General features: G+C 56.2%; 2 protein-coding genes across 14 annotated transcripts in view; both read right to left on the reverse strand.

The window, feature by feature from the left end:
* The window catches only part of Dpysl4 (dihydropyrimidinase like 4), a 17,987-nt gene extending 13,233 nt beyond the window's left edge, over positions 1–4,754 (reverse strand). Inside the window, exons 1-3 of the mRNA XM_090346841.1 lie at positions 4,660–4,754; positions 1,060–1,148; positions 363–547 (exon numbers count right to left, since the gene is read on the reverse strand). Coding sequence (XP_090202967.1) covers positions 363–547; positions 1,060–1,148; positions 4,660–4,698 — 313 coding nt within the window. The 5' untranslated portion in view covers positions 4,699–4,754. The remainder of the gene's footprint in view (positions 1–362; positions 548–1,059; positions 1,149–4,659) is intronic.
* Positions 4,755–19,139: 14,385 nt separating this feature from the next.
* Positions 19,140–54,047, reverse strand: Jakmip3 (Janus kinase and microtubule interacting protein 3). 13 transcript variants are annotated; one of them, XM_090345590.1, is made up of 21 exons: positions 53,819–54,047; positions 50,538–51,035; positions 45,466–45,681; positions 44,125–44,238; positions 43,061–43,207; positions 42,163–42,294; positions 40,958–40,993; positions 40,296–40,355; positions 37,557–37,688; positions 36,518–36,646; positions 34,505–34,588; positions 33,058–33,120; positions 31,258–31,356; positions 30,504–30,602; positions 30,359–30,418; positions 28,020–28,085; positions 27,350–27,418; positions 27,191–27,268; positions 24,119–24,322; positions 22,229–22,294; positions 19,140–19,212 (listed from the first exon to the last, which is right to left on the reverse strand). In XM_090345590.1, exons 1-21 carry the CDS (start codon positions 53,951–53,953, stop codon positions 19,162–19,164), a joined length of 2,538 nt encoding a protein of 845 aa, XP_090201716.1. In that variant the 5' UTR covers positions 53,954–54,047; the 3' UTR covers positions 19,140–19,161. The 13 variants fall into 13 exon arrangements, with proteins under 13 accessions (XP_090201716.1, XP_090201715.1, XP_090201713.1 ...); XM_090345589.1 differs by having other exon boundaries at positions 30,365–30,418; positions 44,125–44,244; XM_090345587.1 differs by having other exon boundaries at positions 44,125–44,244.
* Between the last annotated feature and the right edge of the window lie 16,707 nt (positions 54,048–70,754).

A 70,754-nucleotide genomic window follows, 5' to 3' on the forward strand; every position in this document is an offset into this window, starting at 1 on the left:
CAATGACAGAGTATCCCGTGAAGTGCACTAAGTCCCCAGAGAGCCGCTCCCTTGCAGCAGCAGCAGCAGTAGCCTTTACGGCAGGCCGGCAGGCACACATCCTAAAGAGGTCCAGTGTGTGGGTTTCCCTGGCCACCAACCCTCGTGGGAAGTAGGGACTGGGTGCGTGTCTTCCTGCTCTCACAGGCGCCTAGTCCTGCCGCAGAGCTAGCCGAGGCCAAGGACCCAAAATGAGGATCAGGGTAACAGAAGGGCACTCAAGCATCCCCCAGACGCAGGGATGAGAAGAAAGCCACCAACAGCTAAGGGCACCATGCCACCAATGCCTCTCGCTGCCCCCGTGGGCCAGGCCAGACACTCACGGACCATGGTGGTTCCTCCTGCCAGGGCTGCCATAGTGCCCTGGGCAAAGTCGTCAGCAGGGGCCATGCCCAGCGCGGGCACCTGCAGCCTGGTGTGGACATCCACTCCACCTGGCAGGACCAGCAGGCCACGGGCGTCGATGGTTCTGACGTCCCCGGGGACGGTGAGGTTCTCCCCGATTTGTCTGGAAGCAGCAGGAGCCATCTCACCATTTGTAAACACCCAGATCATGGCAGCCTGACCTGGCTGAGTCACACGGAGGGGCTGACAGCCTGGCCCCTGCTGTGGAGGAGGCACTGCAGCGAGCCTACTGCCAGCCAGATCCCAGCCAGGCCAGAGGGCAAGACTTCTAGTCTGGCAGCTCAGGGGTGACACCAGGCCCTGGGCCCGTGATTCCATTCCCCCTCCCAGCTCCTTCCTGGGCCAGCAGCTGAGCGCCCACAGACTCGGGACCTGTGTATACCCACATCCTTGGCAGCACAGAGGCATGGGAGCTATGGCTCTGCTTCCCAAGGCCTCCACAGCGCGGGGCGCCAGGGCTCAGCCTGCGGACCCATTCCATAGGGAGAGGGGTTTCGGAAAGAGGCAAGCATCTGCCTGGCTTCCACTCTGACGACACAAACACCTGCACCGGGTGTCATCGGAACACCCCATGTGACAGCCCCAGTGCTCCACCCACCTGGAGCAGAGACTTACTTAATTAAGCCGTCTTCCACGTACAGGTCGGCGTGGAAGGACTGGTCATCGTTCACAATCTTCCCGCCTTTGATCAGCAGGCGGTCGCTCTGCTGGACACAAAGAATGGGATTTCCTCCAGGTTGAGCCATTCAGCTCCTTCCCCCGGAATTACCCTGAGCACACAGGCACACAGAGCACGGGTGCAAGAGGAAGCCAGGCTGCTCCGGGCTGGGATGTCCCTCTGGGTCTACACTGGAAGCTTCCAGAGGCAGCCTGTGCAATGGACGTGGAAGGCAGGCTGGAGTTGGAATCCTAGCTGACCCCAGAAGACAATGTGGGCTGGAGCCTTACAAGGCTGAGTCCTGAGGCCTGGGGTACTAGGGGCTCAACTGGGCTGACACTGTGGGTCATAAGCTGGCCTCAGTTTGACGCTGTAAGGAGACTGGCATGGCTGTGGTAAAGCAGGGAAGCAGGGAGCGACAGGGCTTGTGGCCACAGGGAATGTGGCATGGAGGGCGAGAGATAGGGCTAGGGCTGCGAGTCCAGTGGATAGGGCTTAAACATGGAGGGGCCGCAGGGGTGGGGGGCAAGGAAGACATCAGTCAGCCACAGGTTTGAGGCAGTCTTGAGGCTCTCCAACCGTCAGGGCAGAGGCCGGCTCTCAGGGCTAACGTTGGCAAATCCTGAGGGGTACCACTGGCATCGTGAGCCATAGTCTAAGGGCTTGGCGATCATGCTTGGCAGCCATAAATCAACCAAATGGTCCAGAAGGCGTTGCCCTAGTCCTTCCCAGCGTCCTCAGAAGCCACGGAGAGAGACAAAAGGAGGGGCGGAGCCAGACCCGGGCAGGTGAGGGGGGGAGGGGGGGCCTTTTCCCTCTGTTATCATCTGCATCTAACACACAGCCAGGCCCACACAGACGCCAGGCCAGAGCTCAGCTCTGAGAAAACCAACCCAGAGTGTACAGAGCAGCTAAGCAGGGCACGAGGATGAAGAGCCTTATGTACAATTTACTAGTCTTTTTGACACAGAAAATTCTGCCCAACTTAGAAAATGTTATTAATTAAAGGCAAACCCGTGACCACAAAGTCTACCAAAAGGTTAGTCGACTAAGCCTCCACAGCCAGATTCAACCCTCTACCTGCCTTGGTACAACTTGGTCCTACAAATGACTTTTCTTTTTGTCAGTTATGGGGCTTGAACTCAGGGCCCAGGCGCTTGCCCCTGAGCTCTTCAGCTCGAGACTACCGCTCTACCACTTGGAGCCACAGCGCCACTTCTGGTTTTCTGGTGGTTAACTGGAGATAAGAGTCTATGGACTTGGGTGCCCAGACTGGCTATGAACCACGACTCTCAGATCTCAGCTTCCTGAGTAGCCACTGGTGCCTGGCTTTTAAATTCCATATTGGTTGGGGTCAAAAAAGACTATTCCATGGCTCAGGTCATTTTATGAGGTGCCAAATGAATGAAATGAATTAGAATTAAGTGACTTTTATCTCAACGCCATCTAAGTCTCTTTGGAATACAGTCAAGCCCACCAGCTACCTTGTCCGCAGCTGGGACAGGCAGCGCGGCGCGGCCTGGTCCTAGAAGCCTGGTGACTTGGTCCCCTGTGCCGCGACTTCACACACAGTGCTCTCTGCCCCATCCTGACACCACAGCCACCCATTTGGCCCTGTGGCCACAGCCAGGGTCAGGCCAGGCCACTGCTCCTGGACCTCTCACTTCCTAAACAACCATTCTCAGCAAGCCCCAGGAAAACCCACACAGGAAGGAAAGGTGCATCTGGAGCTTGTGGCCACAGGGAATGTGGCATGGAGGGTGAGAGATAGGGCTTAAACACGGAGGGGCCGCAGGGGTGGGGGGCAAGGGGTCTCTGTCTGGGGTCAGTGTCTCTGCCTGGGGTCTGGATCTCTGTCCAAGGTCGGGGGGTCTCTGTCCGGGCTCTGGGGTCTCTGTCCAGGGTTGGGGTCTCTGTCCGGGGTCTGGGTCTCTTTCCAAGTTCAGGGTCTCTGCCTGGGGTCTGGGTCTCTTTCCAAGGTCAGGGTCTCTGTCCGGGCTCTTGGGTCTGTCTGGGCTCTGGGGTCTCTGTCTGGGGTCTAGGCCTCTGTCTGGGGTCTGGGGGGTCTCTGTCCGGAGTCCGGGGTCTCTGTCCGGGCTTTGGGGTCTCTGTCCGGGGTCTGGGCCTCTGTCCAGGGTCCGGGGGTCTCTGTCCGGGGTCAGGGGCCTCTGTCCGGGGTCGGGGCCTCTGTCCGGGGTCGGGGTCTCTGTCCGGGGTCGGGGCCTCTGTCCGGGGTCGGGGCCTCTGTCTGGGGTCTGGATCTTTGTCTTCAGGCACCAGCACTTAGATTCTGGGGCTCTGCTGGACTGGGTGGGGGGACAGATGGACTGTACTGATGTCCAGCCTGGGGGCCTGGTCAGGAGGGAGGAAGTCTGGTAAATCTCAGGTGTCCAGGCCGCAAAGTTCCCCCCAGTGCCGGCTGGCTGCTGGCAACCCCTCAGACCTGGACCCCAAGGGCAGTGGCAGATCCCTCCAGTCCAGGTAATAAAGGGAGGGAGTCTCTCTCTTCTTGGGTTTCTCAGTTAGGCCACGAACCCCCTAAAGGTCTGGGCTGACGTCCCTCATGCTGAGGGCCAGCTCGGGCCAGCTCAGCCCAGCGCAGGGCAGGTCATGGCCAGCGAGGCCGTCCTCCCCCTCCCGGTCGGCAGGGGCTAGCTAGGTGGGGAGGCTTTGTTTCTTGGCTGGGCGGTGGACAGAGGTCTGCCCTCCTGAAGCTGAGCTGGCCAGCGGTGGTCCGCAAGCGCTCACCCTCGGAGGGCGGGCCCCGTGGAGGGGGGCCCCGTGGAGGGGGGGCCCCGGGGAGGTCCGGGCCCCATGGAGGGGGGGCCCCGTGGAGGGGGAGCCCCGTGGAGGGGGGACCCCGGGGAGGGGGGCCCCGTGGAGGGCCGGGCCCCAGGGAGGGGGGACCCCGGGGAGGGGGGGCCCCGGGAGGGGGAGCCCCGTGGAGGGGGGCCCCGTGGAGGGGGGCCCCGTGGAGGGGAGCCCCGTGGAGGGGGGCCCCGTGGAGGGGGGCCCCGGGGAGGGCCGGCCCGGGGCTCGCGCTGGGCGGCCAGGCAGGGCTCACAGCTTTGTCTTGGACAAAGACCTCCGGCGCCGGCCAGCGGCCTCCGAACGGCACCGGCGCCGCCCGGCCAACAAAGGCCTGGCCGTGTCGCCCGGAGGCGGCGCTCGAGGCGGCTTCGCGGCCCGGGCCGCGGGAGGGCGGACACCTGAGCTCGGGATCCCGGCCGCTCCGCGCCGGGCAGATTCCGGAAGGCTGGCGAGCCGCGGGCCTGCGCCGGCGCGCGGGGATGGCAGGCCGCGGAGGAGCCGAGAGGAGGGCCGGGATGGGGGCTGGGGCCGGGGCCGGGGCCGGGGCCGGCGCCGGGACGGGAGCCGGGACGCGGGCCGGGGTCGGGGCGGGGGCGGGGGCCGGGACGCGGGCCGGGGTCGGGGCGGGGGCCGGGACGCGGGCCGGGGTCGGGACCGGGGTCTGGGTCGAGACGCGGGCCGGGGCCGGGCTGGGGGCCGGGGCTGGAGCCGGAGCCGCGGGGCGGAGCGGGGCGGGACTGGCTCACCGTGCTGCGGGGGATGCTCTTCTTGCCCTGGAAGGACATCTTGCTCCCGGGCTGGCCTTGGACCCCGTCGGGGCGACAGCGGCGCGGGCGTGCGGGCGGAGACACGCACGGAGCCCAGCGTCTGCGCGGGGCGTCGGAGAGCGAGCGCGGGTCCCGCGCCCCGGCCCCGCCCCCGGCCCCGCCCACACACACCCCGCCAAGCCCCGCCTCCGCGCGCCGAGCCACGCCCCGATCCCAGGGCCCCGCCCCCCGCGCTAGGCCCGCCCCCAGGGCGGCTCCTCCCATCTTCCCCGCCGGGGCCGGCGGCCGCGATCGTGGTCCCGGGGTGGAGAGAGGAGGGGGCGAGAGGTCCACCGCGTCCTGCCGGTGGTCCCCGAGGCAGCCCAGGCTCGTCCCGACCCCGGCGCTGCCACGACCCCTGAGAGGTCCCCGAGGGCCCCTAGGTGGGGCGGGGGTCCGTCCCGATTCCCCTGCGAAGACCCCGAGGACCCGAGGACCCGAGGTGTCCACGGCCAAAGCCGCGTCCGACTCCCCAGGCGGGCCCGCGGAAGCGGCGTGGAGGCCTCCTGGACGGGCGGGGTCAGGAGGGAGAGGACGCGGGCGGGGGGAGCCCGGGCAGAGACTGGGACCTGGCCGCGGACCCCATTCCCGCCCTCCTTGCCCGTCCCGCAGCCTCTACTTGCTGAAGGCGGCAGGCCCGGCCGGTAGGCCACGCTGGGGTGCTGGGCGTCGGCGCGGGGCCGGGCCGGGGTCGGGGCACGGGGTCGGGGCCGGGGCCGGGACGCAGGGCCGGGGCACGGGGCACAGGGTCCGGGTCGGGGCCGGGACGCAGGGCCGGGACACGGGGTCGGGGTCGGGGCCGGGACGCAGGGCTGGGGCACGGGGTCGGGGCCGGGGTCGGGGCACGGGGTCGGGGCCGGGGCTGGGACGCAGGGCTGGGGCATGGGGTCGGGGTTGGGGCGGGGTCTGGGCCGGGGCCGGGGCCGGGGCCGGGGCCGGGACGCAGGGCCGGGGCACGGGGTGGAGGCCGGGGCACGGGGTGGAGGCCGGGGCCGGGGCCGGGACGCAGGGCCGGGGCACGGGGTCGGGGCCGGGGCCGGGACGCAGGGCCGGGACGCAGGGCCGGGGCACGGGGTCGGGGCCGGGGCCGGGACGCAGGGCCGGGGCACGGGGTCGGGGCCGGGGCCGGGACGCAGGGCCGGGGCACGGGGGGGGCCGGGGCCGGGACGCAGGGCCGGGGCACGGGGTCGGGGTCGGGGCCGGGACGCAGGGCCGGGGCACGGGGTCGGGGTCGGGGACGGGACGCAGGACCGGGGCACCGGGTCGGGGTCGGGACGCAGGGCCGGGGCACGGGGTCGGGGTCGGGGTCGGGACGCAGGGCCGGGGCACGGGGTGGGGGTCGGGGTCGGGACGCAGGGCCGGGGCACGGGGTCGGGGTCGGGGACGGGACGCAGGGCCGGGGCACGGGGTCGGGGTCGGGGCCGGGGCGCGGGGACGGTGTGGCCCGGCACCGGATCCGCCCCTGCCCTGCGCGCAGGCCCGGGCGCCGGCGCTGTCCACGCCGCGGTGCTGAACCGCGGGGCCGGCTCTGGAGGGCGGCGGCGAAGGCAGGGCGGGCGCAGAGCTGGGGTGAGGTGTGAGGTGTGCACGCCGGGCCGGGCGGGCCGGCCGGGGAGGAGCCGCTGCCCGCCGGGGCCTCCTCCTTGCGGCGATGGGGTGCGGGGCTGGCTGGAGGAGAGGGCCCCCCTCCCAGCGCGCACACTCAGCAGAGGGCCCAGACCGCCCTTCTGCTGTGCAAACAGGCGTTGCAACGGGAGAATGAATGCGGAACTGGTTTAATGAGTAACACACATGGGAAATCCTTTGATGGTCTAAGATTTAAAACCATTTTTTATTAAAACTGTACAACAATTTACAAAGGAGTAAAAATTCTCTGGAATATATATCGTAAGAACCACAGTACAAAAATATGTGTAAAACTTTATATAGTCAGTCAACATACAAAGCCAGTTCCGGCCTATGAATACTGCTTAGCCAGGAACAGAACGTCCCAGTCAGGATGTGGTGACCAAGGAATTGCTTGGAGAACATAAACACGGCCTGGCACACTGCCAGGATAAAACAAGTTATGTTCTTTTTTGCATAACTTTACAATAAAGCTTTTTAAAAAAGATACAGTAAACATATATGTTTTGATACATATATTCACAACGGTTTTCCTGAGCCTAAACTTAAATCCATCATGGTGCTGAAACACACAACCCCTCTTACCGAGTCAAAGAGCGATGGTAAGGGCTAATTAGCCACGGGTGCCTCAAAGCCTCGCTCACACCTTCCCTCCTGACGTCTAGTTGGTGTGTTACAAGCTACGTAAGGCACTCGGGGTTCCTGAAGCTACAGATTCTGCAAAAGACTAATGTCAGAGCCACAGGCCTTCAGCAACTAGAACTCTAGAGCACAGGAAGACAAACGCCACGTGGTGTCCACAACACACTCTGCAGTCGACACGAATGTCTGGTTTAGACCATCAGAAAGCACTGAGGCTGCCTGCTTTGTGTGCAGACCTGTCATGCTGATGACCTGAGCGCCACTGCTGCCGGGCTCCCACCCAGGGACGCAGCTTCCTCCTCAGGCTTCCCCAGGCTGGAGGAGCCCCAGCGCTGGGGGAAATCCAGTGTAGCTCTTGGGGATACAGCGGGGACTGGGGGAGCACACTACCCCGTTCCAGCCTGACCTCTCCCGACGCTCACACCGGCAAGAGCCCTGGGCAAAGCTCCGGCAAAATCCTAGTTCTGACTTTGAAAGTGGATGACAAGTGTCATCATCTGTCTGTGACACATGAATGGAAGCAGTGACATCAACTAAGCGTCCACTCTCAGGAGTGAGGCAGGTGTGCAAACCAGCAGGTTCATAAAGCAGTCTTCAAAACATTCACAAAGCCACTCTCCTTCCCATGCACACGCTTTTACACATAAACAATGACTTCATAAACATTGGTACATATTTACACACGTCCCTTTCCTGTACATTTTACCTTTTAGTCCCCCCTCCCCTAGAACACACCCCACAGAACTGTGAGCTCGTGTCTGGGATGGGTCGGAGGGTGAATGAAGAACTTCAGACACACGCAACATGCAAAATTATCATGGCCCAGTTGAGCTAGAGGAATGTGAGCCTGGGGATTCTCCAGGGCCTAACCAGCCTGGGTCCTCTTGTACATTCACAGTGGAGCGGGCTGGGCCTGCACCAGCCAGGCCCGTGCGGAGTCAGGTTTGGGGTGCGTGGTAGAGTTTGTCTGATTTGGGCCTTGTGGTTCGTCTGTAGGGGTGTTTATGAATACAGGCTGCTGTTGCCATTCGGTTCTGAATACGGTAATTGTGCCGAGAGGATGCGGTCATTGAAAGGAGACAAAACTATGCATCGAGGACTAAATGAGATTTCAGACTTGAGACAAAACCTGACGTCGGGCTGGATGCGACTGAGCTAGGGTTTTGTCCCAGCTTGTCAGGAGTCAGTGGCAGCAGGGGTACTGAGGCGCTCCAGGACAAGGTCAGTTACCAGTTACCAAGGATATTTCCTGGCAGAAATTCTGCCCCCAGTGAGGAAAACACATCTGCCTAGTGCCATCAGCTCCCCCTAATTTCAATCAGGAAGCAATGCTTGGGCCGCTGCCACCATATTCCTCTTGACACAGATTTAAAGAGGAACCTAATACTTCCGGACAAGCCGAGCGTCGGTCCTCCCTCTGGATGTTTTTAATGCACACTATGAGTTACTCCACTGTCCGTGTATCTCTCCGCCCAAGGGCCAACTTCTAGATGCTTGAAAGGGCTCAGATCCATGTGTTGTTCTCAGGTTGGGCAAGCATGTGCATGAGCACACATGCACACACACACACGCATGTCCGGACGTCAGCACTGGGGGTGACAGCCTCAGACCCCAGGATGCGGTCACAAGAGAAGATCCAGGGTCAGGCTCTGCCAGTGTGGGCAGACGCTGGCTGTGGACTGGCCCATCTGCCAGGACCGGAAAGCATGTGTTAAACTGCGTCCATTGGTGCGTTACTTTCTCTCTGCAGAAGAGCAGAACAAGAACCTCAGTGCATCATACCCTAGGCCACGGCACAAGTGGGGACCACAAACCACAGCACCTAAGGCACACACGTGTTCCCATACACCAGGGACCCGAGGCCCACGCAGGATGTACAAACACCGGGGAACGGTCCAGGGCTCTAGAGGTGGACAGCAGTGTGCCTGTCACAATGCCGCTGGCTTCGTGGGCTCAGTGCTGGCTCTGATGCCACTTCTCGAGTCTCCAGCCACGCGTGGCTCCAGCCCCTCCCAGAAGACCACACTCGTGGTCTGCGTGCCTCGCGAAGCCATCTGCAGAGGAGCGTGGGCTCTTCCCCACAGGCCCGGCAGCCGTCTGCACTCTTCCCACTCCTCATCGCTTAGAACAGGGCCTCTGCCAAGTTCTAACTTTCTTTGGTATCTTTACAAATGGTCACATTGTTAAACAAGATATAAAGACACTTCTAAGGTTCCTCTAAACGAGGACAGTGGCATTAGGTCAGCCCTGTGAGGTGTGTGAACCCTGGGCCTCCCCCGTGGCCGGGAAATGTGGGGCCTGGGGGTGCAGAGGTGTGGTGTCCTGACTTGCACCGTCACGTGGCACATGTTTATCTGAGCCAATGAGGGGGCTTGCGCAGTGAGGCGCCCTGCGGCTTCCTGTCTCCCGTGTGCACGGGGTCTCTGCACCAGGAGCCGGAGGACACCCGATCTGTAGGAAGGGCGGAGCTGTGGGCGCTGGAGCCAGCTTAGGTGACATGGCACTAGTGGGAGCCCACAGTGAGCTTGAAGCCCTGTGTGGCAGAGCCAGGCTGGAGAGACAGTGCTGCAGCCCAGCTTCCTGGGAGAAGAAACGGGGCTGCAGGGCTGCAGGGCCAGCAGAGTACAGGAGCAAGCTGATCACCAAAGCCAAGAATTCAGCTGAGTTCATGGCACCCATCCCACGAGGGATGGGGGGACGGGAGGCCAGCCACATGTCTGGATGGACGGTGGGCTTGTGGGGACGGGAAGATGGGCCTATATGGCCAAACCATGGAGGATGGCTCAGCATCTGGCTGGCATGCAGGCCTGCAAGTGGTGGCAAAAGCCTAGCTGACAGGCATGCAGGCACCAGGGGCCCTGGAAGCGGCAAACCAGCACCCCTTGGTAGCACATGAACCGGCCGGCACTGAGCATATGGACTAGGAAACAGCATTCTGATTTATGTCAAAACAGAGCACAAGGAGTAGGCCCTGCCGTCTGTGTTGGGAATGTTCATAGGTGCTCCGCTGTTGGAAACAGCACGCTGTCCCAGCGGGGACGGGCCCCCTGCCTGGGCAGCCAAGGTGGTGCTGCCAGCAAAGCCTGGGGCCACTGCAGAAGTGGGCAGAGGCAGGATCTCCGTTCCCACGCAGGCAGCTGCCGCTCACCAGCTGGGAGTGTAGGACCTGGAGCCTGGAGCTTTGCTCTTACAAGACACTGGGGGACAGAGGAAAGGCGGGCCTGCCCCGTGACCTCTGGGGCTTCACCCCGGCATTTCCAAACCATACGGAAAAATGGCCACAAAGCCCGTTTCGGGTTCCCATGTCTGGGGAGGGGGTGGCAGCCCTGAGGCATGCCCTGAGATGGTGACTTGACTGGGTCTTCCATGTATTCAAGGTTTATAGAGAATCCTGGCTAAGCCAGAGGCCACTGGCTGGGCCACGCTAGAACATTCCTGCTTCCCCCTTGACCAGACAAGTTCCAGAAGCTTTCTTCCTCCTCTCTTCCCCTTCTCCCTCTCTTTTTCTTCCTCCTCCTCCCTCCTCTCAAGGTCTTTTGGTCAAACTCCACTGCCATTCCAGTGACCCTGTTGGAAGGCAACCTGGGAGCACTGAATGCTGAGCCCTGCCAGATAAAACTTCAAGACTTGTAAACAGAGAGGGGTGTGAGCTAGGGTACTAAGTGAAGAGCTCTCATCACAAACCTTAAACCTAGATCTAGAAGCAGCTTCCACAGGGAGGCACGGGGAGCCTCAGAGCTGGGAGGCTCCAGGCTGGAGGTGGGAAGGGAAAAGGGGACCGTATGGCGTGGGGCCGTCACCCCTCCCCACACTAAGGGAATCCAGCCTAGACCTGAGCATGCCAGGTAAGGTCGGCTGACATGGGGCAGGCAGGGTGGGTAGAAAGGGAGACAAAGCTGTCCCTTGGGATTGTCCTGGTTGTCTGAAGCGTGCTGGGCAGTCAAGGAGAAAGGCAAGAGGAGCAGGGCCTTTGGGGGACTGGGACCTGGGACTGTCCCACTCCTGGCTGGGAGGCCTCACTCTGCTCAGGCAGCTCTTCTGCCACTTCCACAGGCCCCTTCCCTGCCCCCACTGGCGTTTGCTAAGGGCTCTGGCCTGCCTCCCCCACCTCCTCCCTCCAGGGATTGTGAGAGGGACTGGCAGCAGGGCAGGAGGCTCCCTCCCCATCCTGTCTCCTCAGGTCCCCGAGCATCCTTCCTCTGACATGCAGTCCTGGGGCTGGGCCTTGCCTACCCAGTCTCCAGCCTGACTTTGATGCCTGCTGCCACCGCCCCTGGCAGACGCAGCCCTTTGCTCTGCCTGCCCTCTCCGTTTTGTAATTTTCTGAGTCTCTCCAGTTCTGAGCTGGCTCAATCTCTCTATAAGATGCCTTCCTTTCAACCACCCACCATGGGCCTCAGAAGGGAGGGCGGGCTGCTGTCAGCCTCCCTCCGGCCTCCAGCATGCAGACAGCAGGGTAGTTGCCTCGGCCTCTGGAATCATGGGAATCCTCTCCTCCTAATTAGCCTTATTTTTGAGAATGTGGCTGTGTCGCCAGTGGCTTCTGGAGAGCCCAACAACATCAGGGGCCATGGGCTGGGCCATGCAAGACCTTTCCTTTCTTCCTTTAGCATGGTAGGGTGTCTACCCAGCCCACTGGGAACTGAGCAAGTGAGTCCTGGGCTCTGGGGAAAAGCTGGGTCTCAGCCTGGAAAGCAGAGGGGCCGCCTCTCAGTGCCTCGTGTCTCCCTCCTCCTGCAGGCACAGGCCCTGGGGCAGCATGCAGTGAGGGGGAAGAGGAGTCCACTGAGGTTGAGAAGGGAAGGGAGGTGGGGGGAGGGCAGGGGCAGAAGTGAGGCCTGCAGTGGAAGGTGGGTAAAGGGGCAGATTTCCAGCTGGGTGGAAGATGCTGTGTATTTTCGAGAATAGCAGGTGCTATTGGATTGTTTTTGTTTCTTCCTAGAGCTCACAGGCTGCTGTGTGCAGTGGACTTGTGCAAAGGCTCAGGTCTCATGGACAGATACACCTGGACCCCTGGACTCCTGTGCACGCACGAGTACACACACACACACACACACACACACACACACACACACACGCACACACCGGGGTTCACAGAACAAAGGTACATATGGCTGGCATGTAATCTCTAACTGCCACAGAGCCAGGCAGCCCTGGGCAGTGTCTGCTGTCTCTCTGTGGCTCTGACCGCCTTCCTACTCACTTGAGCAGCTGCTGCCATTGTGCCCGCTATCTTTCTAACAGTGATGCTCCAGCAACGCTTATTAATGGCTCATGGTCATGCTATGAAAGGGCCCATTATCACTGTGACCAGGATGGTAACATAATAAATGAGCAGGCAGCTGCCCACAGGCCATGGGCTCCTGCCCCAAACAATGAACATGATCAAGAACTAAGGGGACACTCTGGTTTCCAGACTGCTTCTCAACTGAGATTTGTGCAATCACCCAAGAACATCCAAAAAACGTATCTGCCATGAAGCAGACCAGAAAAGACTACGCAAAGAGCAGGCCCTAGTCCTGATGCTGGAAGGACTGGAGAGGCTGCAGCTCTCCTCAAACTGGGAGTTGGCGCCTGTAGGGCCCCGCTTCTACTCCCAGCACGCACAAAGGAGAAGTTCACTCATCTATACACCGGGAGACACACAATGGCCAGTAGGTGCCCCACAGAGGCACACAGAGCCCATCGTCCAGTGGCCAGGAGAAAATGTCCCATAGCCAGTCATATACACCTGACCGCATCGATGGATAAGTTTCAACATAATGACATCAAGTGTAAAACAACAGCCTAAAGTCCATGGTTTAAAAGACAGTCAAATATATACCTTTTGGAAATACTGAGCCTGCCACACAGCTCCATTATGGGGCTGGGTCATACTAGAGGGAGGTGTTGAGCCAACCAAGTCATAAACACAAGGTGATGCGGCATCGGGGCCCCGGGGGGAGCTGCCACACACATGAAGAAAACGCCCGTGGCGAGATGCGCTCTTCAGCCACGGACTCTGAAACACAGACCTGGCTGCCTGTGAGGGCACTGTCCTGCCCCAGCGGGCCCTGGCTGGCCTCCTCCCCACATGTGCATGGGGCTGCGGTTGACCACACCCTTTGGCTGTGTCAGGGCCCCGGGCCAGGGGCGGGGTTGGTGCCTGGCCTGGGCAGTACTGTCCACCCCAGTCCTGGTCCTGCTGCCAAGAGCCTGCAGCACCCCAGCGCTCCCGAGACAGCCTGGCATGAGACTCCCCCACACCCCGCTAGGCACCCTCCCCAGATGGAGTTCACACCTGCCAAAAACACTTCCCAAGAGCTCACCTCTGCTCCCTCCACACAACACAGCATGCATTAAGATGAAGTGCATTACAGATGCTGCTGGCATGGGGCTCTAGTCTACTTCTGCACAGTGCTTGCTCACAGGGATGTATCCTGAGTGCCGGGCAAGGCCACCCTGCGACCAGCGGTGATGCAGGGAGGCGGTCGGTATGGCGGCTGTGGGGGAGCCAGGAGGAGCAGGGCTGCTCTGGCACTTCAGGAGCTGGCTCTGTGAGGAGCTGTAAATCTGAGTCCGCTGACATTTAATCTACCCCTGCCGGCCTCCAGACCCTGAGCTGGAAAGGGAACAGTCCCTGGAGATCCAGCCCCGCTCCCAGGATTGAATGGGGGCCAGCTTGGCTCAGGGACTGTGGAGGATGCCAGCTGCAGCCTCTCCCCTCTGTGTGGACGCCTGGGGGTGGGGGAAGGGCTCTCCAGCCAGGACGTGACTGTGGAGCTGAGGCTTTGCCCTGGTGTCTCTGGAGGAAGTTATCTACAGTGGAGACAGGAGACAAGGACACCCTCGAAAAGTGAACTTCAACCTGCCTGCACACAGACAAGACAGCTCAAAATGAACCACTGGAATTCCAGATTTAAGAACTAAAGTCATAACATTTTGGAAAGAAACATGGGATAAAATGTGTAATCTGGGCAAAGCAGTTTTCTATTCTAATACTCCAAAGCACAATTTAAGGAAGCTGGTTAATGAGCTGGCACTGTAGCACACACCTGTAATCCCCGCTACTCAGGAGGAGAGACCTGAGGATCACTGCTTAAAGCCAGCCCAGGCAGGAGAGGCTGGGAGATTCCTGTCTCCATTAACCACCTAAGGAGCAGAAGTGGAGCAGAAGTAGAGTGCTAGGCTTGAGCAAAGAATGTCCAGGGGCAGCTCCCAGGCTCTGAGTTCAAGCCCTACACAACAATAAAAAACTTGATAAATGCGATGTCAAAATCAAGAGGCATCCAATACGTATCTGATAAAGGGCTAGAATGTGTAGATGACAGAGGATCGTACCTGGAATATATAAACAAGACTCAAAACTCTACAACACGAAAACAACCCAATCCAAAAATGGAAAAAGCTCAAGCCGGGTGTGGTGGCTCAAGCCTGTAAACCTAGCTACCTGGAGGCACAGATAAGGGGATCACCGCCAAGGTAATCCAGTCAGAACAAAAAAAATTCTACGGAGTCCATGTCAACCAATGGCTGTGACGCACACACACGTATCACGCCCCAACACCTGGGAGGAGGTTCTGGACCTTGTGTGACACAGGACAATCAAAACTGAGCCTGACAACGGTGCTCGAGTGCTCTGCATCTTACAGGACATGGCCTGGCCATTCTGAAATGAATGGCTTCCTTCCAGAGCTCATAACAAGCAAGTAAGCAAACATACTAGAGACAGGGAGAGCCCTGTGTCCCACCACCATCCAAGGAAGATGCTGGGAACAAGGCGGGGGAGCGGGCACAAGCCATGCATTGTTGGCTAGAACTGGAGGCACCGTTATGAGCTCACAAAAGTGGCAGATTGATTGATGATGGATAGATGGCCGACAAGATAGGTAAGTGGATGATAGGTGAAGGATGGAAGACGGATGATAGATGATAGGCAAACAAGGAATAAGTAGATACACAGATGTGTACCTACATTAGTGAACATGCTTGGCTTCTAGCTCTAAAGAGATGGGTCACCCCTATAATAACAGTCATGCCTGGTCTAGACACTCTGACTCTGTCTCTCCCCTCTCGCTGTCTCTCTCTCCCTTGCTCCCCAGGTTTAGATCTCTGTGACCCCCCAAATGTCCCTCTTCCTGTCCACTCCAGCGTCCTGGGAGTGGGACATAGTTTGGGTCTCCTCTGGGTCCCACACTTACCAATCAGCTTGGATCAGGAAGTCTGTCCCTCAGTGTCCAGGCCCTAGAGGTCAGCAAAGAGGCCCTTGTAAAGGGCCCAGCCTTCCTCACTGGACTCCCCTCCATCTGCAACCAGCTCAAGCTGAAGGCACAGAGAACTTTGCAAACCCATACACCCTAGACCTGAGAGCTGCAGCCTGGCCCACGGGAGGGAGGAGTGGTGGGGAGCCTGGGTGGGGGAGGAGTGGTGGGGAGCCTGGGGGGGAGGAGTGGTGGGGAGCCTGGGGGGGAGGAGTGGTGGGGAACCTGGGAGGGAGGAGTGGAGGGGAGCCTGGGAGGGAGGAGTGGTGGGGAGCCTGGAGGGGAGGAGTGGTGGGGAGCCTGGGAGGGAGGAGTGGTGGGGAGCCTGGGGGGAGGAGTGGTGGGGAGCCTGGGGGGGAGGAGTGGTGGGGAGACTAGGGGGGGGAGGAGTGGTGGGGAGCCTGGGGGGGAGGAGTGGTGGGGAGACTGGGGGGGAGGAGTGGTGGGGAGACTAGGGGGGGGAGGAGTGGTGGGGAGCCTGGGGGGGAGGAGTGGTGGGGAGACTAGGGGGGGGAGGAGTGGTGGGGAGCCTGGGGGGGAGGAGTGGTGGGGAGCCTGGGGGGGAGGAGTGGTGGGGAGACTAGGGGGGGAGGAGTGGTGGGGAGACTGGGGGGGGAGGAGTGGTGGGGAGCCTGGGGGGGGGAGAAGTGGTGGGGAGCCTGTGGGGGGGAGTGGTGGGCACCCTGGGATCCACCAGCAGTCTTCACAGGCAAGTAGCCAGGTGCTAGCTAGAGCTCACCACTATCCAGGGACAGGTGGCCTTCAGGCCAGAAATGCCAGCACCTGAGACTGGGACTGCCCTTGCCGCTGAGCAAGCAGCCATGCAGTGAGCAGGTACCCTGCGGGAGAAGGCTCTGGAAGGCTGAGTGTCTCTTGAGTGAGTGACAGTCATTTCTGCTCAGTCCTGCAGGGCCTGTTGGGTTACAGCGCCCACGTGTGGCTCACGGCGGTGTCTCTGCTGGACGGGGCAGCAGCCTTCCAGAACAGGCCTGAGAGCAGCTCTGGGGCTGACTGCCCATGGATTCGAGGGGGGACCACATGCTACCTTGTACCTAGGATTCAGCCCTCGCAGATGACCATGTCATCATGCAAGACATGCGTCTGGGGACAGGTGCCAGGATGCAGTGTCTCTCCCTCCCCTTCCTAACTTACTCCTGCTCTAATCACAGGTAGCCATGGCCATTCCAGAAAGCCCAGCACAGCCCACCCAGGGAGCCTCCTGTGGCCTTTTGTTCCCTCTTGTCAGTACTGGGGTTTGCACGCGGGCTCACACGTGCCAGGCGGGGGCTCTCTGTGCACGCTTCAGTTGCTTTCTGAGCAGGGTCTTGTATGTGTGGCCAGCCTGAACCTCCCTGGCATGGTCCAGCTGCCTGACGTGTGCCATGTCCCCTGCCTCCTCACCCCAGCCCTGGCTCCCACCTCACGCCCCAGGGCACACCTGGCTCGCTCCATCCCGGCAGGAGGGACACCCAGGTGGGATGGCCTGCCGCCACATCTGTGGGCTGCTGCCACTCATGGGCTACGGGAAGCTGACAGGGAACAGGCTGTGGTGGCGGACACCCACGGCCAGCCAGGACCCCTGGGGCCTGCGGGAAGACGGAACAGAGGACCTGGAGTATGGGCACCCTTCTGAGGCTCACTGACAGCTGACGAGGCAGAGAGACAAGTGCCCTCCAGGAAACATCTGCCTCGTAAGCCCAAGTCTCACTGCTGTCTCTCCACAGAGCCAGGCTGAGGCCAGACATGGCTGAGTCACCCCACTTCTTCTCAGGGCCCAAGGATCCACTGGATCAGGAGAACCTGTGCTCAGAATGAGCTTCCTCTACACCGTGGACGGGAAGCCATTCCGCCCATACCCACAGTGTGAGGGGGGGCGTGGGCTGGGCCTTTTGTGCCCTGTCTCTGCCAAGGCCTGGGAAGAGGGAGTCAGTCTTGTTCATGGCTGACTCTGGTTCCAGGCAGGCCCTCTGCATGTGGGGTGAGGAACCAGGCACAGGCCATTCCAGGAGACTTCCTGGAAGAGCTTCCTGTCTCAAAGGCGGGTGGGGTCACAGACACCCGGCAGAAACTACTGGACCTGGCCTGCAGGTGAGGCTGGCCTGGCAGCTCGGGCGGGCTCCACAGCGGGCACTCAAAAGTGCCTGGGGATCCGGGTCGGCAGGAGGAGGGAGGGCGGGATGGCCTTGTGCAGGCGTGTCCAGAGGGGAGCTGAGGAGAACCCCAGGCCGTGCCATGCTCTGGCCTACCGATGCCCTGGCAGGACAACAGCACCATACCTCGTGGCACACTTGTCCTGGATGCAGTGCTGCAGATGGAGTGACACAGCCCAGGGGGGACAACTCACCTGCAGGCCACTCCGCAGACACGTGCTCTTCTCTTCTCACCTGGGCCCTGCACCCTGTGTGCAAAGGCCCTTGAGAGGGCCAGCGTGGCTGTCGGCAGCTCTTGGCCCACTTGCTGAGAGGCCTCCAGTCTGGGGGTGCTGTGGTCTCTGGGTCCTTGCTGCTTCTGCATTCTTTAGGCTCTGGTTCTTTTCCTGAGGCTCCGGTGCTCACACCACATCCCTTACCACGCTCCCGGTTCCTCTTCCGGCCATCTGCTCCTGGTCCCTCTTCCAGCCACCCTGCTGTGCTCTTGGCCAGCAGTTTGCCGTGGGATTCGGGCCTCTGTGGCTTGGGTGGGTAATGAGGTCAGTGGGGTCACGACTCTATTTGTCCTCAAGGAGATGCACAGAACAGGGCAGGCTGGCTGCAGGGCTGTCCAGCGGCCACTGCTCAGGACCTGAGTGAGCCTCAGCGTCTGGCAGGCACCTGCAATGTCACAGGGGCTGTCCTAGTGAAGGTCACCAAGGTCACAGCCTTCATCTCGTCACCAGGACATTCCAAGCACCCAGTCGGTTACTGAGGAACAGAGGAGTGGTCCAGGCTCCACACCGGGGCAGCTCTTGTCTTGCCTGGCAGGGGATGACACACACCCATCCCAGGACTGGGGTGGGGTCCATCTGTGAGGACGGACTCCAGGGCCCAGCAGCCAAGACCAGGCCTCTCCCAGAGAAGCACGAGGCAGCAATAGCAGTTCTGGCTGTGGCTCTCGTAATGTGGACAGTGGGCCACGTTTGGAGGTCCATCGCTGGTCCTCCACAGGGCAGCCGCACAGGCCACAGTCTTCCTGGTTCATCAGAACGAGCTTCCACTGGAGCACATGGGTCCGCCCTGCAGGGGGCTGGAGGAAGAGTCCCAGAGTACAGGAATGAGGGCGGGAGCTGCCTGGGTGAGGGCTGCTCGTGGCGGTGGAGGGCGGGCCTGAGACCTGGGACACGGGCTGCTCTGGCATGGCGGGGCAGTGACCAAGTCTGTCCTGTGGCCTGTGTGCAGGCCTAGCAGGAGGCTTGTGCCTGCTAGTGCATTCCTTGCATGTGGGTCTAGAGACCCAAGTACCAGAGTGCAAAGGAAAGTCACAAAGCTATCTCCACAGGCAAGAACTGGCGGCTCACAGCTGTAAGTCCTAGCTGCTAAGGAGGCTGAAACTTGACGATTCCAGTTCAAAGCCAGGCTGGGCAGGAAGGTCCATGGGACTCTAATAATCAGCAAAAATCCAGAAGTAGAGCTGTGGCTTTAGTAGTAGAGTGCCAGCCTTGAGCAAGGAAAGCTAAAGGCCAGCGCTCCTGCTCCGAGTTGAAGCCACAATACTGGCACTAAATAGGTAAGTAAATAAATCCATGCCATGCTCTGCTCCAGAGGCAGGGCTCACTCCTGCCCCGATGTACCTGAATCCCTCCCTGGCCCAGAGCACTGGGATCTCTCCCCAGCCTCTGAAAGACAATGGGGCCACCTGCTTCTCAGATTACAGCAAGCAGGCCTCCCCAGAAGAGGAAGGGGCCCTGGTGGGAAACTCAGCCCATGAGGTACTCACCAGGTCAGAGAGCCAAGACCAGCTATGACCAGAGAATGAACGCTAGGGAGAAAAACAAGAACAAAAATAAAAACTGAAAAGCAAAGGGGAGGATGGAGAGACAGAAGAAAAAAGAAAAAAAAAAGAGTTGTAGTGTGTCCAGCAAGAAATGACTTAAGAATCCAGATGGGGCAGCCATTTGGGCAGAAGCAGGCAGTCAGGATACATGCAAGGCACACTGTGGGCATTCAGGGCCTGGAGTGACAGCGCTAGGGCTGCCGAGGGCATGCTGGGCCTGGAGTGACAGCGCTAGGGCTGCCGAGGGCATGCTGGGCCTGGAGTGACAGCGCTAGGGCTGCCGAGGGCATGCTGGGCCTGGAGTGACAGCGCTAGGGCTGCCGAGGGCATGCTGGGCCTGGAGTGACAGCGCTAGGGCTGCCGAGGGCATGCTGGGCCTGGAGTGACAGCGCTAGGGCTGCCGAGGGCATGCTGGGCCTGGAGTGACAGCGCTAGGGCTGCCGAGGGCATGCTGGGCCTGGAGTGACAGCGCTAGGGCTGCCGAGGGCATGCTGGGCCTGGAGTGACAGCGCTAGGGCTGCCGAGGGCATGCTGGGCCTGGAGTGACAGCGCTAGGGCTGCCGAGGGCATGCTGGGCCTGGAGTGACAGCGCTAGGGCTGCCGAGGGCATGCTGGGCCTGGAGTGACAGCGCTAGGGCTGCCGAGGGCATGCTGGGCCTGGAGTGACAGCGCTAGGGCTGCCGAGGGCATGCTGGGCCTGGAGTGACAGCGCTAGGGCTGCCGAGGGCATGCTGGGCCTGGAGTGACAGCGCTAGGGCTGCCGAGGGCATGCTGGGCCTGGAGTGACAGCGCTAGGGCTGCCGAGGGCATGCTGGGCCTGGAGTGACAGCGCTAGGGCTGCCGAGGGCATGCTGGGCCTGGAGTGACAGCGCTAGGGCTGCCGAGGGCATGCTGGGCCTGGAGTGACAGCGCTAGGGCTGCCGAGGGCATGCTGGGCCTGGAGTGACAGCGCTAGGGCTGCCGAGGGCATGCTGGGCCTGGAGTGACAGCGCTAGGGCTGCCGAGGGCATGCTGGGCCTGGAGTGACAGCGCTAGGGCTGCCGAGGGCATGCTGGGCCTGGAGTGACAGCGCTAGGGCTGCTCGTGCACTAGGCACTGTCCGCAGTGGGCTGCGGGTGCCCCACTCCCCCTGTTTTGGAAGGGCAGCCTCACTATTTGCTTCCCAGGGCCAAGGGCAGGGTGTGTTCAGGGGGGAGTTATCTCATGCTATTTTACTCCATGGCAAGATAAGGCCCGAGAGTCCCTGCCAGTCCGTGGAGAGCTCTACCAGGCTTATGAGGACAACAGCTCACAGAAGTCCTTTCCAGGTCCCCAGAAAACACAATGTCCTGGGACCATACTTGAGCTGCTAAGTAACAAAGCTCACTGATGCCCTGGGCAGATCTGACCCTTGAGGCATCATTTGGGGCAGGGTAGGGCCAGGATGACTTGGACTCTGGAGAAACTCTGGCAGCAGATGTTTATGCCTGGGCATGAGCTAAGCTAGAAAATTAAAACCCTAACTTAGAGATCTTCAGCTGCTTAAAAACAGTGCCGGCAGCTCAGGTAGGAAATGAAGCAGCTTGTGGGGGGTGGCTTTGGCGGCCTTGAGGTGTGTCCCCACACCGTGTCCCCTTCCATGCTCATCATGCCTCCAGCATGACTGCCACGTGCCCAGCATCATCGGTGGCCCAGTTCCTACTGGAAGCTCATTTAGCAAGCGGGGTCTGGGTTGGCTCTTGGCTTTGTTCCTCGGATGGGATACAGGGTTCCTGGCCTTGTGGCAGCAAGTTCCTAGCAGGTGGGCAGTGGGTCATTGGTGATGCTGGGCCGGGCAGGGCAGGGCTGGGGTGGGCAACAGGAAGGGCCAGCAGCAAGCTCTAAGGGGACAGGTGTCCACAGGCTGTCTCCCCCTGAAAGCAGAGGACATCTGCTGACCAGAGGGTGTCCTGCCTCAGCGCCACCTTCTGGGGTCTCTAGAGGACAAGGGGGCAGGAGAGCCCAGCAGCCTCCTCACTCAGTTGGTCACTTGGTAAAACCCACCTTACAGGCAAGCCCAGTCACAGTCGCCTAGTCAGGAGAAAATACCCGACTAGACACCTCCGCATGAACCCTGATCTTAGAGGGAAAGAGCTGCCAGAAAGCCGGCTGGTGTCATGGCATTCAGGGTTTCCTGGCTATGAGCCCTTTGTCTTGGCCTGAGAAGTCCTGGCTCTGTCAACATAGAACATAGCCTCATAGAACTGGGGATTCAGAGAGAGACCCAACCCCAGTTCATGGTAGCACTCAGAACCCAAGGGAAGAGTCTTCATCTTCACCGGCCTGCGAGGCTCTAAAGCCCACACCCACCTGTCAAGGCTGCTCTCACACAAGCCTGGCAAACCCGGAGGGTTCATACTTCTATACCGCCCAAAGCATTGGCATGGAAAGGAACACCAGATCACTGGTCCAACCAAAAGGGGAAAGTGAGGCAATGTGAATCCACAGGACTGGGCCATAAGAGGGGCTCCCTGTCAGAGCCCTTAAGTTTAACCCCAGTACTGGTGTGTCCACGGCTGTCACTAGGGGTCCAGTACTGGGTGTGACCACGGCTGTCACTAGGGGTCCAGTACCGGGTGTGTCCACGGCTGTCACTAGGGGTCCAGTACTGGGTGTGTCCACGGCTGTCACTAGGGGTCCAGTACTATTGTGTCCACGGCTGTCACTAGGGGTCCAGTACTGGGTGTGACCACGGCTGTCACTAGGGGTCCAGTACCGGATGTGTCCACGGCTGTCACTAGGGGTCCAGTACCGGGTGTGACCACGGCTGTCACTAGGGGTCCAGTACCGGGTGTGACCACGGCTGTCACTAGGGGTCCAGTACCGGGTGTGTCCACGGCTGTCACTAGGGGTCCAGTACCGGGTGTGTCCACGGCTGTCACTAGGGCTCCAGTACTGGGTGTGACCACGGCTGTCACTAGGGGTCCAGTACTGGGTGTGTGCAGCAGGGATCTTGTGCTTGCATCTATAAGCTCCACTGGCAAGACAAGCCCTGAAAAAATTCATTACATTACCTTTTCCTCCAGCTCCTTTATTTGTCTCTTCTGAGTTTCTATTCGTTCCTCTAACTCTTTAATTCGCTGCAACATTAAAAGGAGGAAAGTCTTCAGTAATCAAAATATTCGGGAAACCAAACACCAACAAAATGCCTTTCACGTTTCCCTTGCCTACTTGGAAGACAAGTACCAAGAGCGCTGGTCAGGCCAGGGCCAGTTCTCATGGCTGCTGCTGGTACCAGTCACGGCTCCTCTCCTGGGGAGCAGACCACCTTCCCTGGCCACACCTCCTGGTGGCAGGGTCTGTGTCCTCCTGACTCCTCAGGCCACAACTGTAATTCCAGTGGGGCTGCAAGGAATTCATTTGAGTTCCCCCAGGTCATTGCCTAGAGTTAAGGGCAGTTAGAGGCCATAACTGCCACAGGGTGATGGTCCCGAGGGTGAGGTCTGGGGCCTGGAGGCAGCTGAGTACACCTCACACTTGAGGAACCAAACAAGAGGGCTACAGCGGATCATCCTCACCCACCTCCCTGGACACCACAGGGCCACGGGTTGCTGACAAGAAGAGGGGATGGCAGTGCGTGTCCCAGCAGCTGACAGGCCCACTGTCAGAAGTTAGCCTGCTGTCACAGTCAACTAGTACACTAGTGCGGGTATGAATCTGAATCTGCATTGTGTCTGCATTTAGGGTGTTCAGAAGATGGAATTCACACGTACAAGCCACTTTCAGGCCAATCTGGTAATACAGAGAGGAATGTTAAACACCAGGGATCTAGCCTGCCCCATCTCCTATGAGAACCAACCTGGGCCTGTCAGCCTCTGCCCCAGACAACACACTTACCAAGAAAAGAACCTGGCATGCCAGGAGCGTGGCTCACGCCTGTCGTCCTAGCTACTCAGAAGGCTGAGATCTGAGGATCAAGGTTCAAAGCCAGCCCGGGCACAAAAGGACCTGAGACTCTTATCTCCAATTAACCTCTAGAAAAACAGGAAGTGGGGCTTGGCTCAAGGGTAGGGTGGTAGTTTTGAGCTGAAGAGCTCAGGGACGATGTCCAGGCCCAGGGGTAGGGCGGTAGCCTTGAGCTGAAGAGCAGAGGGAGAGCGCTCAAGCACAGTTCAAGACCCATGACCCACAAAAAAAGGAAAAGAAAAGAACCTGCCATGGAGGAAACTTAGGACCAGAGTCCTCAGCAATACCACCTAGAGGCTAAGAAGATAGTCTGGAATCAGGCGGGCAGGCTACCAGGAGGGCTGGGATGGGTCTGACAATGCGAGGCGTGGCCACTGGAAGTGTGGACATCTGAGGAGGCGTGGCCACTGGAAGTGTGGACATCAGAGGAGGCGTGGCCACTGAAAGTGTGGACATCAGAGGAGGCGTGGCCACTGGGAGTGTGGACATCTGAGGAGGCGTGGCCACTGGAAGTGTGGACATCTGAGGAGGCGTGGCCACTGGAAGTGTGGACATCAGAGGAGGCGTGGCCACTGGAAGTGTGGACATCTGAGGAGGCGTGGCCACTGGAAGTGTGGACATCAGAGGAGGCGTGGCCACTGGAAGTGTGGACATCTGAGGAGGCGTGGCCACTGGAAGTGTGGACATAAGAGGAGGCGTGGCCACTGGAAGTGTGGATATCAGAGGAGGCGTGGCCACTGGAAATATGGATATCAGAGGAGGCGTGGCCACTGGAAGTGTGGACATAAGAGGAGGCGTGGCCACTGGAAGTGTGGACATCAGAGGAGGCGTGGCCACTGGGAGTGTGGACATCAGAGGAGGCGTGGCCACTGGAGATGTGGCCATCAAGGTAGAAAGCTGGGCTGTGAGAAGGCCTTGCCCTCCTCCCACATGGTGCCCCTGGCTCCATCACAGCCCTCTCCGTTCCCTTCCAGCCCAACCTGGGGTCTGCCCAGCACCTGCTGTGCCAGCTGCAGCAGCTCCATGCGCTCCCTCAGGATCTGGGCATCCCTTTCCCGCAGCTCACTCATGACCTGGCGCTTCCACTGCTCCACAGCCACCTTGAGCTTCTCCCGCTCCTCCTCCGACAGCAGCTCTACCACTTTGGCCCCAGCCTCCTGCTGCAGGGCGTCGTACAGCATGGCTTCCAGCTCCAGGATGTGCTGGGGGGCAGGGGGAGGAGCAGGGTGTTAATCCTCCTCTCCTCCCAGAGTGGGTCACCCTGCCTCAGCTGGACCTCAGGTGGCCAGGTGCCCCTCCCTTGAGGGAGAGGTGCCTGGGCATCAGAGGACCCCAGTGCCCCTAGGGCTGTATGTGACGGACCAGAGCCCACAGACCCCTACTTCTCTAGAGCATCCTCGAAGGAGAGAGGCCGGCTGGACAGAGGCCTCTGGTGTAGAAAGTGGGAAGGACTGAGCTCCTAACCTCAGGCCCCACTGGATTCCCGGCTGGGAGCACAGGAGTGCGACCCACAGTGGGCCCTGAAATCACCAGAAAGGGCTGTGCCAGAATGAAAACCCATGGAGGACTGAGGCTTCCGCACACTCAGTGAGCCCCTCTGTGACCCCCGGGCGATGGCGGTCACCAGAGGTCTGCGTGAGCACCGGGGAGGCCCCATGCACACCACCAAGCCTAGCTGGCAACTCTCTCCACATAACTTTGCCAAAACCAAACTCTCAAACTCTCACCAAAATTCTCCTCCAGGGGTCCCTTTCTTCCATTAAAATTAGAACATATTCAGACATGGAGACGTTGCTTTCTTCAGACAAAATAGCCATGAAATGCCATTTGAAATGCCGTTTGATTGGGAACAATTTGGGAAATGAAACAAAGCCATGCTCTGACTTTGTGCTGCACAGCACTGTTCCAGATTGCCACACAGGAGCTGTCCAGAGTCACACATGCTCATACTCTCTGAGACAAATGGCACACCCATCCTGTTGTTATTTATGTATTTACTTACTAGTGCTGGGATTGAACCAGAGCCTCAGGCATGCCAGGCAAACACCAGCCACTGTGCCCCAACACAGCCCTGAGTTCTAGCTTTTCAAAACGAGCGTAGCTCTGCATGGCCTCAGAATTGCCATCACAGACCCTCACACACACCCATGGTGGAGACCTGTCAGAGCCTCTCTGCAAGCATTACCCAGCCTTCATAGAGCCACACAGCCTGCCTCAGATGTCCCTGGCAGAAGCAAACTTTACACCACAGTGAGCTTACACCAGCCACACCTGATGTGCAGCCTTCTCCTCCAGATCTATGTGCATATGGTACAAAGTCCCAAGATCCACCGAGAGCAGCTCATCTAAGGTGGCCTGCGATATTCTGGGTCACTCTTATGATAGATAAGAGATTAAGACAGGCAAAGTCATGGGCCCAGGAGCATGGCCTAGGGGTAGTATGCCTGCCTAGCATGCATCAAGTCCTGGGTTTGATTCCTTGGTACCACATAAACAGAAAAGACTAGAAGTGGTGCTGTGGCTCAAGTGGTAGAGCTCTAGCTTTGAGAAGGCCATGGACAGTGCTCAGGCCCTGAGTTTGAGCCCCTAAGACTGGCAAAAAAAGAAGATAGGCAAAGTGAAACTGCCCAGTAAAGATTGTCATGCTTACACAGAGACTGTGTGTGTGTGTGTGTGTGTGTGTGTGTGTGTGTGTGTGTGTGTGTGTGTGTGTGTGTGTGAATCCTGGGGCTTAAATTCAGGCCTGGGTGCTGTTCCAGAGATTTTTTGCCCAAGGCTAAAGCTCTACCACTAGAGTCACAATTCCACTTTCAGATTTTTGTTTGTTCTGGCAATTAAGTGCAGACAAGAGTCTCAAGGACTATCCTGCCCAGGCAGGCTTTGAACTGTGTCCCCAGATTTTAGCCTCCTGAGTAGCTAGGATTACAGCTGTGAGCCACTGGGCCCCAATTCACAGTGAATTTTTAAAACATGGGCAGCCATTTTCACTATCATTACCGTCCCATCATCATCATCATCACCACCACCACCACCACCATTCTTACAACCATCATCACTTTCAGTATCACTACTACCCTCATTATCACAAACATCCCCATCTGTACTGAAACCAGCACTATGACCACTACCATCTTCATCACCACCACTACCACATCCTCACCATAATCATCATCACCCCATCATCCACATCCTCATCATAATCAATCATCACCCCATCATCCACTACCACTACCCATCAATACGTCTGCACTGCCGTCATCACCATCTCCTCCTCCTCCTCCTCCTTCTCCTCCTCCTCCTCCTCCTCCTCCTCCTCCTCATCATCATCATCATCAATGTGTTCCCACAGGCTTCCTGTGGCCATGTGATCTCTCCCTGGCACCTACCACGATGCTGGGCTGGGCTGTCCTAGAGCCTGGCAGATGGCATTGCCCCTTTGTGGATTCAGAGCCTCTGCCGCCAACAGCAGCAGAACACCGAGGCACTTCTGCTTCTCAGAGCTCAGCTGAGAGTGGGAAAATGGCCTCCCGCAGGGCAGCCAGATGGGCTGTGCAGGCCAGACCTACATATCTCCACGGGTCAGATGAGTAAAAGCAGGGCTTCCTGAGAACGTGTCACTTAGACATTCAGCTGTGTCCAGCAGCCGTCTCGTCTGTGTGTGCTATTTCCAGTGAACGTTATTTAACGAACGCGTCTCACATTTCTTTTTTTTTTTTTTTTTTGCCAGTCCTGGGCTTGAGCTCAGGGCCTGAGCACTGTCCTTGGACTTTCTCAAGGCTAGAGCTCTACCACTTGAGCCTCAGCACCACTTCTGGCTTTTTTCTATGTATGTGGTACCGAGGAATCGAACCCGGGTCTTCATGCATGCTAGGCAAGCACTTTAACCACTAGGCCAAACTCCCGGCCGCATCTCACATTTCTATGTGGGTTCTCAAGTGCCTGTGTTGGAGTGTTTGCTGGCAGTGTCCTGAGAGCTGGCATTGAGGGATCTCAGAGAGAAAAAGGCAGAGCCCGCACTGAGTCCTGGCATTTCACACAGGGCTGCAGGGCCCTGGCATCGTTTCTCGTACCTTGTGGGCTTGGTCCAAGGCCTGCTTCCTATAGTCCAGCTCCTCGTCCAGGTAGCCCTTCTGCTTACTGAACAGTTCCTGGAACACAAGAGGACTGGTCTCAGCCGTGTGCATCCTACCTGCCAATGCCAGCCACAGGGCACACGAGATGCCACCCACCTTCTCACTTTCCAAGTCCACCATCTTCCGCTGGAGTGCTGACTCTGTCTCTTCAATCCGCTGCAGCCACTGGGCACAGACACAATCAGGTGACAGTGAGGCCAGGGCCACCACATAGGCCCTGTACCATCCCTTTCTCTGTTTGACAGTCAGCCTGGGAGGGGAGCTGGGGCTGGGCTGGCTTTTTGGGCTCCATGCATCCAGCTGGATCCAGGCCACCCACCCCATCGGTGGCCAGGATGTCTGCCCACAACACTGTCACTGGGAGAGGCAGGTGCTGGACTGGGTGCAGAGCAAACACTTGTGAACCCTATCCAGAGGTGGGGGGGCCTGTGTGCCTAACACTCCATCTGCCAGGGGCACCGTCACCCTGCGGCTAGAGGTCTGAGGGCAGGGGAGCCAGCTGGGGCAGGACCAGGACCAGGTTGGGTGGCCGCCAGCTAGGCACACAGGAAATGTCACGGTTTTAAGCTTCTGGGTGGAGACTGAGCCACAGTAAACACTGGGGAAATGTCTGGTGAACTCTGCCCTCTGCAGAGGCATGGGGAGTGCTTGACTCACGTCTGCCTATCCCCCCCAGTACCCCACCATTCCTGCTCCATGGCCTGGACTAAGCCCCATCTCCCCGCCTCCCCTGCTCCACACCTGCAGAGCCCCACAGCCCCATTACCTTTTCTGCCAAGGTCAGGACTGTCCTGGCTTGTATGACAACCACTTGCTCCTCATTGGTCAGATTCTGCACACAAACACAGGGCACACGCACAGTCACGGGCAGCACCCTGAGGGGTGGGGCTAGATGATGGATGGGCACAGGGGCGGGGCTACAGCTGGAAGACACCATTCCCAGAATGCCCTACCTGGACTTCTGATACCCTCTGCCCTTGACCTTGTCCACTTGGTGTCCTGTCTGCTTCTCTTTGCCCTGGAATTTCCGAAATCGAATCCAGTTTCCCTAGACTTCCAGTGCTGTTCTCCTGTCCCTGTCTTTGTCTGCACCCAAGACGCCGTACAGGCAGCGTGAGCATCAGTATAGCTTTGGGGCCAAATGAGGCCCTCTAAGGATGAGGACCCCTTGCATGCTCAGACCCCAAACTCCACTGTGTCCGAACCTGACTCCTTAGCCCCGGTGCACAAGGTGCCAAGGCCGGGGCTGACTCCACCCAGAACTTTGCTGGTTTGGGACCAGGTGGCTCAGGAAACTCTCAGATGTGGTCACAGCAGCTGGAGGGCGCTTTCTATCCTGTGTGCTCCCTGCCTGGTTGCAGCTGGTGCTCCAGTGTCAGCAGAAAGTTCTGTTCTGTCCCAGGCCCTGTCCCTCCTGCCCCAGGGGCCCATCACCACAGCCCTGGTGCAGGGAGGATAGGCCACATTCTGTGGGCCTCTCTACAGTCCTGAGGAAACTGAGGCAGGTGGCGATGATCTGGAGTTGACATACCCAGGAGAGGCAGCCATGCACCAGCCCGCCCTCCATCAGCTGGGCCTCTGTGTTCTGGGAGAGACCCACGGGCACAGGCTCCCTGGAGTTCGGTGAAGCCTCAGGGGATGCCCTGGGCCCATAGGCAGGAACTGCCAGGGGTCTCCACAGCTCCTCCTAAGGGTAGAACCCAGTCCAGTGCTCAGTGCAAGTGGAGTCAGGGGCCATGTGATGGCTCCAGGAGTTATACTCCACGCTGCCTGCGTAGGCAGCCATGGAATTCAGGCTGGAGAGGGCAGTCACACTGACTTCCACCACAGAAGCCCTGGCAGCTGCCTCTGAGTTTCTTCAGCTCTGAGTCAGAGCATGCCCAGTGTGAATCCCCTGAGCTGGCAGTACGGAGGGCACCCAGGACCCACAGGCTTCCCTGCTGTGGGGTGGGAGGACGTCCTCCACGTGGCACTACTCCCCACTCTGCTCCTTACCTTAGGTAATGGGCAGGTGAGGAGAGGAGGACCCTGCCCAGACAGGTGAGAGCTCAGTTAGCACGAGAGAGGCACAGAGGATGGAGGATGGACGGATGAAAGACCAGCGGACAGATTAATGATGAGGAATGGAGGCTGGTGGACGGATGAGCAAAGAATGGGTGGGTGGAGGATGGATGGATGCCGGACTCCTGGAGGATTCACGATACACAACAGAGAGTGGAAGATAGATGAAAGGATGTACAGTGAAGGATGGATGGATAGAAGAGTGAATAACGGAGGAAGCAGGATAGAGGATAATGGATGAGTCAAGGGTAGATAAGGATGGAAGGATGAGCAGATGGAGGATGGAGGAGGGATAAAGGGTGAATGATGGCAGATAGATGAATAGGTAACAAAGGATGGATGAATCGATGGAGGATGAGGGGAGGTAGAAGGGTGATGACAGAGGAAGCAGGATGGAGGACAGATTGGCCGGTAGTAAGGGAGGGATGGAGTGGTAGAGTTGGGATGGAAGGGTGTATGTATTTGCCCACTTGTCATGACATTTGGATCCTGCTCAAATGAGATCTGGTGATTACCTGCAGACTCTGCTTCTTCTCTCAAACCTGGGAAATGGGTTTGGTTACTCTTTTTTTTTTTTGCCAGTCCTGGGCTTGGACTCAGGGCCTGAACTCAGGGCCTGGGCACTGTCCTTGGGCTTTCCTCAAGGCTGGAGCTCTACCACTTGAACCACAGCACCACTTCTGGCTTTTTCTGTGTATGTGTTACTGAGGAATCGAATCCAGGGCTTCGTGCATGCTAGGCAAGCACTCTACCACTAGGCCATGCTCCAGGCCCATGAGTTGGGATAGTCTAAGAACAATATATCCTGTTCCACTGAGGGACTGGAAGAGGCAAATGACGAAGAGTGATTCCAGAAACAGAGACCTCAGGACTGAAAGAACATTAGCTGGAAATGGGAGTGTGTGCAAAAGACATGCAGTGGGTACAGAGCGAATTCTCCCACGTGCAGGCGCTGGCCTTGGGGGACTTCAGTGGGGTTTACGGGGCTGGGCTGGGCGGGGAGGGAGCATGGGGAAGCATGCACAGATCAGGAGAGCAACCTACACTTACGGCGTTATCTCCCAGGATGTCCAGCTTCTTCATCAGCTCTGTGACCAGGATATCCTAGGGGGCAAAGAGTGGACAGGATGGAGTGTGAGCAGCCACCAGACAGCTGGGCGGGAGGGGCAGGGGCCGGGGAGGACCTTACCGTCACGCCTTCGGCCTCGCAGTGCACTTGAAGAGGGCTCTTTCCATCCACGAACGGCGTGTGGTGGAAGTTGATGGCCGGCGACTTCCTCTCCCTCTCCTAAGAGAGAGCAGAGGCTGGGTGTGAGCACGGAGGGCCACCGGGGGGCCTCTCCCCATCCCCTCCCTCCACAGGGAGCTAGGCAGGCTTGTGCAAGACTGGCCAGGACCATGCAAGGAGTCAGCACAGCGTGGGTCAGGGGAGCCCAGACAGGCAGGCCCACGGGAGCCTGGTCGCACGCGCTCACCCCAGACCCCACTGTACCTATGCTGGTGAGACCAGGGGAGGAAGAGACTGCAGGTGGGGAGCAGTCCACGGGGCTGACACCCGCTGCGGGGCTCCCGACCCTCCCAGGCAGAGCCTGTGCCAGCACGCAGGATCCAGAGGGGTCATGCCCCAGAGCATGCCAGTGACCCCGCAACCAGTGAGCAGAGGTCTCTGAGCGGGCTGCCACTGGGCCAGGTGGCACCTGCAGCACCACGCCCTTGTGGGGCTTTCTCCCCGCTCAGCTGGCCACACTGCCAGCTCCCCCAGGCAAGGCAAACACAGTCATACCTCCAGTATGATGTCCCCCAGGGGTCCTGGCTCCTCCCCTACCCCTCCTCTCTAGGTCATGGCAGAGGACATGGCCAGGGACGCAGGGCACAGATGATGACTTCTGGCTGGTAGGTGGCCCTCCATCCCAGCTTGGGTGCCACCCGCAGCCCAGCCCCACCTCGAGCTCCAGGATCCGGAACTCCAGCAGCTCATTCTGGTCCTTCGCATCCTGGACCTCGTGCTTCAGCCGGGCTTCTTCTGTCTCCATGTGTTTTATCTGAGAAGCAGACGGTAGACAAGGTGAGCAGAGGTCCAGCTGTCACTCACCAGTGCCACACACCAGCACCAGCCGGCTGGGACAGCCGACCTCCCCGTGGCCCTGAACACCCCCTGTCCTTGTGACCCCCTTGGCTAAGCACAGCAGAGACAGGCTAGGGCCTGGACGCTGTGAACCGGTGACACCTGAGCAGAGATGTGGCTCCTGGAGCTCAGGGTCTAATGTGGCCTGCACTCCAGACTTTAACAGAGGGAGTCACGGAGAGCTGAACCCCAGCAACCTCTGGGGATAGCACGGGAACTGTGGGCAAGCAGTGCACACACACGCATGTACACTCACATACACATGCGTATATACACACAGGCACAGACATACTCATGTGCACACACACACACTCCCAGCTCTGAACGTGGAGGTCAGTGGAACTGCACTGACACTTGTAGCCTGACGAGAGGGTTGTGGGGGTCCAGGACTCCTGTGAGCCTGTCCAGGACCAGCACCTGCACTTCCCTGCTGGCACCCCCAGGGCCGGGACCTGTGTACATATGGCACCTAAGTGTATGTCTCTGTGTGAGTGCCCAGGGGTGTAAGTTCACATACAAGCATTTGTGTGCACACAGGACTCACGTGTGTGAATGTACCTGGGTGTAAATTTGCATTTGAACATTTGTGTGCACACAGTACTTAAGCCTGTATCGCGCAAGTGTGAATAGGTTTAAGTTCACACGCAAGTATGTGCACATACATGCCAGCCCTTGAGTGTGTTTACGATGAAGTGTGCTTCTACCCGAGGACACACGACTAGGTGTTGTACCCCCGTGTTGGAGGGCGGTGAAAGGGCCTCCTAAGCCAGCTCTGAGGGCCCCACTGGCTTTTGCAGTCCCCCACCTCTTCCCTCATCCACACCACCTGCCCCAGCAGTTCTGGGGTCCCCACACACCTGGGGTGGTGCCCAACTATCTAGCTGTAATCTACACATCACCACAGGCTAAGGCACCCAGTACTCAGAGCCACTGTAAATCCAGGCCAGGGCGTGGACTGAAAGGAAGGTGTCCGAGGGGAAGTAGACACCCCAGGACACACTGTACCCCTGGACTGACCGCCCTCTGTGGCAGGCATCAGGACAGCCTACTGCATCTCCAACTCTCTGACTTGTTTCAATCTGAAGAACGTTTCCAACCCAAGAGCTCAGAGCAAGAACGGGATGATGGGACCCTCGGAGCCTCTTGTCCCCAGGGTGGCTGCTGTCCCCTGGTCCGGTCAGGAGTACAGTATCTTGCGGTGGACTCTCGAATGGTGCTTCCCCCGAGGGTGAGGGCACTGGGGTGGGAAGTTCCCAGGCCCTGAGGGGCTTCACGATTTCTGCGGGGCATTTCAACCCATCCCCCCAGGAAGTCAAGCAGCATAGTACCTCATGCTGCAGAGTCAGACCCTGCCAGATGGCGAGGCAGAGGGGAATGGGGAGAACAGGGTCCCAGGACCTCTGAGGATGAGCCCTGGAGAGGTAGGGGGAGGGGGGAGGGGTGGGGAGAGGTGAGGAGAGGTGGAGGAGAGTTGCAGGGGAGATGGGGGAGAGGTGAGGGAGAGGTGGGGGTGGGGGGAGGTGGGGGAGAGGTGGGGGAGGGGCGGGGAGAGGTGAGGGAGAGGTGGGGGGTGGGGGAGGTGGGGCCCTGCACACTCAAGTACTAGGCCCAGACACACCTTTTCTACAAGCTCTTGATTTCGCCGGTACAAAGCTTGCTTCTCTTCAATCCACTTCATGTCCTTGAAGAGAGAACTAAAATGAGCACGCAACTCCAGCTGCCGGGAGAGACAGAAGCACCCACCCTTCCAAGCTGGATACCTAGTGCAGCATGCAGGGAATGGAAACCTGTGACGTCCCACAGCCGCCGCGCCTCAGGGGGACGCCTTGGTGTGACACGGGCCCCCACACAGGTGGCTCTCAGGCCAGGCACCCAGTGGTACATGGTGCGGCATGGACGGTTGTCTAGGGCTCAGGTTAGGTGGTACAACACGGGTCTCAGAGAAGTGGAGGTGCATAAGGCAGTCAGGGTCCTGTCCACTTCACACTCAGGACATGTGGGCAGAGGGCACTGGACGCTGTCAAAGGGCTGCCTTCTGCTCCAGCCTGCATGACTCTGAGGGAGCCCAGGGTCCTCAACCCTCCACCTCTGGATGTCCTTGAGCCACCCTTCCATGGGCATCATGAACTTGGGGTGTTGAGAGGAGGGCTGCTGCCCCAGGTGCTGGGCCCCAAGGAAGCTGCCTGTGTGGCTAGTTAGGCTTTGTTTCTTGGATCAAGGACAAGCCTTCCAGACTCCTCCTGGCTCCCGGCCCCTCCTGCTGCTTTTCCACCGGAGGCCCTGACAGAGGCTGGTAGCCTCTGGGCAGGGCCTCAGGCTCCTGTGGTAGCTGGGCCGGGCTGCCCCCGGTCTGCCAGGGCTTCATGAGGCCATCTCCTCAGTCTGCGTGCCATGGCCACAGGCCCACGTGCACTCAACTGATGCAGGACTCTGGTGTCACCGTGTGGCAATGTCTACCTGGCAGGTAACACACTAAGGATGGCCGTGGTCCTAGCACCGGGAAGCAGAGAAATGTGCCCGCTCTCGGTGTGCCCTCAAGAACTCTTGCCACTTTGTGGGGACATCCTCTGGCATCACCTTGGCCCCGAGGCTCCGAGGTGGTGCTCAGGCACTGGGGCCACCTAGAGCATATGCCTGTGGTGGCAGTCATGGTGGGGGGAGTGATGACAAGCCCCAGGCACTGTCTACCACCTGGGCCACTGGAAACTCCAGATCAGGAAGTCTGCAGCTACTGGAGAAGGAAGCACTTCAGGGTCCCTCTGGGACCTGTGGCTCCGCTGCAGGACCTGAAACCCTGATGTTGACTTGCAGGACTGGTGACCAAGCCCCTCAGTGGCCCTGCCCGCCGCCGGGCAGATGCCCACCACCGCCTGCCATGCCATTCCCTCAGGCTTAGAAATCACATCGCGGTGTAGCCACATGCTGCAAGCGTACCAAGCGCCCACTTTGTGTGCAGGGTGATGCTAGCTAGGTCTGTGTCCATGCCCCACCACGCTCCTGGCATTCAGGGATACCTCAGGTGTGGGGGAGGGTGGCAGCCTCCCCCAGTGCCCAGAGGAGCTCACCTGGCCCTGCTCGGCCAGTGCCTTCTCCAGGTCCTCCACCCGCGTCTGTGCTCTCTGCACTTCTGCTTGCAGCTGCTCACGGGTCTGCAGGATGGGAGGAAAGATACTTCAAACTTTCTCTAACAGCCAGAGCAGGCAGACATGCTCTGGGGATGAGCTGTGGTGACTCTGCTGGAAAGGGCTCAACCTGAGGTCCGGTGAAGGGGCAAAGCAACCGACTGGACACAACGTCTGTGATTCATTCTGGGGGTGTCCAGGTAAAATCCTTGCTTACAGGTGCAAGAACTGGGAGGGTGGCTTTGCTCTGTATGTGCTCAGCCCTGCTGGTGCCAGCTAGATGGGCTTGACCCACGGGGCTGTCTGTCTGGCAGGTCGGCGGACACTGACAAGCCTGCTGCCCCTGGCTTAGGACCCTGGGTCCACATCTTTTCTACATGGTAGATTACATGGATCCAACTTTCCTCAGAGCCTGTCCCGTGTCTGGGCAAATGAGCACCATTTGTGATGTTGTTCTGGTCTTCCAATGGATGGAAGCTGCTCCCTTGACCTAGAAAGGTCTCTGGGCAGCACCACGCATTGGGGCTCTTCCCATGGCTCTGCCGGCTCTCCCCAAGTGAAGTTTCCTGACTGTATGGTGTGTGAGTCAAACAGACAGCTAGGTAAAAGTCCTAGAGCAGGGTGGACACGCAGCCTGTCAGCGGATCCCTGAGCCCAGCTAGGTACAAGCCCTAGAGCTGCGGCTGGAGAGAGCAGAGTAGATACACAGCCTGTCAGCTGGTCCCCATCCCAGCCTTGGGACAATTTGGATAGAGATCATGTGTGAAATTAACTTTCACTGAGGATTATGCAAAACAGGTAAAAAAAGAAAAAATCCAGGCCCAGGGTGTAGCCTAGTGGTAGAGTGCTTGTCTAGCATGCATGAAGCCCTGGGTTCAATTCCAAATCAGTACCGCTGTGGCTCAAATGGCAGGGTGCTAGCCTTGAGCAAAAGTGTCCAAGGACAGTGCCAAGGCCTTGAGTTCAAGCCCCAGGACTGGCAAAAAAAAAAATCCAGAGAGGGAACCCTTAAAGTCCTTTTTCATGCAAATTGTTTTAAACAGCCTTTCTGTTTTCTACACCAGAAGGGAGCTGTCTCTGTAGACAGGAGAATCTGACCACTCCCACCCTACCCTCTGCCAGGGCTTTCCTAAAGACTTCTACAACAAGAGTCCCAGGAAACAGGAGCAGACCCTGACTGGGTCAGCAGGAGCCAGGAGGTTGCTGGAGGACACGCTGGGGTGTGAGCTGTTAGGAGTGCCCTCTTTCTGAGGTCTGTCCTCCACCCAGCCTACAGCCAGTATTAGTGTCCCTGCAGGGGCTGGGAGTATGGATTCGACCTGTACTCAAGGCCCCACCGCCCAGAGGGGCCTTTTGCCTCCCCAGACAGTGGTCTGTCTCTTACATGGGCTCTGCCAGCAGTTGCCCCAAGGGAGCTAAAGGCCCCTTCCCTGACTCCTCCTCCTGTGGTCAGGGCCGGCAGTCTCCAGTGGCTAGCAAGGGTCTCCTGCCACTCCCACCTGCCAGTCTTGCCAGTGCCCTGTGCGTGGTGTCCAGGGAAGCTGGCAGGAGGACACTGATGCTCTGTAGAGCCTGCCAGCAAGGCTCAGGATAAAGGCAGCCCAATGCTTGAGCTCAGACCTTGAAAGAGTAATCTTAACAAACCTCCAGAAAGGACTTTCTAGGTCATCTCTGTGTCCGTCAGAATTGCTCATGGAGTAACACCAGCTTTATCCTAAGGGTTCTAGGCCTGTGTGTTACAGCCGTGGCCTCTCGCCTGGTCAGCGCAACCTTTCACAGACCCTGACCCACAGTTCTAGCCCAGCCAGATTCTGCAAAATGAGCTTCACAGCCTCCGTGAGCACCACCTGGAGCTCAGCAGCAAGGCTACAGCTAGCAGTGCCCCTGCCAGGACCCCAGGGAGAAGCGGAAGGACCTAGCAGAGCTGCAATGTCGTGGATTAGAAGTCATCTAGACCTTAACTTCTCGCTCTGCGTCCAGCGTCCCTCCGACCTGCTCCTGCAGCAAGGCATAGGCTCTCTGCAGTGCCTGGTACTCCATGGTCAGCTGCCGGAACCTCAGCTCCGTCTCCTCCTTGGCCATGCCCTGAGGGGAGAGGGGCAGCATCAGCAGAGGCCCAGAGCTCATAGCTCCCTGCATAATGGGGGCTGCTGCGCTTCTGGGCAAGGTCTGTGGAGGGGCCTCCAAACAGACAAGGGAGAGGGGCCACAAGGCTGGACGGGTTACAGCAGGCCGTCCCCAGCCATGCAGGGCTTCCGGCCCTGAAGCTAAGACTGCTGCTGGCCTTGAGGGCGGCCATCGCTCTGTCAGTAGGGGACATCTGGCATTGTTAGTAAGAAAGCTCCACCCGTCAGGGGCCAGTGGCTCATGCCTATAGTCCCCGTGACTCAGAAGGCTGGGATCATGGATCTGAGGATCATGGTTTGAAGACAGCCTGGGTAGAAAAGTCCGTGAGACTCTGATCTCCAATTAAGCACCCAAAAAGCTGAAAGTAGGGCTGTGCCTCAAGTGGTAGAGCACTAGACTGGAGCATGAAAGCTCAAGTACAGTGCCCCAGCCCAGAGTTCAAGTCCCACAACCAACAAAAAAAAGAAAAAGGGGGGCAGGAAGGCAGGAAGGGAGGGAGGGAGGGAGGGAGGGAGGGAGGGAGGGAGGGAGGGAGGGAGGGAGGGAGGGAGGGAAACAAGCAAGCAAGCTCCTCCTGCGGGCGGCACCCACCTTCTGTGGGTGGTTCAGACCTTCCAGGGCATGCTGTTTAAAAGGTGGGAGGCCTCCATATTTTTATGCAGGGGCCTCAAGTGCCACAAGGCAAGGAAGCGTGACTGAGTGGTGGAGGGAAGGCGTGGCTCTCTGTAGCTAGCCCCAAAGCCAAGCCTGGCAGAGGTGAGTTCTCCCATGGTGGCTGGGGAGACTCACAAGGGAACAGAATTCACCCTCCTGCCAGCCTGGTGCCTCCCACAGCCCCCCTGCTCATCCAGCAAGTCCTGGAACTTACCTCCTCGAGGTCGTCGTCGGGGGTGCATGGGGTCTGGTCCGTCCTGTCGGTTTGGTAAGAGATGGAAGAGCCATCGGATTCCAGGGAAGCTTCTTCATCATACCCAAAGAAGGTTTCCACGACAACCGGCTTCTGACCAGAATGCCTTGGGTTAGCACGAACCTAGACTAGGTGTGGCTGCACCCCTCGCCCTCTCCTGCTGCACCCCTCGCCCTCTCCTGCTGCCCCTTCCTTCCCCGAGGCTTAGATGTTGTCCCCAGGGAGCGGCCCCCTCACAACCCCAGTGCAGTCTGTAACAGCCCTGGGGAGCTGCCTGTGGCCTGTGTGTGAGCAAGCTGGGAATGGAAACAGGGAGAAACGGCAAGTGGAGAGAGATGGAGAGGGAGTGGAGGTCTGGGAAGTAGAGGCAGAACAGGAGGTGTGTAGGGAAGGGGGAGGGTATGAGTTGCAGGAGGAACGGCAGGAACGTGGCCATGCAGCCCAGTGTACCAAGAGGTCCTGGAACAGACATGGGGACAAAGGGGAACAAATACAGCAGTGGTACCCGGTGGGCACTGCACGGAAAATGAAGTCTACAGCTTGAGCATGGGTGTGGGAGGGAAAAACTTGAAAAGAGCAAGGCAAGGGGTGACACGACAGTACACTAAATTAAATGTACTTGCTATAACCCTCCGTACATCCACACAATACCAATGCCAATATTAAAATGCCCCAGATTTCACGCACACTAAGCAAACCCAGAGTGGACAGTATACCCCACTTCTGTGTGCCCACAGGGCAGTCACACATTTCTGTTGTGTTTGTAACAAGACGGACTGGAGAGGTCACCTTCATGAGCCTCCAGATACCCCACACTAACTGGGTGTGAAGGCTCTTGTGGGGCATCCCGGGTTCTCAGGACTCTGAGATCAGGAAAACCAAAGTCCTACGGCAGTCCAGTCAAGACTGCACGTCAACAGAAAACCTGGGCATGGTAGCCCGCACCTGACATGCCCACCACTCGAGCAGTGTAAACAGGAGCACTGTGGTTCAGGCCACCCCTCGGCACCCACATCCTCCGGCCTCCAGCCTTCCTCCTCCCGCACCTCTCCAGCTGACTGGCCACTTGACCTTGATGAGTTGAGTCCTAGATTCTGAAGTTTTCCCTTTACCCCCATCTTTTCCAAGAACTCTCCACATAATACGCGAGCAATGGCCAAGCCGAGCCAGCACTACTTGAGGCTCTCTCAGCTCTGCTCATCTGCCCTTTGGTCTCTACCTACCCAGTTTCAACTCCACTAGTAGCCTGCCCTCCTCCTGTCACCCAGATCCGGCCTGGGCCCGGCCTTCCTGGCTCCTCAGTACTCCAGCCATCACTGACCAGTACACACCACTAGCTGGCACCCTCTGCAGCCCAGCTCTAGGTTACCTGTGCAGCTCCAAGGCCTTTTATGAGAACTCATCTCCCTACTCTTCTCTCAGAAGCACCGAGACAGCTTGGCCATTACTCAGTGGCACTCGCAGACAATTTCCCAATACCCAAAGCAGTGGAGGTACTCTCCTGACAGGCTTTCCAGGGGTCAGACAAGTGTCCGTGGATTCTGGAAGAGCAGCACAGTGACTGCCAGCCATATGAACGCACTGCGGGAAATGGGCATGGAAGGACCTTTGCGGATGGCTCCCCAAACGCCCTACATCCAAGTCATAGCTTGGCCTGAAAAGATGGCACACTAGGCCCAGAGTTTCCAAATTTTCTAGAGCAGGAGGCAGGCCATCTGCCCTCCAGAGACCTGGGTGCAGTCCTGCACAGGGCAGAGAGGAGAGGGGTGCTTTGTAGCTCCTGGCACTGCTTTCTCAATACAATGACAGTTCCTACAAATGGATCTTCCCTTGGAGACGAGGCTGGGTTTCTTCACTGGCTGAGGAGGGAAGCCATGTTACAGCACTGTCTACACTGTGGACTGGGCCTTGTTGGACCAGGCCCCAGGCTCAGCCACCAATGGGCTGCTAAACTGAGCCCCTGCACCTACTTGGGCAAATGCTGACCTCCTGAACCGGCTTAAATGTCTGGAACAAGGTCAGGAGTTCTGCAACTGCTATGAACACATACTGCTTCCCCAGAGTGCCCACAGAGAAGTAAGACAGCCCCTTTCTTACACCTCTGCCTAAACCCCAAATTCCTGACAGCAGGTAACTAACAACCCCCCTCCCCGTTAAGCTGTGAGCACAACCACTGCAGGTAAAAATTGTAAAACTGAGGGGCCCATTTCAAACTGGCTTGAATTTGTTTTGTAACTGTAGCTCTAATAAACCCCAAATAAACATACTTCTTAGCTCCTTGCTAGATTGATATGTGTTAATGAAATTTGAAATGATCAACAGATCACATGGCCAAATTTTGGTTAATTTGTAGTAACCATTTTGAAAAGCCCTGAAATTGTTTTCTTTTTCGTTGCAGAGGAAGAGAGATTCTTCTTTGTAAAGCAGCTTGTAGAAACTGGGTTTCTTGTATCGACCGTGGGGCTTGAACTAAGGGCCTGGGCACTGTCCCTTTTACTCAAGGCTAGCACTCCATCACTTGAGCCACAACTTCTGGTAGTTAATTGGAGATAAGAGTTTCAGACTTCCCTGCCCAGGCTGGCTTTGAACCAAGATCCTCAGATCTCAGCCTCATGAGTAATTGGAATTACAGGTGTGAGCCACTAACACCTGGCTTAAAAATTCATTTTACGGTGTGGGCGTCAACGATTTCTCCTTTACCTTGGGGAGTTTCGCCATTTTCTTCCTTTGTTTTCGATATCTTAACAGCTTGTCACGCTCCTGAAAATACCAGTGGAAGAAATTGTGTAAGTGGCTGGCCAGCTCGTCTGTGAGACACAGAGACAGTGTTTCCGCCTCTCATCTGGGGGCACGGGTGGCTCAGGCGGGCAGATCATTGCTGTGACGGAAGCATAGGTTAGGAGGGAGCTCGGCTCCTCTCCACCTGAGGCAGGTGAGTCATGCTGGTGGGCTCTGTGCGGCGTGTGTGGACAGATGGGTGAGGACATGGCCCAAGCTCCTTGCGCTCAGGACACACTGAGTTCCTGAGTCGCTGTGGGCACAGTGGTTCACTGCAGGGACAAACAAGACTGCCTTGTCTTTTACGAGTCAGGTGACCACCACCCATCCCTGCTGCCTAGTAGAGTCCACAGGGGAGAGAGCGCCCACTGGAGGCAGCCACCTAACCCTTCAAGAAGCACATCATCTGGGCACTGCTCCTGTCTGGCCTGAACCACAGCGAAGCCTTGGTCAGGGAACACTGTGGTAACTCCCAACTCGTGCCACCACCCAGGCTCAGAGGAAGCACCTGCCCAGAACAGAGCTACAGACCCCCGGAGGGCCAGGCCAGCATCCAGAAAGGAGAGACATTGGTCAGCACTTACTAACACACTCTTCACATAGCCGGCAGTCTCCAGAGTCTAGGAAGAGAAAATAACACATCATGGACCTGACCAGGCAGTCCTGGACCTAAGGGGCTGGCAGAGTCCTGAAGTAGCCCTAATTCTGCTCCCTACCTGCAGAAACAAGTCACATACAGAATCCTCGGGGCCATGCACCCACTGCCCAAAAACGGGATTCTGCACCAATAGTCTTTCCTTCTTTCTTAGGTCATGTAAAGAGGGCCAGCTGAGCACCTATCCAGGAAGGATGGGCCTTCCTCACTCTGAGCAGGAGAAAGAGGCCTTTAAGAAACTGAAATAATGTATGTGTATAATCCCCGATTATACACATGGCTGAGTGAGGAAGGAGCCCAAATTCAGACAGGGCCAGGCAAGGCTTCCACAGGGGTCCTGGTTAGTCATTTCCAGGACTGGGGGGCGGGGAGAATACCACTGCCATGCTGCTCTTTTCTAAAGGACACAGAATAGCCAAGGGAGACTTATTATCAAATGACCTCAGCATGGACTCAACTAGGACCCCACAAGGGGCAAAGGAGCCCTCACCAGGGTGACTGGAGAGTTTCAGAAGTGCAATGTGCAAACTTGAGCTGCGTTACAAGGGCCACAGGCTATGGCACAGGGATGAGCTACACGATGACCTGGCCCTAGAAACATATCTACGGCTCAGAACCTGTGGATGGGCCCTGATTTGAACAAAGGGTCTTTGCGGGTGCCATGAAGTAAGGGCTGTTGAGATGAGATCATTCTGGGTTAAAGTGGGTCCTAAGCCCAAGGCCTCCATGAGACAGCAGAGGAAAAAGTCACCAATGGCAGAGATAAAGACTAGAATTTCAGGAGACGCTGCTTCTTTCCCAGGCTGCCCAAGGGAGAGAAAAGACCCTCCTCCAGAGCCCACCCACACCTTACTTTTAGACTTGTAGCTCTAGAACTGTGAAAGAACAGAAGGTGTGGTCCTAAGCTACCTGGACTATGATGGTCTGTTACTAACAGAGGTGGTGTCACTGGCCTGGGAGTCCTTGGGTGTCAGGAGAGAGCCATGGGGGCAGAGACCTGCTTAAGGAGACATCCCTGGGGCACTGACCACCGTGGGCTTGGGGGAGCCAGCCTAAGATAGCCTCTGACGCCTTCCTTTCCCACCCATGTCCACCTTGAAGCCCAGAGGGCCGAGGGCGCAGAGCCGGCATCACCTTGGAAAGCTCATCGATGAGGCTCTGCTGCTCCAGGATCTGGAGCTTCAGGAAGTCAATCTCTCTTTCGTCTTGACTTTGATCAAGGTCGTTTAAGGAGCTTGGCCTCCGGGTGGTCCCAACTCTCTGCCTCTGAAACGCCAACAGTGACGGGGCTCAAATGGATGGAGTGCTGGGAAGGTCCTCGCCCTGCCAGCCACACCAGCTGTGGGCACCGATAGCCTGGCCACACAGGGGTATAGCTACACCCTGAGAACAAGCCACCTGTGCCCATTATGTTTCATTTTCCATGGTTGTTCAGACTCACTGCTATTCAGCTCAGGTGTGAGGGGCAGGGGGCGGAGGGCATCCATGGGGACAGGGAACTCAGGGTGCACTGCCCCTGTCCCTCCTGAAATTTGATCTAAAACTTGTCCATTGGCCTTTGGGGTCTCAGGGTCTGAGGCCCAGGCAAACAGCACCAGCTCTGCTGTCCCTCCTCCCTGTCAGTGCTCCAGGCCAGGCCCTCTCCCTCCTGTCTCTCTTACTGGGGTGCTGGGGCTTAGGTTACCTTCCCTGGGATTTTCAGAGCCAGTAATTCTCTTACCCAAGTGCTAGTGGGCAGGGGGGAGGGTGTGCAGACTACTTAGGGGCCTTCACCTCTCACGTACCCTGTGAGGACACTAGTTTCTACCTTCTCATGGTTGTCCTCACCTGAGGCCTTGCTCCTAGAAGCTGGCTGTCCTTGCTCCTTGCCCGCAAACCCACAAGAGACCAGACCTTGAGCTTAAGGCCCAGATGCCTGAACCCAGCCGGTGGGTGGCTTGTTACATCATGCGATCACATGGAGAAGCGGATGGCATGGCTGTTCTTGGCACGGCAGACCAGGCTCCGGACCGCTGACCTGCCCAGCACTTACCATTTCCACGTTCTCCTGGGTGACAAACTTCAGCTTGCTTTCTATGCGTCGTAAAGTGTGAGACAAGTCATCGTTTTTCCGAGTGAGGCGTTTGTTTTTCTCCAGCAATGGCTTATACTGACTTTCAGCTTCTCTTAAACGTTTCAACTGAAAGAAACATTAGTTGTATAATGTGAGTTTCTTTATATGCAGAAAACTGATAAAGCCTCCATACAGAGCCAGCAAACTGAGCAGATTGAAGGCCTGTGCCCCATCAGTAAGAAAGGAAGAACAAGACAAGGCCTGCGCCCACAGAGATCCCGTCCGGAACACACCCAGGCCTCCGCAGGTCCGGTGCTCAAGCCCCTGCTGTAAAGCAGAGTAGACTTTGTATCTCCTGAGTGCTTGGGGACATCTGACTGTGCACAGTACCTAGTTCAAAGTGTGACATTGTTTATGGAACAAAGACAAAAATAAACGCTTGTGTGTACCTAGTACAGATGTAATATTTAATTTTTTCAGCCAGGTATGGTGGCTCATGCTTGAGGTTGTTCACCTGGTACTTACGAGGTAGAGGCAGGAAGATTTTTGAATTTGAGGACAGCCAGGGCTACCCAGGAAACTCTGGGCCATATTCTGTCTCAGAACATACACACAATTGCCTGAACCCACGGGTCAACTGTATGTGCAGAGTAAAGCTTGGCAGGGCTGCAGGCAGAGGCCATGGCTGCTACCCTGCACCTGGCCAGGTGAATTAGCAGCGCCTGGAGCATGAGTCATTTTCTGTCTGTAGACAGGGAGGAAGGCTGGTGCGTTATCACAGGAGCTGTTGTAAAAGAAAATAAACCTGGCTACTCTGAGCTGTTCCCTCATCTTCTGGGAGCTCAGGTCACTGGAAGTCTTGGTAACTCCGTGGAGACCCGTGTTTTCCTACATCAAGGTGAAGAATCTGGGCTCTTTTTGCCCCAGTGGCACAGTGCATGCATCATCCAACCAGCATGCGGCGGGGGAGGGGGTGTCTGGCCCCCGGCTGCTCCCGACAGGAGGGCTTTACTGAGAGCCCAACATCTCCACCCGCCACTCACCAGCTCATTCCTCTCTTCTGACAGCAAGGCATTGCGGTCCTCCAGTTTACGAATGATGGCACTCAGCTCTGCAATTTTAAGTTGGAAGCGCCGGGCATCCTTTTCGTCCAACTGCTGTTCCTAAAACAAAAATCAACTGCAAATAACTGTTCTCAGACACAGGCCCATCAACCTGTGCAAACCCCAACTATGGAAACCAAGACACTTGTAGATGGTGACTGCCTTGGCGCCCAAGTGGCTGCTGGTGGCATGGCCCGTCCTGGTGGAGGCCCCTCGCCTGGAGCCCATGCACAGCACACTGCATGACGGGGACAGAACGGAAGCAGAAATGTCAAAGGATGCGAAGGCGCAGGGCGGGAGTGTGCGTGTGTGAGCGCCGGTGAGGACCAGCGGCATGCCTTCCTGGAGGCTGCCCTGCCACGCCAGATGAACACAGAAAAGGCTGGGTGCTGACTTTCTCAAGCTGCTCTTCCAAGAAGTTGCTCGCTGAAGCTGAGTTTCTAAAAGGCCACTCGGGAACCATGGGAGCTGCACCTGACACTGGGGGAGGCTGGTAAACCCAGGCTTGGCCCCCTGGAGCTCATGCGGCATTTCACACAGCACGGCATAGGAAGGGCTGGCTCTGGCTCAGCTGCACTGTTTGCAGTGTGATCACAAATGCTGCTGCCTGTTCTGTTCTTGCTCTCTCACTGGCCCAAGACTGCCTCGGCTCTAAATTTTGTCCTTAAATTAAACAAAAGGACATCCAGGAAGAGTCCCTCATTCAATGGGTGCAGGAGAGGCTAAGGGACTGAAGGCCCAGAGGGGTGACACCGAGAGTCCCTAGGACACAGTAGACCACCAGAGAGGAATCTGAATGAGGCACAGAATGAAATGGATGGACTTACAGCCATGAGGCTGCTGGCTGCCCTGAGCAAAGCAGCAGCATTGGCAGCTGAGTGCAGACTGGCATGAAGTGACATGGCACAAGGAAAGCAGGGAAGGTGATGAGTGTCAGAGACAACCACACGAGGGGCCAAGCCAGAGACGTGGGCCCGGGGGAGCCAGCGCCGTGCACATGGGGATGGAAGCAGCACATGCTCCGAGCTCATCCTTTCCAGCAGCTACAGGCAGCCATGACCAGCAAGTGCTAGGACCCTCGGCAGCCTGGGACCACGGTGGGGTCTAGTGGTGAGAAAGGTTAAACGGCCTGTCTGCACTTTTCAGCCTGGGCCAGATAAGCCAAGCTAGAACAGGGCACTGGGGCAGAGCTCCCAGGGAAATGCATGCGGGGCTGTGCAGCCACAGGGTGCTGTGTGACCAGGGCTCGGGGCTGACCGCTTGAGGCCTGGGGGTGCTTACAGGGCTTCCCGAGTGGTCTGAGGCGTCTCCTGCACCGCTTGCATAAGGAAGTTCTCGTCTGGGGCTGCCCGGGTGCCTCTCAGCCTCTTTGGCCTGGGAAAGCTGCTCATCTAGAGCGTCTTTCTGGAGCTGCAGTCTCTGGGCATGCCCGGCTTGTACCCCTAACTCTCTCTCCAGCACGAAGACTGCTCTGTCTTTAAATTTTATCTCCTCCATCTACAAGGAGAACAGAACACAATCACACGTGCGAGCAGGGTACAGATCTGCGGTCACCATAGAAACGGGCAGAGTGGCAGCAGGAGGGGGCCTCCCTGGCTGCAGCCCTGCCCGAATCTCATGCTCTGGGACAGAAGCAGAAGCAGACATCTCAGGCGAGCCAGGCACCCACATTGCAGGCTGTGCTAAATGCCTAGTCATGGACCATCTGGGCTTGCCAGCACGCCCTGGGCGGGAACCAGCTAGGGCTCCCTCCTCCCAGGGCTCAGGCTGGGCATGCTTCTGTATGCCAGCCTAGGTCACCAACACAGTGCCTCCATCTATAATGTACTATGCGTTCACAGAGACATGAGTATGTGCTGCTTGCCTCCTAGCTCTTGATTCCTACTGTATACTAGGCAGAGCAGCGGGAGCCCTGTCTCACCCACGCTTGACCACAGGAAGCCATGATGGGTCTTCTGTGGCTCAAGAAGAGGCTGTGGTGTGGCCACAAGCTGCACTGTGGGCTTAGGTAAAACCTTGCTGCCAGCCAAGGTTGTCAGAGTGAGGCACCGGCAGTCAGATGCCACCTAACATGTCCGTCCTGCCCAGAGCCTGCATAGACTGGCCAGGCTGGTGACAGTGAGGTGCTTCCCCTCCATCCCTAAAGGGCAGTGTGCCTTGTGCCCAACCTACCAATGGCAGCAGAAGGCTCTTCTGGATGAAGTTGCCAGCACACCCTGAGCACTCGGCTGGGCTGCCCCGGGCTTGTGTGTGGCCCGAGGTGGGCCTGCCTGAAGCAGGGGAGGCAGAGTGAGGATGCCTTAGGATGCTTGTAAACAATGTGTGTGGAGAGGAACAAGTCAGGCATCCTCACATGTATATTTCCATATACACTTGAACAAACACAGAGTCATATGCATGTATACACAAACATATTAACTAAAGCACAGATATGCAGGGAGGGCTCCAATGCTGTAACTCCTTTGAAAAAACAAACTTACACTTTTTTTTTTCCAGTCCTGGGCCTAGAACTCAGGGCCTGGGCACTGTCCTTGGGCTTTCTCAAGACTAGAGCTCTACCACTTGAGCCACAGAACCACTTCTGGCTTTTTCTGTGTATGTGGTGCTGAGGAATCGAACCCGGTCTTCATGCATGCTAGGCAAGCACTCTACCACTAGGCCACACTCTCGGCCCACAAACTTACAATTTAACAAAACGAACACCAGGAAGCTGGAACATAGGTTTTCGGTTGGGCGGGGTTTGCATGGATGGAGAGAAGAAGGATGGACAAATCTAGTCCCAATATTCAATGTACATGTGTAAAAATGGAGCCAGGGGATAGACAGGGGTGCAGGGAGAGATGGGGATGGAAAGGTGAGTGATCATGATGCCCTGCACTCACAAGCTAACATGTTGGACTGAAACCCCTTTGTACAACTACTTCAAGATAATAAACCATATGTTTTATTACTACATTAACTAGTAAACAAGAACACTGAAGCCCGTTCCACAAGAACAACATCTAACCTCATGGCTTAAGTGTTCATTCTAACAGCTTAATATCAATACAGCAAGCAAAGCAAGATGAGCTCTCTCGTGTTAAGGAAACACTTTCAGGTCACAGAGCGGCCCCTGTTGCTTCGCTTGCTGTGTAAGGTTAGATGGGTGATCACATCAGCCTTCTGCTCAAGTTGGCTTACAATGGAGAGATGCAATGTCCACTTATCCCTGATTACAAAACCTGGGCACACTATGAGTGGAATGGGATCAAAGAACTCTACTGCTGACGTCCAGGACCGGGGCTTCGAGTGCTGCTCCAAGAGGCTGCACTGGCAGTCAGTGAGGCAAAGCAGCCATGAAAACAAAACTTTACTGACCTCATGGTCCCTCCATCCCCTCACGACCACAAATCTGCTTCAACCAAAAGAAAGCGGACGTTGTCAGTTCATGGCTGCATCTCTCCAGGAGCCAGAGTCACATCTTACTAGAGCCCAAGGGTTGCTACTCAAAGTCCTCAGCCATCACCCTCCTGCCACCCTTCCCTGCTCCCAGTTACAGGGAAGGTCTGGAAACCAGAGGAAGGCAGTCAGGGCACTGCTAGATGAGAACAGGGGTTCCAAGCCTGGCCTTGCCCTGGAATCACCTAGTAAATACCAGTGTCCAGAAATGGATACAACGAATGGTTTGGTTAGTGTTAGTAATAAGCAACTCTGAGATCTAAAAGATAACCGGACATGATAACCTATACAGGACTCTAGGCACCAAGCACACAGCCAGACCCAGGAAGACCATCTTGGGAGGGGAACACAAAGGAGTTACTCCTCTGAACACTTACGAAGCTGAAACAATTTCTAAGAAATGGTAATGCCGATGGTGGCGGTATTTTTGCTTTTGCTTTTTCTTTGGAGGGGGGCAAAGCAAAGGGTGCAGAAAAGGAAGAGGGAAGGGTGAACAAATGCAATCATAATATTCAGAAGACCCTGTACAAAATAACAATATAATTTGTAGGCAGAGACAGGAGTGAGAAACTTGGGGAAAACAAAGGAAGGGGTGATATTGTCCAGAAAAGAAATATATGCATTATCTGAATTGTGAAAACAGTAACCTCTTCATATAATACCTTAATAATAAAATTTTATTTTAAAAATAATAAGCAAGGGCCGGGGGTTTGGCCTAGTGGTTAAAGTGCTTGCCTAGCATGCGTGAAGACCCGGGTTTGATTCCGTGGTACCACATACATACAAAAAAGCTGGAAGTGTGCTGAGGCTCAAGTGGTAGAGCTCTAGCCTTGAGAAAGTCCAAGGACAGTGCTCAGGCCCTGAGCTCAAGCCCAGAACTGGCAAAAAAAAAAAAAAATAATAAGCAAGCTGGGTGCTGGCGGCTGACATCTGTAATCCTAGCGATCCAGGAGGCTGAGATTGGAGAATCACAGCTCAAAGCCAGCCCAGGTAAGAAAGTCCATGAGACTCTTATCTCCAATTAACTACCAGAAAGCCTGAAGTAGCACTGTGGCTCAAAGTGGTAGAATGCCAGCCTTAAGCAAAAGAGCTCAGATAACACCCAGGCCCTGAGTTCAAGCACCATGACTGACAACAAATAAATAAAAATAATTTTTAAAATGAAGAAGGAAGGAGGAGGAGGAAGAAGAAAGAGAAGGAGGAAGAGAAAGAGGAGGAAGTGGAAGAGGAGGAGGAGGAGGAGAAGAAAAAAAGAAGAGGAAGAAGATGAAGAGGAGGAAACAGCTGGGAAACCTGGGAAACAGCTACCAAGAACCAATCTCTTAGGAAAGAACCCTAAACTTAGAATTGGAGGCTGGCTGCTAAGACCGCTGCTCAGGAAGCAGATCTGAGGATCAGGGAATCCAGGGAGAAGCTCTGGTATCAGTGGCATGGCCAGGTCCTAAGTTGTGACTGCACAGGTGAGATGCTGGGGGCCGGAAGGGGGTCAGGCGAGTGGCTGAGTGGCAGCTTGGGTGGGGACGGGAAGAGATGATGACCCCAAAGGTAAATGCACTGTTGAGCAGAGGTTTGCTCTTCCATCAGAAATTCTGGGGTGAATTAGTAATATAGCACTCAGAAAACTAAATCAAAATAATAGTAACTCCAGATAAAACGAGCCAGCAGAAGGAAAGACTTGTAGCAAGAGCAATGTCCACACCTATTTAACACACGATGGGGGCCTGCATGGATCCTCTCTACCTCCCTGCCAGGCTCTGCGTGCTGAGCGCTGGCTGTGGGGCAGACCTGTTTCTACAGTGCTGTCCTCAGCATGCGGCTGGCCACTGCTAACAGCGGTCTAGACATTCGATCCCTGCGGCTGTGCTGGCCCGGTGCTGACAGTGGCGTATGCCGGCCCTCTGGGCCTAGGAACCCCCGTGGCCAGACCCTGTGGCCGCCTGTCAGCTGCCGTGGCCTTTGCCAGCTCTCCCAGAAACCTCTTCTGGACACACCATCTGTTCTTGTGGAGACCTGGCTAGTTATCATTTAGAGGGAGGCTGCGAAGACACAGGGGTACAGGAGGAGGGAGGTGCCGTCCGCAGTTGAGGAGCTGCAGGTCTCTGGTTCCGAGGATCCTGAGGGAGGTGCTAAGAAATAGGGCTCTCATCTGTTCCACATTAAATCCCTTCTAGATAAACCAAAGGCTCCCGGGAACTGGGGAGTCCTGTCCTTCCCAGAAGGTCTGGCACTGCTCTACCCACCCTGCGTGACCGGAGGGTTACTAAAGGTGGTGGGGGGCGGTGACAGTAGGGGGCACTCTGGAAAAGAGGGAAGGGTTCTCCCAGGTGTGGAATACAGGGGTACCACGTGTTCATCTTGACTTCACAGAGCCAGAGAATTCTTTTTTTTTTTTTTTGCCAGTCCTGGTCTTGAGCTCAGGGCCTGAGCACTGTCCTTGGACTTTCCTCAAGGCTAGAGCTCTACCACTTGAGCCTCAGCACCACTTCCGGCTTTTTTCTATGTATGTGGTACCGAGGAATCAAACCCGGGTCTTCATGCATGCTAGGCAAGCACTTTAACCGCTAGGCCAAACTCCCGGCCCCAGAGCCAGAGAATTCTTGCATCCTGCTGGGAAGTTCACATGCTGGTGCAGCCTGGCGGTCCCTATGGAAACCCCAAAGAACTGGGAAGTGGGCTAGAAAGATGACTGCCCCTGAGGCTTCTCGAGTTCTCAGAACCAAGGGTGCAGGATGGAAGTGTGGGAAGAAGAGATGGTGAGGGGGTGCAGGGTGAGTGTGAGAGAAATAGGAGTGTTGGGATTCAGGGCTGGTGTGTGGGAGATGGTGAGGGGTACAGGATGGTTGTGCAAGGAGAAGAAGGGGCGACAGGGCACGAGGTGGGTGTGCAGGGAGAAGAGCAATGACAGAGCCACGTACCAGCCTGCGGATTTCCCGCTCACATTCCTTCTTGATGCGCGTGATCTCCTCCTGGTGCAAGTGGTACACACTCCTGATCTCCGCGGCCTTCAGCTTGTCAGCCTGGATCACCATGGTCAGAGCCTCCTCCACCTGCTTCTTGGCTCCCTTGAGCTCTGAAATCTCCTGCTGCATCTTCACTTTCTCCACCTCAAAGCCCTTCTTTGCCTCCTCCTTGGCCTCGCACAGAAGCACGGTCTTGACTTTGTCGGGTGCCCCGTCTCGCAGGGTGCCTAGCAGGGCCTGCAGCCGCTGGTTCTCGTTGTCCTTGATCTTGATGACCCTGAGCAGCTCGGCCTCGTGCTGCCTGAGCAGCGTCTCCCGCACGGCCTGCAGCTCCTTCATCTTCTCCTCGTGCAGCTTGGTCTTGAGCTCGGTGACCAGGACGGCGTGCTTCCGCTGCTCGTGCTCACGAACCTGCCTCAGCTCCTGGCTCTTCTCTCGCTCTACTCGGCTGACCTGAAACACAGGTGAGACCGGGGTGGTCAGAGTCCCCAGCAGGCACAGCTGAGCAGGGGGCAGAGTCCCCAGCAGCCACACCTGAAGGGTAGAATCCCCAGTAGGCACACCTGAGCAGGGGGCAGAATTCCCCCCTCAGCTTCAAAAATACAAGACTACTCCAGTTATAAATGTAAAGACCATTGATTACAAACAAGTCAGTTTCCCTTGGCGTAACCTAGAGTCAGCAGTACAATCTAAGGAGGCTTTCCACAAAAGTAGAACCTGACAGATGAATTCAAAACATGAATTCAAAATGTGAATGGAAATACAAAGAAACTGATACTAATTAAAAAAACAAAGTGAGGAACCAAGAGTGTGGCTAGTGGTAGCGTGCTTGCCTGGCATGCATGAAGACCCAGGTTCGATTCCTCGGTACCACATCCATGGAAAAAAGGCCAGAGGTAGTGCTGAGGCTCAAGTGGTAGAGCCCTAGTCTTGAGAAAACCCAAGGACAGTGCTCAAGCCCTGGACTCAAGCCCTGGACTCAAGCCCAGACTGGCAAAAAAAAAAAAAAAAAAGTGAAAGAATGCACACGACATGACCACAACCTGACAGAGAGTAAGAATTAGTTCAGGTTCTGGACAAAGGAAACCAAACAGTGGCATGGCCTCTACCCACAGCTACCCCTGAGAACCATCCTCTGCTGCCCTCTGCCTGAAACAGCCACCTTGCTATTTCGCACACACCCTGAGCCAGCTGACCATGGCTGATCCAGGCTTGACTGGGCGGGAGTCACACAGCTCTAGTCTAGATATGTTCTGATGGTGATTACAGAGGCAAGGAGAAGAAACAAAAGGACTGAGCTTTGGCCTGGCCCAGGTTGCTTCTGCACTGACCCAAGCATACCAGGGCTCAGAGTCATTTGACCAAGGGCGTCATACAGGAGGCGTCAAGTATGGAGCCAAACAGGTGCCCACGGCACGCTCTCACCCAGTAGGAAAGCACACACTGCAGAGTGTATGCAAGCCAGTCCCATACCTGAACAGAGCTTGGATGCCACTCCATCATGCACAAAAGTCAACTTGAGGGGATTTTGAACATGGGAAAGGTAAAATGATAGAACTCCTGGAATGAAATAGGGAATGGTCTCCTGATCCTGGTCCAGGCAAAGACTGTTTTCTCAAAAGGAAACAACTTGTAGAGTTGTCACTCGGGTGACAATCTCCCCAGCACAGTCGCTGTGACTATCGCCTCCCTGACAGTAAACACCCCCACCCCCGAATTCCTGCAGTGTACACAGAGTGGCCTTCTGGTAGGCAGGCTTGATTTCCTTCACATGTTCTAAGCCCAGACAATTAGGCTGCTGCCAGTTCTGTCCATGTGAGCAGCAGAGCTGAAATCGATGCTCTCTGCACATTTGTACACATATCTGAATATTTGCCCTTGAGCGAACCACTGCATCCTTCAGGCCCTGTGCCTGCTATCATGTCACCTACAGGGCAGGGTCAGCGCCCTCCTCACCCAGGTCTGAGGTGTCTGCTTTTCCACCTGAGACCAGTGGAGGGCTACCACAGTTGTGCCATGCCTCTGCATGCATTTGCAGTTCTGGGACTTTCCATGTGGTTCTGGCCATTCCTGAGCTACATTATTGAATCCTGGGAGATGGAGGGTGAGTTGCCTGAATCAGGTCACGACCTATTAGTGAGCCTCACATTCAGGTGACCACCTCGAAACAAAGCAGCTACAGTGTCCTGGACACAGGCAAGTGCTTGCTCACTGCGGGTCACGCTACAGAATTATGGGAAGGTCACAGACTTGCAAGCCCTACCAGAGTCCCTGGGAGTATTTTGTCTCTTTATGTGTGGGAAACATGGAAAACCAGGCAGGGCTGCAGAGAGACAGCTGCAAAGACACGAGTAGGGCGAGACGGAGCAGGGAGAGATGGGGACAGGGAGAGGAGGAACTTGACCCCACGCTCACAACCCCAGTGAATAGCAGGCCTGACAGGCCTACAGCAAGAGGCTGACACACGTACAACACAAGGCTGACCTGAACAAGCACAGGAGCACACAGTCCTCCAGGAAGAGGGTGCATTTTCCCTTTCAAAATTCACAGCAGTGACATAAAGTCGCTCCATGAAGTCTACAGAAAAACACTGACCAGATGGCCCAAAGAGACAACAAGAGCAGAGAAGTGGTTGGTCCTTCTGGAGACATTAGAACCTGGGCATGAAGGCAGAGCAAGGGTCCCAGCCAAGTGTGATTCAGGGGAAGGGCTCGGTCTCCCCAGGATGCCAGGACCACAACAGAAGAGGCATCCCTCTGGATCCCTCCCGAAACCTGCCCTCAGGGGCTACTGGGCCTGCACCAGCATTACCAGATGCAATAACCCTGGAGCAGCACACCCACGCTCGCGGTTTCCTGTGTTAGCGCAGGTCGAATACCTTGTGAGGATCTGCCACTGATTCGTGATGGAGCCTCAGGGCCTGCTGCGCATACCCTACAGAAGTCCTGTCAAGTGCAGGGACTCTCTGGGTGGTCACCCTGAATGTGGGGTTACCATCATGGCCTCTGCTCCCAGGAGTCTCAAATCACCCTCAACTGCTCTAGCCTAAATCTAGCATCTTTGGAGTTGGAAGGCCAAGAATGTGGCACCTCTGCAGAGACCTGGCTATGTGGCCTCAAGCAGCAGACCTCTTGGCTTGGGGCAGGGCACCCGGAAGGTGTTAGGGGTGGAGGACACAGGGGCCTTGGTCCACCTCGGGGAGGACACTGGGAAGGTGTTGTTGAGGGTGGGCCCACCTTGGTCTTCTCCTGCTGCAGCTCGATCTGGATGTCCGTGAGCTTGGCTCGCAGCTCCTCGTTGGCAGCCTGCAGTGCAGCAAGAGTCTCGGCCTTGTCCCCCTTGGCCCGGCTGCCCGCCCCCTTCTTTGACATGGTGAGGCTGGGTGGCCAGAGGGACCACAGAGGCGGAGCGTTCACACCAAAGTCCTGGCCGCTGTCACTTGGCTGCTGCTCTGCTACATCTTCCAGCAAGCCTGGAAGGAAAGCAGGTCTGGGTAAGAGAGGGCACGTGAGCAAACACCCTGGGGACACCTCAGCCACAAGCCTCTGGCTGAGCTGGGGTGGGCACAGAGGTACTGCCGACTCCCCCAGCCCTGTTGGAGTGCCACTCTCCCAATATCCCACGCAGTGTCCCCACACAGGGGCTTGCTAGCCCCAGAAAATTCTTGGCTTCTTTAGGAATAGGAGACTGAGCACCGTTTTAAAGCCAGGATGTCTTACATGAGTGAGGCACAGGATTAAGGTCTCAGAGTCAGCATGCCAATTAAATCCCCACTCTTTACAAAAATCTGTTAAGTTTCTATTTCCCAAATGCTGTGTAGCTTTCCCAGTATGACGTACAAATTCCTGCCCCAGCCGTAAGTCTCATTACACTCCCTTCTCAAAACAAGGCTCTCCCTCAATTCCTGTAGCCCGTGGCACACTGTCAGAACACCTTCTTCTTGGAACTGACTCTACCCTCTGAATTCCCATGGTACATGCAATGTGGCCCACGTGACTGCCCCCAGGATTGTGTTTAAATTCCACTCACACCCGTGCACTGCAGTTGCCTGCACTCCTGCTTGGAGCGGCGGCAGATCTGTCCTCCAATAAAGCCTTGAGCCCGTATCAGTTGCTTGTCTCTCACTTTCTACATCCTGGTGCTGAAACCCAGGATTTGGGGAGGATTTGGGGTTTGGTCCCCGGGCCTCCTCTGACAGCCATGTCAGCCTTCTGCTCGCCTCATGATTGGCTCTGCAAGGGTGAGGAATGACCTCCCGTCTCTACGAGCCTCCCTGTCCACTGTCCTCTCATTCTCAAAAGACCAGGTGTCTGGCTGGGGAACGCTCCCGCTGACTTGGGTGATGACCCCTTGAGGCTCTGTCACACTCTGCTAGGAATTCTTCTGCGCTCTCGGGGCAGAACGTTCATGCCTGGACTGGAGACTCGAGACTGTCTATCCAAACGAGTACACTGTTCCGCTATCAAATAAAAATATACTGAGAAGCCAGTGGTTTATGCCTGAAAGTCTAGGTACTCAGAAGGCTCAGGTCCCGAGGACCATGATTCAAAGCCAACCAAGGCAGAAAGCTCCCCGAAACTCTATCTCCAAAGAACAACAAACAAAACACAAAAGCCAGCACTGTGCTTGCTTCTGTAAAGGGTCTGGGATGGAGGAGGACAGGTCCATAGCAGCTCACGCCCTAAGAACAGTGCAGATGAATGGATACACGCAGATATCCAGTGTGGAGTGCACACACACTTGAACCTATATGAATACATATGTACACACCCATATATACAGTGCATTTGTGTTGGTGGGGGACTGGAGCGGAGGGCCTCGGATCCACTCCTACTGCTTGTTCAGCTGCTGCTCTTCCACCCACAGAGAAGTCAGGGCAAAGCTCCATGAAATTTTGGTTTGGTGGTATTTTCTTGGACACCAATCTGCTTCTGGGTATACACCCCAAGAATTGGAAGCAAGGTGTCAAAGAGATGTGTACACCCATGTTTCTGGCAGAACAGTCCCAACAGCCCAGAGGTAGAGGGCACCCCAGTGTCTACCAACAGGTAAGTGGATAAACCAACTGTGTCATACACCTAAGACAGCATTTTACTCAGCCTTGAAAAGAAGGAACACAGGCAAACCCTGAGGACATTCTACAAAGCAAGGTATTACTATGAATGAGGTACCTGGAGCCATAGAACTCAGAGACAGAAAGTGGAGCAGTGGTGGCTACTAGAGGCTGAGAAGGTAGAAATAGAGACAAAAAGTAAGAGTCAATCTCAAAATAGCCAGAACCAAAGAAAATGTCTAGAAGCATAAATCAGCAGCAGAGTACAGAGCTGGAAGCATGAGGCCCTGAGTTCTAATCCCAGTACTATTTTTTAAAAAAGAAGTAGTGTACATTTCTATGACATGTACCTCAGTTGTTCTGTACAAAACTAACACCCTCCCTGCTGGATGTCTCAGTGAGCACGTAGCCAGCTACTGCAATGTGCGCGTGTGTGTGTTAGGAAAACCACAGAAGAACAAGAAGTATGAACTTCAGTCCAGGGGTCAGGAGCTGAATATTGTAACAAGTCACATGACTTGTTTGCCACCTCCACAAGGGAGGAGCCCATCCCAGGCTGGGGTGCTGTCAGGTGACCAATGCTGTCTGAAGCTGTTACATTTGTGACAAGGGCAGAGGAAGCCCACACAGGTAGGGCACTGGAGAGGGGACATTGCAATGGTCTCCTCTAGGCAGTGTCTACACACGGCATAGGGCTCCCTGCAAACATGAGGACACTAGAATGGACCAAGCTCTCCTCCAGCAGGGAGCCTCTGACGTCACGGGCCTGGTGGTAGGGGTGACAAGCCAGGGAGGACAGGCATTCATCCCCCACCCCATGTCCTCAGGCCTACTTCAGCTCTGTCCTTGCTCAGGTCCATGCCTGCTGAGCCAACACCAGCTCCCCACAGGCTGACAGGTAAGTGCAGTTATCGAGGTCCCTCTGGGCCTCCAGGAAGCCCCCGCAGGCCAGGTGGTCCCAGCCTGGGAATCTGGACAGAGGAGTGAGGGGAGAGATCAGACAGAAAAGGCTGAGCTTTTCTGCTCATGGGGAAAATACTTTATCTCTACTCTGAATAATACAGTTTTGTTACAATGGGGGAAAATAAGTCTCCAAGAATAGCCAGATGTTTGTAAGAGATGGCAGGTCCTGCCTCATGCACGAGTATGCTGTGCTGTATTCCACAGGCAAGGAGAGAGTACTATTTATAGACCCTGAAAGGACCTGCTGGTTAGGTGTGAAAGAAGAACAAACTGATGGATGACTACCTTCCACCATAAAACTCCAGGTGGATTACAGAGAATTAAGCAGAGGAAACATTCAAGAACAAGTAAAAATGAGCACATAAAATCTCTGGAGGGAAGAGCCTTCCAGGTTTGGAGAAGATAAAAGGATTCACAAAAGGAAAAATCAATAGACACCTAAGTTGTTTTTTTTTTTGTTTTTTTCTTTCTTGTCATGGGCTTGATCTCAGGGCCTGAGCACTGTCTTTGGGATTTCTCAGGGCTAAAGCTCTACCACTTGAGCCTCAGCACCACATGTGACTTACTTTTTCCTACGTATATGGTACCAAGGAACTGAACCTGGGTCTTCGTGCATGCTAGCCAAGCACCCTACCACTAGACCAAACTCCCGGCAAGATTTCTTTATTTTTGGTTGTGGGGATTGAACTCTGAGCCTGGGCACAGTCCCTGAGCTCTTCAGCTCAAAGCTACCACCCTACCCCTTGAGCTACGGCACCACTTCCCTAGGTAACTTTATTACAGAAGGAAAACTGCAACAAATACACAAAAGTATCTTTACAGCAATAGAAGGCTTTGAAATTATAAAACAGTAACATCTTACTAGATAAATGTAAATAACTAAGAGATAATTTATGAAAGTAAATAAAAGTGATTTTGAAACTCAAGAGAAATAAAAAGTGATTTTGAGAACCATAAGAGCTGGGCGTGGTGATATGCACCTGTGATATCACGGACGTGGTGGTGTACACCTGTGATATCACGGACGTGGTGGTGTACACCTGTGATATCACGGACGTGGTGGTGCGCACCTGTGATATCACGGACGTGGTGGTGTGCACCTGTGATATCACGGACGTGGTGGTGTGCACCTGTGATATCACGGACGTGGTGGTGCGCACCTGTGATATCACGGACGTGGTGGTGCGCACCTGTGATATCACGGACGTGGTGGTGCGCACCTGTGATATCACGGACGTGGTGGTGTACACCTGTGATATCACCGACGTGGTGGTGTACACCTGTGATATCACGGACGTGGTGGTGTACACCTGTGATATCACGGACGTGGTGGTGTATACACCTGTGATATCACCGACGTGGTGGTGTATACACCTGTGATACCACGGACGTGGTGGTGTATACACCTGTGATATCACGGACGTGGTGGTGTGCACCTGTGATATCACCGACGTGGTGGTGTGCACCTGTGATATCACGGACGTGGTGGTGTACACCTGTGATATCACCGACGTGGTGGTGTACACCTGTGATATCACCGACGTGGTGGTGTACATCTGTGATATCACGGACGTGGTGTATACACCTGTGATATCACCGACGTGGTGGTGTGCACCTGTGATATCACGGACGTGGTGGTGTGCACCTGTGATATCACGGACGTGGTGGTGTGCACCTGTGATATCACGGACGTGGTGGTGTGCACCTGTGATATCACGGACGTGGTGGTGTACACCTGTGATATCACGGACGTGGTGGTGTACACCTGTGATATCACGGACGTGGTGGTGTACACCTGTGATATCACGGACGTGGTGGTGTACACCTGTGATATCACCGACGTGGTGGTGTACACCTGTGATATCACGGACGTGGTGGTGTACACCTGTGATATCACGGACGTGGTGGTGTGCACCTGTGATATCACCGACGTGGTGGTGTGCACCTGTGATATCACGGACGTGGTGGTGTGCACCTGTGATATCACGGACGTGGTGGTGTGCACCTGTGATATCACCGACGTGGTGGTGTACACCTGTGATATCACGGACGTGGTGGTGTACACCCGTGATATCACGGACGTGGTGGTATGCACCCGTGATATCACGGACGTGGTGGTATGCACCCGTGATATCACGGACGTGGTGGTGTGCACCCGTGATATCAGCCGGCGTGGTGGTATGCACCCGTGATACCAGCCGGCGTGGTGGTATGCACCCGTGATATCACGGACGTGGTGGTGTGCACCCGTGATATCAGCCGGCGTGGTGGTATGCACCCGTGATACCAGCCGGCGTGGTGGTATGCACCCGTGATACCAGCCGGCGTGGTGGTGTGCACCCGTGATACCAGCCGGCGTGGTGGTATGCACCCGTGATACCAGCCGGCGTGGTGGTGTGCACCCGTGATATCACGGACGTGGTGGTATGCACCCGTGATAACAGCCGGCGTGGTGGTGTGCACCCGTGATATCAGCCGGCGTGGTGGTATGCACCCGTGATACCAGCTGGCGTGGTGGTATGCACCCGTGATACCAGCTGGCTGCCAGCCACGCGGCCCTCGTCCTTCTCACAGGCACCCCCGGATCCTGAGCCCTGCCTGGAGCTCAGAGCCAGGGCCCAGGCGCTCGGCCCGGCCCGCCCTCCCGGCCCCCCCACCCCTGCTCCAGCCCCACCCTCCGAGTCCGCGGTCCCCAGACACCCAGGACACCGCGGGCCGGCGCTCCGGTACTCCAGGGCCTCCCTGAGAAGAGTCCGCCCTCCTCCCCTGGCTATGCCCAGACTGGCTCTGAGGTCCTCCTGGAGACCAGGCTTCCCAGTGCCCCTCCCTCCCGAGGCCCCGCCCATCCCCTCCCCAGGCCCCGCCCACTCCTTCTGAGGCCACTCCCCTCCCCAGGCCCTGCCCCTCCTGCAGAGCCCCTTCAGCACTGAGGGGAAAGCACCTCACATCCCCAGCCTGGAGACAGCAGGGCCTCACCAGCCTCGGGAGCACTGGGCCACATGTGTGTCTGAAGGAAGCACATACTACACACATTTGGGGAACCACAGAGGTCACGGGTCCAGCATGTGGGGGAGAAGGTACCTGCCCACTATGCCACAGTGCTGGGTACAGCACGGTTGTCACCTGTCCAGCACGTGGGGGCCACCCTGTTCACATGGTCACCTTCAGCAGACAACCCTGCCCGAGAGGCCACAGGCCTAAAAGACGCCTGCTGCGACTCTGCACCCTTCTGAGGTAGGGCGACTCAGTACTGCGACCAGGCTGCTCCACCCTCACTGAAGAGAGTGGCTGACAGGAGGGAAAGGTCCAAGCAGGACATAAACATGAGGACAGCGCTCCTCTACCATTACACATAAGGGCGCCCATCACACAGTCCACCTGCCATCACACAGAAGGGCTCCATCACACAGTCCACCTGCCATCACACAGAAGGGCTCCATCACACAGTCCCCCTGTCATCACACAGAAGGGCTCCATCACACAGTCCACCTGCCATCACACAGAAGGGCTCCATCACACAGGCCACCTGCCATCACACAGAAGGCCTCCATCACACAGTCCACCTGCCATCACACAGAAGGGCTCCATCACACAGTCCACCTATCATCACACAGAAGGGCTCCATCACACAGTCCACCTGCCATCACACAGAAGGGCTCCATCACACAGTCCACCTGCCATCACACAGAAGGGCTCCATCACACAGTCCACTCGACATCACACAGAAGGGCTCCATCACACAGTCCACCTGCCATCACACAGAAGGGCTCCATCACACAGTCCACCTGCCGTCACACAGAAGGGCTCCATCACACAGTCCACTCGACATCACACAGAAGGGCTCCATCACACAGTCCACCTGCCATCACACAGAAGGGCTCCATCACACAGTCCACTCGACATCACACAGAAGGGCTCCATCACACAGACCACCTGCCATCACACAGAAGGGCTCCATCACACAGTCCACTCGACATCACACAGAAGGGCTCCATCACACAGACCACCTGTCATCACACAGAAGGGCTCCATCACACAGTCCACCTGCCGTCACACAGAAGGCCTCCATCACACAGTCCACCTGCCATCACACAGAAGGGCTGCATCACACAGGCCACCTGCCATCACACAGAAGGGCTGCATCACACAGTCCACCTGCCATCACACAGAAGGCCTCCATCACACAGTCCACCTGTCATCACACAGAAGGGCTCCATCACACAGTCCACCTGTCATCACACAGAAGAGCTCCATCACACAGGCCACCTGCCATCACACAGAAGGCCTCCATCACACAGTCCACCTGCCATCACACAGAAAGACTCCATCACACAGTCCACCTGCCGTCACACAGAAGGGCTCCATCACACAGTCCACCTGTCATCACACAGAAGGAGTCCATCACACAGTCCACCTGCCATCACACAGAAGGGCTGCATCACACAGTCCACCTGTCATCACACAGAAGGGCTCCATCAAACAGTCCACCTATCATCACACAGAAGGGCTCCATCACACAGTCCACCTGTCGTCACACAGAAGGTCTCCATCACACAGTCCACCTGTCGTCACACAGAGGGCCCCATCACACAGTCCACCTGCCCTCACACAGAAGGGCTCCATTACACAGTCCACTGCCATCACACAGAAGGGCTGCATCACACAGTCCACCTGTCATCACACAGAAGGGCTCCATCAAACAGTCCACCTATCATCACACAGAAGGGCTCCATCACACAGTCCACCTGCCGTCACACAGAAGGGCTCCATCACACAGTCCACCTGCCGTCACACAGAAGGGCTCCATCACACAGTCCACCTGTCATCACACAGAAGGGCTGCATCACACAGTCCACCTGCCATCACACAGAAGGCCTTCATAACACAGTCCACCTGCCATCACACAGATGGCTCCATCACACCGTCCACCAGCCATCACATAGAAGGCCTCCATCACACAGTCCACCTGTCATCACACAGAAGGGCTCGATCACACAGTCCACCTGGCATCAACAGAAGGGCTCCATCACACAGTCCACCTGCCATCACACAGAAGGGCTCCATCACACAGTCCACATGCCATCACACAGAAGGGCTCCATCACACAGTCCACCTGCCATCAGACAGAAGGGCTCCATCACACAGTCCACCTGCCATCACACAGAAGGCCTCCATCACACAGTCCACCTGCCATCACACAGAAGGCCTCCATCACACAGTCCACCTGCCATCACACAGAAGGGCTGCATCACACAGTCCACCTGTCATCACACAGAAGGGCTCCATCAAACAGTCCACCTATCATCACACAGAAGGGCTCCATCACACAGTCCACCTGTCGTCACACAGAAGGTCTCCATCACACAGTCCACCTGTCGTCACACAGAAGGGCCCCATCACACAGTCCACCTGCCCTCACACAGAAGGGCTCCATTACACAGTCCACCTGCCGTCACACAGAAGGGCTCCGTCACACAGTCCACCTGCCGTCACACAGAAGGGCTCCATCACACAGTCCACCTGTCCTCACACAGAAGGGCTGCATCACACAGTCCACCTGTCATCACACAGAAGGCCTCCATCACACAGTCCACCTGCCATCACACAGAAGGCCTTCATAACACAGTCCACCTGCCATCACACAGATGGCTCCATCACACAGTCCACCAGCCATCACATACAAGGCCTCCATCACACAGTCCACCTGTCATCACACAGAAGGGCTCCATCACACAGTCCACCTGGCATCAACAGAAGGGCTCCATCACACAGTCCACCTGCCATCACACAGAAGGGCTCCATCACACAGTCCACATGCCATCACACAGAAGGGCTCCATCACACAGTCCACCTGCCATCACACAGAAGGGCTGCATCACACAGTCCACCTGGCATCAACAGAAGGGCTCCATCACACAGTCCACCTGCCATCACACAGAGGGCTCCATCACACAGTCCACTGCCATCACACAGAAGGGCTCCATCACACAGTCCACCTGCCATCACACAGAAGGGCTCCATCACACAGTCCACCTGCCATCACACAGAAGGGCTGCATCACACAGTCCACCTGTCATCACACAGAAGGGCTCCATCAAACAGTCCACCTATCATCACACAGAAGGGCTCCATCACACAGTCCACCTGTCGTCACACAGAAGGTCTCCATCACACAGTCCACCTGTTGTCACACAGAAGGGCCCCATCACACAGTCCACCTGCCCTCACACAGAAGGGCTCCATTACACAGTCCACCTGCCGTCACACAGAAGGGCTCCGTCACACAGTCCACCTGCCGTCACACAGAAGGGCTCCATCACACAGTCCACCTGTCCTCACACAGAAGGGCTGCATCACACAGACCACCTGTCATCACACAGAAGGCCTCCATCACACAGTCCACCTGCCATCACACAGAAGGCCTTCATAACACAGTCCACCTGCCATCACACAGATGGCTCCATCACACAGTCCACCAGCCATCACATACAAGGCCTCCATCACACAGTCCACCTGTCATCACACAGAAGGGCTCCATCAAACAGTCCACCTGGCATCAACAGAAGGGCTCCATCACACAGTCCACCTGCCATCACACAGAAGGGCTCCATCACACAGTCCACATGCCATCACACAGAAGGGCTCCATCACACAGTCCACCTGCCATCACACAGAAGGGCTGCATCACACAGTCCACCTGGCATCAACAGAAGGGCTCCATCACACAGTCCACCTGCCATCACACAGAAGGCCTCCATCACACAGTCCACCTGCCATCACACAGAAGGCCTCCATCACACAGTCCACCTGTCATCACACAGAGGGGCTTCATCACACAGTCCACCTGCCATCACACAGAGGGCTCCATCACACAGTCCACTGCCATCACACAGAAGGGCTCCATCACACAGTCCACCTGCCATCACACAGAAGGGCTCCATCACACAGTCCACCTGCCATCACACAGAAGGGCTCCATCACACAGGCCACCTGCCATCACACAGAAGGGCTCCATCACACAGTCCACCTGCCATCACACAGAAGGGCTCCATCACACAGGCCACCTGCCATCACACAGAAGGGCTGCATCACACAGTCCACCTGACATCACACAGAAGGGCTCCATCACACAGTCCACCTGCCATCACACAGGAAATGACCGCCTCATCAGAGAGGACCACCTCATGGGAAAGGACCACCAGCAATCAGACAGGACCACCTCATCAGACAGGATCACCTCATCAGACAGGACCACCTGCCATCAGACAGGACCACCTCATCAGACAGGACCACCTGCCATCAGACAGGACCACCTCATCAGACAGGACCACCTCATCAGACAGGACCACCTGCCATCAGACAGGACCACCTCATCAGACAGGACCACCTCATCAGACAGGACCACCTGCCATCAGACAGGACCACCTCATCAGACAGGACCACCAGCCATCAGACAGGACCACCTCATCACACAGGACCACCTCATCAGACAGGACCACCTCATCAGACAGGACCACCTCATCAGACAGGACCACCAGCCATCAGACAGGATCACCTCATCAGACAGGACCACCTCATCAGACAGGACCACCTCATCAGACAGGACCACCAGCCATCAGACAGGACCACCTCATCAGACAGGACCACCTCATCAGACAGGACCACCTCATCAGACAGGATCACCTCATGAGACAGGATCACCTCATCAGACAGGATCACCTCATCAGACAGGACCACCTCATCAGACAGGACCACCTGCCATCAGACAGGACCACCTCATCAGACAGGATCACCTCATCAGACAGGATCACCTCATGAGACAGGACCACCTCATCAGACAGGACCACCTCATCAGACAGGATCACCTCATGAGACAGGATCACCTCATCAGACAGGATCACCTCATCAGACAGGACCACCTCATCAGACAGGACCACCTGCCATCAGACAGGATCACCTCATCAGACAGGATCACCTCATCAGACAGGATCACCTCATCAGACAGGACCTCCTCATCAGACAGGACCACCTCATCAGACAGGACCACCTCATCAGACAGGACCACCTCATCAGACAGGATCACCTCATCAGACAGGATCACCTCATCAGACAGGACCACCTCATCAGACAGGACCACCAGCCATCAGACAGGACCACCTCATCAGACAGGACCTCCTCATCAGACAGGACCTCCTCATCAGACAGGATCACCTCATCAGACAGGACCACCTGCCACCAGACAGGATCACCTCATCAGACAGGATCACCTCATCAGACAGGACCACCTCATCAGACAGGACCACCTGCCATCAGACAGGATCACCTCATCAGACAGGATCACCTCATCAGACAGGATCACCTCATCAGACAGGACCACCTGCCACCAGACAGGATCACCTCATCAGACAGGACCACCTCATCAGACAGGACCACCTCATCAGACAGGATCACCTCATCAGACAGGATCACCTCATCAGACAGGACCACCTACCATCAGACAGGATCACCTCATCAGACAGGATCACCTCATCAGACAGGATCACCTCATCAGACAGGACCACCTGCCACCAGACAGGATCACCTCATCAGACAGGACCACCTCATCAGACAGGACCACCTCATCAGACAGGATCACCTCATCAGACAGAATCACCTCATCAGACAGGACCACCTCATCAGACAGGACCTCCTCATCAGACAGGACCACCTCATCAGACAGGACCACCTCATCAGACAGGATCACCTCATCAGACAGGATCACCTCATCAGACAGGACCACCTCATCAGACAGGACCACCTCATCAGACAGGATCACCTCATCAGACAGGACCTCCTCATCAGACAGGATCACCTCATCAGACAGGACCACCTCATCAGACAGGACCACCTGCCACCAGACAGGACCACCTCATCAGACAGGACCACCTGCCACCAGACAGGATCACCTCATCAGACAGGACCACCTCATCAGACAGGACCACCTCATCAGACAGGACCACCAGCCATCAGACAGGACCACCTCATCAGACAGGACCACCTCATCACACAGGACCACCTCATCAGACAGGACCACCTCATCAGACAGGACCACCTCATCAGACAGGATCACCTCATCAGACAGGATCACCTCATCAGACAGGATCACCTCATCAGACAGGACCACCTCATCAGACAGGACCACCAGCCATCAGACAGGACCACCAGCCATCAGACAGGACCACCTCATCAGACAGGACCACCTCATCAGACAGGACCACCTCATCAGACAGGACCACCTCATCAGACAGGATCACCTCATCAGACAGGACCACCTCATCAGACAGGACCACCAGCCATCAGACAGGACCACCTCATCAGACAGGACCACCTCATCAGACAGGATCACCTCATCAGACAGGATCACCTCATCAGACAGGACCACCTCATCAGACAGGACCACCTCATCAGACAGGACCACCTCATCAGACAGGACCACCTCATCAGACAGGACCACCTCATCAGACAGGACCACCTCATCAGACAGGACCACCAGCCATCAGACAGGACCACCAGCCATCAGATAGGACCACCTCATCAGACAGGACCACCTCATCAGACAGGACCACCAGCCATCAGACAGGACCACCAGCCATCAGACAGGACCACCTCATCAGACAGGACCACCTCATCAGACAGGACCTCCTCATCAGACAGGACCACCTCATCAGACAGGACCACCTCATCAGACAGGACCACCTCATCAGACAGGATCACCTCATCAGACAGGATCACCTCATCAGACAGGACCACCTCATCAGACAGGACCACCAGCCATCAGACAGGACCACCTCATCAGACAGGACCTCCTCATCAGACAGGATCACCTCATCAGACAGGATCACCTCATCAGACAGGATCACCTCATGAGACAGGACCACCTCATCAGACAGGACCACCTGCCACCAGACAGGATCACCTCATCAGACAGGATCACCTCATCAGACAGGACCACCTCATCAGACAGGACCACCTGCCATCAGACAGGATCACCTCATCAGACAGTACCACCTCATCAGACAGGACCACCTCATCAGACAGGATCACCTCATCAGACAGGACCACCTCCCACCAGACAGGGCTGCTCCCTGCTGCTCAGCTTAAGACGGGGTCCCCTGTGTCTGACACAGTCAGAGCAGGTATGGCCCACGCTGAGGTCCTGTTTTCCTTATAGACCATCTGTGTACACTCGAATTATCAGAATCAGAAAGAAAACCCGGCAACAGAGGTGTCGTCCCACATATCCCTCCGCCAGGAGAACGCACACCCTCTCTCCTATGAGATAGGGACTGTTTGGTGAGATGCTCAGAGCCCTGTTGGCCAGCAGGTCTTTCTGGTAAGCTGGGCCATGGAGGCGCAGGTGGGAGCTGGCACATCCACTGTCTTCTCCAGAGGCCTCAGTTTACTGAGGACAGTCCCAAACCTCCATCCCACCTTGGATTTGAATGTGGAAAGCCCACTTGGTCCATAACTATTACTCTCCCGCTAAGAACCAATAAGAGGGGTAGGGAAAATGGCGCCGAGACAAGAGGGACGCTGCCTAGCTCTCTCCGACAAAAAGAGAGAAAAAGGGGGTCCCACAAGCCAACTACCATAAGAAATCCACAACAACAAACTCAAGAAGCGACGGAGAAGGACTCAAACCGGAAAAGAAATCCAGATAAAGGTCACATCCAACTTTCTCAAAAAATTCCGAACGTGAGGACCCCTCCCCCACCCCTCGCCACTGGCTCCAAGCTGGGAAAAGCGGCGGCGGAGGGTGCTGGGCCGGGCAGCCCCGACCCCAGAAACCAGCATAGGACCGGGCCAGCGAGCTGCGGAAGCAACGGAACCCAGACGCGGAACCAGAACAGCAAGCAACGGAACCCAGACGCGGACCACAAGCGGCAGCTGCTGAGATGGGGGGGGGGCTGAACGATTCTCCAACACCGTGCAGCACCCACAGCCAAATGCAGAGGAGTGAGTAGCCCAGCGGGTAGCCCAGTGCGTCCCCAAACCCATCGGGAAAGCAGAGCTGGTGCCAAGCTATAGTACTTAACTCAGACCCCTCCACCCCGCCCGAGAAAGACTGGCAAGGACAGGGGGCAAGGAAGTTAGAATCCTGTCCCTTCCCTCAACAGCCCCCTCCCCCAGGCCATTGACTGGAGACTGACAGGCAGGCGGGCGCTAAGACCCAGCACCCCACCAAGGGAGGCGGAGGTGTCCCTGCTCCCACCCATCCAACAGGCTCCTCCCCCAGGCCTCTGACTGGAGACTGACAGGCAGGGGGGCGCTAAAACCCAGCACCCCACCAAAGGGGGTGGAGGTGTCCCTGCTACCACCCACCCAACAGGCTCCTCTCCCAGGCCTTTGAGCAGAGACTGACAGGCGGGCGGGTGCTAAGACCCCGCACCTGACCAAAGGGGGCAGAGGTGTCCCAGCTCACCCGCCCAGCAGGTTCCTCTCCCAGGCCACCGGATCTGGAGAGTGGGGGGTGCTGAGACCCTGCCTTCCAACAGCGGGTGGGGTGTGCGGGAGTCTAGGAGCCAGCATCTGTCCCCCTCAAATCTTGAGCCGGACAACCTCCAGCTGGGTACAACACCGAGGGGCCCCCCACAGTCACAGACTTTCTGACAAAGCGGGGGAAACAGCAGGGAACTGAAGGGCAGACCAGTAGCCGAGCTCGCCTTCTGAGAATCAGAAAGGCGCAGCTCCGCCTGTGGAGCCCACGTCCTCGGCTGGGCCCCGCCCTTGGGAACAGAGCAGACACCAGCTGGTCCAGCTGAGAGCTCTTGGAAACTCCTGACCCCAGACCCTTGGCCGGGGGCCCGCCCCTGGAAGCAGCACAGGAAAACCAACCATCCACCCAGCGCACTGAGACTGAAGTGAACAGACCCATCCCACAGCCCACTGTGAGGCCACTGGTTGGGCTGAGAGCTAGTCGTGCAGCAGCACAAAGCCTCTGGGAACAGGCTGAACACCTGCAAAAACTGCAAACTCTGACCTAGTCAGCAGAGGAATCAATTTGGCCAAGAACCACAGGTTTACACAGATTCCCAGAACCGCCGGTCCCAATCCAAGACCGCTACCTACCGACCACACAGCGAACTACAACAACAGTTGTCAATGCCGAGGAGAGTGCAGAGATGAATTACGACGTACATAAATAATCAAAGTCCCACGCAAAGCCCAAAAAGAAACAAGAGTGAAGGGGCGAGAGAGATGTCACCACCCAAGAAATGACACCTGAAGAGACACGAAACGTGACTCAAATCAAGGAGATGATTTTGGACATGACTAACGAAATTAAGGCTGAATTCCAAAAACACAAGCAAGAAATTTCCAAGAAACTTTTCGAATTCAAAAGAGAAGTGGAAGAAAAGTTCAATACCCTCTCAGCAGACATGATCAGCTCAGCGTCCACACTTCAAGCAAAAATGGAGGCATTAAGCAGCAGAGTGACGGAGATGGAGAATAGAACATCAGAAACGGAAGATAAAACACAAGAGCTGGAACAGAGAATCGCCACCTTGGAAAAATCAGTCAGAATCCACCAGAGAGAGCTCCAGGAACTGGCAGATGCAGCAAAGAAGTCTAATCTTCGTATAATAGGGATTGAGGAGGGCGCAGAATTTCAGGACAAAGGTATGCAACCTTTATTCACCAAAATCATAGCAGGGAACTTCCCCAACCTCAAAAGGGAAAATACTCACATTATTGAAGGTTTCAGGACTCCAAACAGGCAAGACCCTAGAAGGAACTCATCTAGACGTATCATAGTAAAGACGTTAGACCCGAATACCAAGGAATTGATCTTAAATGCTGCAAAAACAAAGAGCTATACTACAATGGGAAAAAATTAGAATTACAGCAGATCTCTCCACGCAAACTTTAAATGCAAGAAAAGCTTGGAAAAACATTATTGATGTCCTGAAGACCAACAACTGCCAACCCAGACTGATATATCCAGCAAAACTAGAACTTACATTTGAGGGAGAAACAAGAATATTTCACTCCAAAGAGAAGCTTTATGAATTCGTGCACACTAAACCAGCTTTACAAAGAATACTAATTAATCGAGAACAAATTGTAGAACATCAAGAACTCCCATCAAGAAGTAAATATCTATAATTCACTAAACACAAAAGGGGAAAAAAGAGAGAAAGAAACTTAGAAGTAAAAATAAATAATGACAATGGACACTGACCACTTCTCCTTAATTTCCCTAAATGTGAACGGGCTGAACAATCCAATCAAAAGACACAGAGCAGCAAACTGGATTAAGAAACACCACCCATCCATATGTTGCCTCCAAGAGACCCACCTCACTGCCAAAGACAGAAACAAATTCCGAGTGAAAGGATGAAAACAACTTTTCCACTCCAATGCACCATGCAAAAAAGCAGGAGTAGCAATCTTAATCTCCGACAAAATTAACTTCTCAGTAAAATCAGTACATAAAGATAGAGATGGCCATTATATATTAGTAAAGTGTACAATCCATGCCCATAATATTACAGTTATAAACATCTACTCCCCCAACAGGAGAGCACCCAAATTTGACAAACTCTTTTAGAATTACAGAACAAGATAGACTCAAACACAATCATAGTGGGAGACCTCAATACACCACTCTCAACAAATGACAGGTCAACTCAACAAAAATTAAGCAAAGACACCATTGACATAAATGACACCATAACCCAGGTGGGCTTAACAGATATACACAGAGTCTTCCACCCAATGGTGAAACTTTTTACATTTTTCTCAGCAGCACATGGAACACAATCCAAAATAGATCATATAATAGTTCATACAGAAAACTTAAGCAGATACAAGAGGTCTGATGTAATCCCATGCATCCTATCAGACCACAGTGGAGTCAGACTAATTCTGAACAATGCAGTCAAAGTCAAAAAACATTCAATCACTTGGAAACTGAACAACACACTTCTGAACAACTCCTGGGTAACAGATCAGATCAGAAATGAAATTAAAAACTGCCTTGAATGTAATGACAATCAAGAAATACCACAAAGGAACTTATGGGACACAGCAAAGGCGGTTCTAACAGGCAAATTTATCGCATTAGGAGCGCATATTTAAAAGACAGAAGAAGAGCACGTAAATAACCTTAAAAA

Source organism: Megascapheus bottae, chromosome 15 (genome assembly GCF_031878675.1).
Source record: "Megascapheus bottae isolate mThoBot1 chromosome 15, mThoBot2.hap1, whole genome shotgun sequence".
Lineage (NCBI taxonomy): Eukaryota > Metazoa > Chordata > Mammalia > Rodentia > Geomyidae > Megascapheus > Megascapheus bottae.

Coding starts and splice junctions, on each gene's coding strand:
- Jakmip3 (XM_090345587.1), bottom strand. CDS start 53,953: ATGTCAAAGAAGGGGGCGGGCAGCCGGGCCAAGGGGGACAAGGCCGAG. Junction 30,603..31,257: donor TCCGGATCCTGGAGCTCGAG/GTGGGGCTGGGC, acceptor GCTCTCTCTTAG/GAGAGGGAGAGGAAGTCGCC. Junction 19,213..22,228: donor TAAAGGAGCTGGAGGAAAAG/GTAATGTAATGA, acceptor TTTGCTTTTCAG/TTTTTATTTTTGTTCTTGTT.